Source organism: Apteryx mantelli, chromosome 1 (assembly GCF_036417845.1).
Source record: "Apteryx mantelli isolate bAptMan1 chromosome 1, bAptMan1.hap1, whole genome shotgun sequence".
In the NCBI taxonomy this organism is placed as follows: Eukaryota; Metazoa; Chordata; class Aves; order Apterygiformes; family Apterygidae; genus Apteryx; species Apteryx mantelli.
In genome coordinates, this window is record NC_089978.1 from 71,724,512 (window position 1) to 71,795,738 (window position 71,227).

The 71,227-nt window shown below is 40.0% G+C and overlaps 2 protein-coding genes across 10 annotated transcripts; both read left to right on the top strand.

The window, feature by feature from the left end:
- Positions 1-2,282: 2,282 nt before the first annotated feature.
- Positions 2,283-29,345, top strand: LOC106494064 (interleukin-1 receptor type 1). 5 transcript variants are annotated; one of them, XM_067294784.1, is made up of 14 exons: positions 2,283-2,337; positions 3,688-3,769; positions 4,423-4,466; positions 6,305-6,388; positions 7,681-7,747; positions 9,445-9,676; positions 11,741-11,930; positions 13,010-13,184; positions 14,910-14,975; positions 17,802-17,922; positions 20,201-20,346; positions 21,934-22,077; positions 23,169-23,333; positions 24,912-29,345. In XM_067294784.1, the coding sequence occupies exons 4-14, from the start codon at positions 6,386-6,388 to the stop codon at positions 25,304-25,306; spliced, it is 1,704 nt and encodes a 567-aa protein (XP_067150885.1). In that variant the 5' UTR covers positions 2,283-2,337; positions 3,688-3,769; positions 4,423-4,466; positions 6,305-6,385; the 3' UTR covers positions 25,307-29,345. The 5 variants fall into 5 exon arrangements, with proteins under 5 accessions (XP_067150885.1, XP_067150888.1, XP_067150878.1 ...); XM_067294787.1 differs by lacking the exon at positions 4,423-4,466; XM_067294777.1 differs by lacking the exons at positions 2,283-2,337; positions 3,688-3,769; positions 4,423-4,466; positions 6,305-6,388 and having other exon boundaries at positions 7,657-7,747.
- Positions 29,346-41,941: 12,596 nt separating this feature from the next.
- On the top strand, positions 41,942-59,835 carry LOC106494010 (interleukin-1 receptor type 1-like). 5 transcript variants are annotated; one of them, XM_067294800.1, is made up of 11 exons: positions 41,942-41,993; positions 47,140-47,206; positions 49,643-49,892; positions 50,363-50,549; positions 51,364-51,526; positions 53,532-53,597; positions 54,228-54,348; positions 56,572-56,720; positions 57,013-57,156; positions 58,571-58,732; positions 59,203-59,835. In XM_067294800.1, the coding sequence occupies exons 2-11, from the start codon at positions 47,146-47,148 to the stop codon at positions 59,583-59,585; spliced, it is 1,686 nt and encodes a 561-aa protein (XP_067150901.1). In that variant the 5' UTR covers positions 41,942-41,993; positions 47,140-47,145; the 3' UTR covers positions 59,586-59,835. The 5 variants fall into 5 exon arrangements, with proteins under 5 accessions (XP_067150901.1, XP_067150908.1, XP_067150914.1 ...); XM_067294807.1 differs by having other exon boundaries at positions 58,610-58,732; XM_067294803.1 differs by lacking the exon at positions 41,942-41,993 and adding an exon at positions 42,917-42,935.
- Positions 59,836-71,227: the final 11,392 nt, after the last annotated feature.

The window sequence follows — 71,227 nt, forward strand, 5'->3', positions numbered from 1 at the left end:
TTATATACTTATCCATGGGTGCCACTCTCTTCCTTGAAACTGCTGCGTTTCTGGCATGTTTCCTATTCCCTCGCTACACAGTCAAGAGCTTTCCTGGTTGTTGCTAGCTACTGGAAGACACTTCTTACTCTGAACTCTTCTCTGTCACCAACTCTCAGGCTAGTTCATGCAGCTTAATCATAAGCCTTGTTGTTACCCTCCAGGTATTGTGGAACAAAGTACTGGGCATACAAACACTTGCAGCACTCCAATATGCTGGTTCTAAAGATTGCTATAGCCTATGAAATGAAGTGTCTCAAGGTTAGCCAGTCACCTTAAAATCACCCTTGACCCCAAAACAGTTAAGGTAAAAGTAGATAAAAGCATTCATTTCCACAGCTAAAACTGACATGATAGTTTGCAAAGGCTTATAAACGTGCAGGACAACAGGAATATAAATTTACTTATCTAGCACAGAAAGGTTTCTCTCACCCTTTATATGCCATCTAACAAGCATTTCACAGCTTTCCTCTTTGAGAACTCCATGGCTAAAACAAGCTCCTTGTCCTAATATTGTCTCCATGGAAGGAGCCCAGAATGAGAACCCCTCCCTTCTTGTAATTACTGTTAACGAAACCAGGATGGGAGGGATTTAGCTCACCTACCTAAAAAAGCTCAAGCTTTCCCTTGGGTAATGTTTTGTGAGTCTGGAACAGAGGAACTCATCTACCACCTAATCAGTTAAAACATTTATTTCCACATTTTTTCCAAACCCTTAACAAGTTGACATTCCCTTCGCATTGGTTTGGGAATTGTTCAAACCCCAAGTTGAAACTTCTTACATTTGTTTTTGTAATACATATTAACATGTATGTTTACTTTATCCAGCATGTAAATAGAATTAATGCATGTGGATTTTTACAGAGTTTTGAATAAGAGCAGACATAGGGATAAGCAATCACCCTGAGCATCCTCCAGTCCCGTTTTGGAGGAGTGACTAAAAGTGAATTTATAGGAACCAAACTCAAGGAGAAGAAGGCATTGAATTAACAACAACGGGCAAGGAAATAATTCCGTAGAAACTTCTCCCTGTCTGAAAAAAATTACATTTCTATGTTTGAACATGTTTAATTTGGCCCCCCAAACAAAAGTGAGAATTATATAGAGTCACCATCCTAACAGAGAGAAGAAACTATTGTTGGAAAAATAGATACTGGGCCACAGTTGAAGGGACAGCTGACAAACTGTGAGGGTGACCAGAGCACTGGAAGAGGTTGCCCAGGGAGGCTGTGGAGTCTCCTTCTCTGGAGATATTCAAAACCCGCATGGACGCAATCCTGTGCAAGGTGCTCTAGGTGACCCTGCTTGAGCAGGGGGGTTGGACTAGATGATCTCCAGAGGTCCCTTCCAACCTCAACCATTCTGTGATTCTGTGATTCTGTGACATTAGATTAAAAGTAAACACTTAAATGATTGAAAGTGAATAAGGCTCTGCTTCAGATGGAGAAGCTGAGCAACTTCAGGCCATGGAGCAAGGGAATGGTTGCACAGGGCGCTCATATTTCTGCCCTGAATATCCCAGACAGAACTGTGAGTCCATGTACTACAATTCACCTCATGAGCAGGGCATCTGATTCACCAAGGACTTGCTTCATTTGAGCCATACAGGTCCTCCATGCACGTGTAGATAAGTCCAGCATGCTTTGGATGTGCCTGGGCAGAATCCATTTATTTGAAAACTTCAAATACTCCAGTTCATGTTCCAGCTAAGCTGTTAAATGGGCGTTAGCCCCTCGTCTAGGTTGGACCTAACCAGCTAGAGTGTGTTGAGCAGGTAACAGAGATCACGTGCTCTGCGAAGTCTGCTGGGCCAGTGCTTGCTGTGAGCCCCTGGAAAAGTCTGATGGAAAACTGGCACCCACGTAGTGCTGAAGCCAGCTGAGAACCGAAACCAGGCGCCACGGGAGAAGGAAGCGGGTTGATGCCAGAGAAGAAGGGTGGTTTAAGCCCCTCCGTGTGAGGCGAGATGCCCCAAGGGAGGCCGCGCAGGCCCGAGCAGCCCGGCAACGCGGAGATGGGCAGGCGCGGGACGTGCTTCAGCCAGCGGCTACGGCCGTGGCATCGGTTGGGCACCGGAGCCGCTGGCAGCGAGGCAGACGAGCCCAGAGAGGCGCTGAGCCGGCGCCCCCCGGCTTCGCGGTGCAGCGCGGGGCCCGTGGGGGGGCGGCCGGCTCCGCGCCCGCGGTGGCCGGAGCTGCCCCTGGGCGGGGCGCGGCGGCGGGGGGCGAGGCGGGGCCTGCGGCGCTCGCTGCCGCTATGTGGCGCGGGCGGCCGCGGAGGCGCGGGGCGCGGACGGAGGTGAGGACGAGCGCGGAGAGCGGCGGCGGGTCGGGCTCCCGCTGGCCGCGGGCGCCGCCATTTCGCGTGCTGCGCGGGAGGCGCCGCGGTCCGCGCTGGGCCGGCGGAGTGGCGCGGCGCGGCCGGGCCGGGCCGGGCCGGGCCGGGCCGGGAGGGGGGCGCCGGAGGCGGCAGCGCCGCCTGCGCCTCGACGGAGACCTGGCCCCTCTCCCGCGGGCAGGCCTGGAGCCGCTGGTGTGGGCTGCGCCGCGGTTACCTGCGCTGCGCTCGCCGCCTGCGCGGTGTGTGTGCGCGGCTGCCGGCGTCCCGCAGCCGCTGCGGTGTTTACTCGCACTCTCAGCAGTCGCTTTTATCGACCGTTTCTGCGTGCTTGCTGTTAGCGTATCGCGGCACACAAGCGCAGGTAGGAAGCAGCGTCTGAAAGGAAAACTGGGGGAGCTGCTGATCTCTGCCACATTTGCTTAAAGTATGTGTAACAGGAAGCAGGGTAAGGCTTGGTTTGAATCTTCTTGGCCCCACCAGGCGCCGCAGAAGCTGTTTATTGCCTAACCGTGGTCCAGAAGGGCGCTTTTTTTAACCATGAGAGTGACGACAGGAACGAGGCTTTGGGCCAGAGAGATGCCCTGGCACAGCTGCCTGCCGAAACATCTGTATGAAACCCAGCAGACAGCTGCTTTGCCGGTCCTGGGGCTGTGCTGGGCTCATCCGAGACGGGGCTTAACGGCTCTCTGTGGAGTGACAGCGTCGTCGGGATGCGTTATTAATTACAAAGCTGATGAATCAAATCCTGGTTCGAGGTAGTTCTTAGAAGCAGCTCCAAGTTTGGACTGGATTATTTCGCCAGGGGCTTGAGCAAAATGCTGAATGCATTTCGTTTTTGTTCATCGTAAATTTGGCTGCTTCATGCTTATTTGACTTGGACCCTTTGTATGTGCTTAGAGTCTCAGAAACAAGTTAGGGTTGCCAGACGAAAGCATACTTACCTTTTGTATAGATTGTGAAACCAGAATGTTTTAAAAGTTAAGAAACTGGCATAAAACTGCCTACAGGAAAAATTGTTTTATAACACTGAATCCTTAAGTCAAATATTTTTAGTTAATCTCTAAGTTAGAATTATCTAATGCTTTCTTTTTTGGTAGACATTATTACTAATTTTCCCTGAGAATAATGCATGAATTTTAATATTTAATTTAATATCATTGTATTGTTGAAATGCATGCTTTTATTTGCATGAGCACTTCTGGTAGTCTGTTTACCTGGCTTTTAATTCCACTTGAAAAATGTTAGAGAGTAATAATTTACTTTGGACTTAAATATTCTTATCAAGTACACATTGCTTTGTATTAACAGGTAACGGGAGCTGAAATGACATAGAGAACTGTTCCAGGCTCTGACTGCAACATGGGCTTCTTTCACTTGAGGCTGAAATGAGGTACTATTTTCAAATGATTTGAATAAAATCACTCCTTTTAAGGTAGTTTGGATGCTCTGGTTGCCTGCTGTTTGACAGGAGGTAGAAATGGGTAGGATGGGTAGCTTTTCATGGTGCTGGAATCAAGTGGTGGCCAGATTCATAGATCTACAGATATGCATTTTTTTTGTTCTTCTGTGCTTTGGTGAAAGGTGAGGCAATACCTGTAACAAATATTTTGTTCAGATTCTAGATTTAGAGTGACTTTATACTTTGTCTGTCTCAAAGTTGGCCTGGGATTTAGTTCAAAAAGATCTAACGATTTCAGATCTCTTTTCAGACATTCTTCTCTTAGTTGTGTGACTTCATTTTGATTTAACTTTAACACAAGGCCTTGAATAACAGATTTTCTTTAGGGGTATCTGAGTTAAAGACTGCAGTTTGTGATTATCGTTTCAGTGTCAGAATACCACAGTGGTCATCCAGACCCACCTTTAGAGGGTACTTGTGCATCTTTTTGTGGAACTCAGTGTTCATGCATGTGCCTGTAAAGTCATCAGCTGCATTTTTGTTTTTATGTTGAATATGTTTGAAAGGAAAGTTGGGATCACAAGAAAGAGGTAGATGGGAAATAAGCTATGGTCTGCTAGAATAATTTTTCTTGCTTTGCTTAGCTCAAAGAGGCTTGATGACAAGAGGAAGTACAGCAAGGAACAAGGTGTGAGCTGTATGAATTGGTTTTGGTGGGCTGAATCTCGTCTTCAAATGGTTGGTTGTTGTACCTTGGAGCAAGTGTCCATACAATTTTTTTTTTTGCGCAGTTTCAATTAAACTTTATTAAAGTTTTATTTAAATTTTAAAAAGTTAGTGCAATTCTCTTATATAGGTGTGCCACTAAATTGGGGCACTTTACACCTCTCAGCTATTATGTTGTTTGCAAAGATGGTAAGTAGTTACCTTTGAGTCATGTTTTCTATGTTTCTCTTTATGGCTAGAAGACAAAGAATCTGTTTGTTCTCCTTGCTATAGAGTCCCCATAAATAGTGATCAATACTGAAAGCCACCTAAATAAATTAGTAAGTGCTGATACACAATTGAGGGGCTTAGATGCTGTCTGAGCTACTGTCTTGAGCGTTTTTCAGAGTGTTGGCCTTTGTAACAATCAATCACGTCTGTGTATTTATAAACTATTTACAAGTGAAATCTTTTGGAAACAGAAAATTTGGAAAACAAAGATGCAGTTATGCCTGTTGCACGGCTTCCTGAAGGACACGTTCACTAATTCTGCTGCATACAGAGTTAAGGACTCAATACATCTTTAAAACCTATTCTTATTTCATTGAAAATTAACAGTGTGCCTATGGCAAGTAAAGGGCAGGTTCTGTGAAGAGAGACAACCTGTAAAGAACAAAAGTCAATATCTTAAATTAGGTCCACATATTTTTCTATTTCTGTTCACAAGATGTTCATTTTAGAGACCTGAAGTAATCAGTTCTATTTCAACTATGGGAAGATAAACATTAGGAAAGTAACTTATGAAATCAGAAGAAACCTTTTTTTAGTAGCTCAGACCACAAGGAGGATTGGTTGATTTTGTTTGTTTCTTAAAACAGTTCACATAAATTCTTCCTTTGAGTCCAGCAAGCTTTGAGCCAAAACAGTTTTCCAGACTAAGTATATATGGCAGTCTTGGCAGTGAAGTTGCCATTTGCTCTATGCAAGTGAGATTACTGAGCTTCTGTTGTGTCACGAGGTGTGAGGGCATTTCATGTTGCTGTGACTGAGAGAGGGCAGTACTAGGCTAAAGCTGTTAGGTTTGTGAACAAACCTATGCTTTTTAAGCAAAGCTTGCTGTTTCACGTTTGTTGATTTTGGATAATGCTTCACTGTAAATCCTGCTTAAGAAAGAATGTTTGTAAAAACCTTGTGGGGTCACTTAAGACCATACTGACTTGAACAGAAATGCTCTGTGTACTGTCAAGTATTGCAAGTGCAGAAGATGGTTTCTTCCTTTTTTTCCAGAGTGTCTAAGCTCTACCTCTGTCTTAATTGAATTTAAAAATTCAAAAATTAAAATTGTTGTAAAGAACAGAACTTTAAACAAGCTGAGCTTAGCATACAATTTAGAAAGACATCCACTATTGGTTTTAGAGATGAGTAAAAGGTACAAAAATGTAAAGTTTAACCAGTTGGATTGTTTAATTGTTCTTCCCTAAACTTAGATATTCTTTATTTCTTTTCAGTTGTTAAATTTGTTGTACAAAATGGCTACTTAAGTCTGGTTTGGTTGCTTGCTTTGGCACCTGTGTAATATCTCCTTGTTTTTGACAGAAACATCATTTACCAAAGGTTTTTGCTAGAATGCTGGGTAAATCTTTACTGCAAGTTTTGTTGTTGCTATTTTTTTTTAAAGTGTCTGCAGTGTAGACAGAGGGATGGGCTTGCTTTTACATTTAGGATGTCTGTAGAAAATTTGTTTTTGTATGTTTATGCTGTTGTCCAAATGATGCACTTTGTTAAATCCCTTCCCCCCCCCCCCTTCTCTGCTCTTTACAGGTAAACTAAAACTTCAAGAATGATGATCATCTCATTGGCAAGTTACAGGAAAAACACACATAAGGCAACTAAATAAGGACTATGGTATGAGTGCTTTGTCAGATAAACTGTCCAAAAGAAGTAAATGTTTGGCGGCTGTTACATGCTGCTGTTGAACTCTGTTCTGTGTGTCCCTCCCTACTACCCAACACTTCTCTATGTGAAATGTTTTGAGAGAAAGAGCTGATGTGCTTATTTGTTTTGGATAGAGTGAATTCTGTTGGATATAAAAGTAAGTCAGGGTCATGCATCTTTTTCAGGGAATACCTCCTCCTCTTTCAACCCATTTCTATCTGAGCAGAAGACAAATATTAACTAAAACCTATGCAATGTACACTGTGCAATAGACTAGAACTCTGCTTTGGTGTGAGAGGGAGCAGCAGACAGAATAGACCTGAATGGAGGAAAAGCAAGACAGTTAAGTGCAGGCCTTGACCTACTAGGAGCTGTCAGAAAGGGATGGGATTAGCTGTTTGTCAGCTGGCTGACAGTAGATGGCTTGGGGAAGGGCTCCGATGATATCATGTCAAGAAAAAGCAGGCCCATATAAGAGTGTGCAGGATGTGGTTAAGATTCAGAGGTTTTGTGGAAGCATGTACCAGGCCTTGAGGACAGTGGGTTTCTGTTCAGTCATGTCTTGGTTGGAGAAACCTGCAAAGAAGACTCGAGCTGTGAAGTGATCTTTACAGTTCTTGAACATTTTGTTGCTGTTTTGTGTGTGACCACAGCACGTTCACAACAGCTATGGTTTCCACATATGTCTGACAGGCAGTATTATCACTTTCGAAGTGAATGCGGGTGCCTGCCAATTCACCTTAAGGTTACAGTGTGTTTGTTCTTCAGCAAAGAACTCGAAGTTCATCTGCTGTGAACAGCAGTGCTGTGTCAACTGTACCAGCACAGTTCAAAGAACTCTTAAACCTCTGCAATTGTGTCTACCGTAAAAATGCTGAGTAGCGTATTCAAACTTGATATATAAATTATGCAATATAGTTTAAACCACTTTATGCTAGCGTATCTTCGTCTGTGCTAAAGCTTTTTGTGTGTGTGTGTACGCGTATGCGCGTGCCTAGCTAGACTGGCAAAAGAAATTACATGTTTAGCAAGAGAAAGTTGGAAACATTCTAATAGAAAGCTGAAAACTGAGCAGCCTTCTGTGGGGCCAATCAGTGCAGCAGCTGAAATGTTCGAAGGCTGGGACTGAATTACCAGACACATTTTTTTCCCTCCCCAAGATGACTAACGCTTCTGAATTTTCAAGGAATAGTGCAGGATGCTGAGGACAGTGTGGCTTAAATATTCTTGCTCTACTAATGGAAAAAACTTCTTCTTTGCAGCAAAAGATGATATCTGCATTTTTGCTCATTGTCTATCTAATTCTAGTGACATCTCCGTTCAATGCTGGTAAGTTAAGTATGTTGTTAAAATTGTCATTCTGAAAAAGAAAACCTGCTAGAGACAAATTGTGTGTATCTAGTAGAAAAGAGTTACCAATAACAAATAGTGGATTTGGGGTTTGCTTATTTTTGCTTCAGCATATTGAAGATATGCCAAGTGCTTCTTTTTGGACTGAAGCTGCACTTGAGATGGAACAGCTTAACATAAACGTGTTTAAATCTGGCCACTTTAATTTGAGGATATTGAGGCTTTGAAGGTCCTCTTTATATTTCATATAGAGAAAATCTGAGGAGATTAGTGTCCTCAAATTAAAGTTAGCTGTTGAATGCCTTTTGTAAGAGACAGGCTTTCTTTCTAGTCCTGAAAACAGATATATAGGGCCCAGTTTACTTCTGCAATGAATTAGTATTATTTTTAATGGCAGATTTAATTTTTCAATAGAGTTTAAGATTAAATAGACTAATAGTGTTTGTCTTGCTACTCTTGGTGTAAGTAGTCTAACATTAACGGATCTGAATTAGTTTATGCTCCATAGGGAGCTGCTTGGGATTTTTTAAATTAGTTTGACAGGAACGGGGTAAAAGAAGGGTGAAAACTGTCTTTTGAAATTGAAAACTTTGGCTTTGCATTCATACAGTCACTCACCATGATTTGTAAAATCTGTTCAGTAAGAATTTTTGCAGTTTCATAGCAATTCAGATTTGCACATGTATGCAGAAGTTTGGAAGCTTTTAAATCTGCTTTACGACCAAATGTCCTGTTCACTTGATGATAAACTGGTATTCTCCAAATAGTTTTGACTTGCAGATTTGTGTTCTTGATGACTTCTTGCACTGTCTGTCCTTCCTCTCCCCTCCAGTATTTTCTGGCTAATTAAAAAAAAAAAATCCTTGCCAGGATGCATGGTTGTATCTTGTTAACTTGTTACGCAGCCATAGTTATAAAAATGCTGTTTATGCTTGGCTTATAGCTCAGTGTGATGTTCACAACCATGTTTGTCATTTAAAGGAAATTCTCGATAAAGAGGAGAGAAATTGCAAACTTAGTAAGGAAATAATACATTGCAGTCAAGACTTCATAGTATATATATTGCATGTTCTCAGATTTGGTTCTTATAATGACGTGGTTCATAGATTTCACTGATGCGTTGAGATCTTGATCTAATTCCTTTATATCTTGTTTTTCAGGTCAAAAACACTTTTTTCTCTTTTTTTCTCCTAACCTGTTTTTGACCCCACAGTCGCAAAGGCTAGAGTTCTGTGAGGAGCTCTGCACTGCTAGTGTTTGTGCTATTCTTTTATAGATAGTATCTACATTAACAGTTTGGTAATTCTGCATAAATACTAACATGCTCAAATAAGCAAGGATAGGAAAAATAAGTTCTGAAGCTTGTGTTGCCTGATAAATCACATTTATTTTTATATATCGTGATTTACAGTGAGGCTATTGGACTTACATGAACATATTACCTGCTTTAATTATGGAAAGTTATAGCTTAAGCTTTATAAAATACCTGGTTTAGATCCTCAGATGGAAGGGGCTAAACAAATGAAAAAGAATAGTTTCTCACTGTTTTGATGATAAATTGTTACAGAAAGATTACTTCCCAATTCTGTGCAACTGGGAATGGATATTAATGCTTCTAAAAACATTAAAAAAGTACAGATTAAAAACATTCTTAACATTTTTTTTTCTTTTAACAGGAGAATGCTCTATCTGTGATTACTATGTGCTTGTTGGAGAGCCTACGGCTATTAGTTGCCCAATAATTACATTTCCGGTGCTTCACTCTGATTACAATCTGACATGGTATAAAAATGGTAGTGTTACACCAGTAACCACAGAGAAACATGCCAGAATCCATCAGCGAGACGGCTTGCTTTGGTTTATTCCTGCAACACTGGAAGATTCTGGACTTTATGAATGTGACGTAAGGTAAAGGAGGAGGGAAACAACTGTATTGGTAGTGTGTACAGTGCAATAACATATTCATGGAACTTGAGTGTGGGTTTTTTGGGGGGTTTTTTTGGTAGAGAACTTGGATAAGTTAAAGTTTTGATCTTGCTTGTTGTTTCTATGTGCTACCCTTTTTTCTTTCACAGTAGTAGAATTTATCATTGCAAAGTAATTCATGCAGAAGAGTTTATGTTAAAGCACAAAAATATTTACAATGGGGGATGTGTGTGTGTGTGTGTGTGGTTTATGAAGTGTAAGCTCAGGAAAGTCTTAACTGCTTCAGCTTTTTCTAGTTCAAGCTGTTGTTTGTTCCTGACAGATCAGGAAAACATTTTGGTTTCTTTGTTTGTCATGGTTAAATGGGGAAGGATCTAATAAAAGCAAACTCTGTATGTTATACAGTGTCACTACAAACAGACTTTCTGGAGTGATCAGCAACTTTTGGGGAATTGTTTTAGAAATGTACAAATTAAGAGGCAGAGAACCATTTTTATTTGTCTTATTTCAGAAGCTTTAGCAAATGTTGTTAGGCAAAAATGAGATAATGCCTGTGAAGATCAAGACATCGTGTTAGAGAGTATCTCAAAGATCTAAGTGCGTGGAGAAGAAAGAAAAAATGGATTCTTTTCAACTCTTTTGCAATTTTAAAACTCTTGTATCTAAAGCTCAGGTTAGTGGGTTGAACTTTACCGCTTCAGGAGGTTGAATCTTTCCTACAATGGCTGAAATTAACTGTTTGCTGAATGGGAAAATAATTTCAGGAAAGTGCACAGAGATTGTTCTTTTCATCATGATCTTGCTGCAATACGCTGAAAACAGCCAGTGCAGGCTTTTGAGATGACCCGAAACTTGTTTTAGAAGTGTGTAGTTATGTGTAATAATGGACATACAGTACACCAGTTATTCTAAAGGGTTTTGTATTGCAAATGAAGTAACAGTGATTGGTAAGAACTTATAGTGTAGGCAGAGATTGTAGGCTGTTGCACCTCTTGTTTCAGAGTCAATAATGAATCTAAAACTGGAAGAGGGAAGAAATGTAATTCCTTCAAGCTGACTAGTTAAGTAATAAACATAAGTTTAGTCATTCTTGTTCTATTTCTAGTTATTCTGTCCTTGAGCTATATTCCTTTGGGCACCTCACATCTTGTTAAGTCTAGCTTGCGTAATGTCAGCATGCTGCAAAACACATAAAAGTTCAGTTGCATTAACCATAGGCTATATTTTGTGCATCAGACACTTAAACCTTAATTATAAAACTTGCCAAAGTGCAGTGTATGGAGGTTGTAGCTAGGAGTGTCAAACATGGAGTTCAGTCTTTTGGGAAGTTCTCACTTAGCAGAGCATTGAGAAACAAAGCATGAGCAAGAATTGTCAAAGAGCATTCCTTTATCTCTCGCTTAGACTTCTGGTTTCTAGTGTCATCTCTCTTCGGCAGAGCTCCTAGTGTACTACAGGTATTCCTGTCAGTGTCCTGTGAGATCTCAGTTTGAAGTAGTTTCGCATTGGCATTGCACCTTGGTACATCTTGTATTCAAAAACTTTGTCTCTCTTCTGTGAAGAGTTACAGTCTGTTTTCCTTGAAGTGCCCCTTCAAGGAATGTCATCAGGGACCTGAACCTGTTTTCCTCTCCTGTTCACATTGGGTTTGTTTGGGACTGAAGTTGTTTCAGTGCGGTTATGTTTCGAGTGACTGCAAACTACTGTGTGTTGGCAAATGTAACACTGAGAAATGGAAAGGCTTGGCTGGTGTTGTGGGCACCGTAGAGCTTTGACTGTGGGACTGCTTCTGACTGCTTCTCTAATGCTTCCAGAGGAGATGCCACTTCTGTTCACGACTTGGCATCAGGGCTTATTCCCATCTCTCTTGATCTGGTGCAGGGAGTGAGGAGCTAGAGAGGCTGTAACAGGGGTGTTAGAGGCAAGGCTGGTGGAGGTGCTGACATTCCTCTAAGTCCTGAAGTCTGCTCTCCATAGACTTCCTGGCTTTTTGAAAACAGTGGACTTATTGTTATTGACTTGAGTCATCTGCTTTTCTCGTTACAGGAGACTTAACCACTCTAACAAAAAACCTATAAATCTAACAGTTTTTAAGAATGATAACGGTTTGTGTTTTAATGGACAAATGAAGTTTGAACAAAAAGTGATGAGCACAAATACTGGAAAGATTATATGCCCTGATCTAGAATATTTTAGAGATGAAGACAATAATGAGCCTGAAGTACGCTGGTATAAGGTATTGTGCACCTATATTTGACATACAAAGGATAGAAAATGTTCTATTTAAAATGTGTTATACAGTAAATCTGAATAGCAACTGTTGGAAGGAGAGGCTTATTCTCTCTACAGTGTGAGGTGTCTGTCTTGCCACATTATTGGGGAAGTGTACAGAATTGTAAGAGGCATATTTTAAAGAAACAAGGTATCTGTTTTGATTGCAAGGTCTTTCAGAGTCAGAGATGTGTGATCATACCTTGCTTTGGTTTGTTGATTCATGAAATAATCCAGTTTCATTTCTTTTATCCTCTGTTTATTTTGTTTAGACGATAAGTTTAAAAACTTGTAAGTTTTGTTAAATATTAGGCTCTGGATAGCTATATCAGTTTCACAGAACATGATGCTTGTCATGGTTGATTATGGTGTAGTATCCTTATGCCTCTTGCTCTGATTCTGGAAAAAATACTCTATAGACTATGCAGGCTTGGCAAGGTATGTTTTGCTCATGATGACGTAAAATTCTAAAGTAGTTCAACTCTTGATTCTGATACTGGTTTTAGATACCTGTGTGGGCCTGTATATTACATGTGAAATATCCTCAGTGCTGCACCTGGTGTACATCTTTTTTGAGATGAAATGATTCTAAACTCTTAAGTCAGGGAAGAGAAAGGAGTTTTTCTCTGCATTTGCATTTCCACAGAAATGGTAATATGTCCAACAGCATGGGTCACTGCTACAGCAGCTCTGGTGTATCCCAGTGAAGCAGAAATGTAGGCATGCGTTCTCTTAAATTCTGCTACAGGAATAATAACCTTTTCTACAGGTGGGGTGGATAACTGACAACCACTAGGTGGATGTAGTAAAGTAATGGACACCATTTCTCTTAAAGTACAACATTTGAAAACTTAAAGGATTGGTTGCAGTGATTCAAAAGGTGCAAACAGCAAGACATCAGCAGGCTTCAAATTAGGGCATAGTGACTGTTGGATAAGATCCCCACTTTGTTTTTTTAAAAAATGGTTATTTGTTTGGCAAGTATTTTAATACTCAGTATAGTTATTAATTTCACAGAATCACAGGTATTTTTGATACATTTAGGAATGTAAGCCTGGCTTCCTAGAAGACAAGCGACTTCTCTTGGCAGAGGGTGAAAATGCTATCTTGATTCGCAATGTAACTGTACAAGACAAAGGAAACTACACATGCCGTATAGTATATACGTATATGGGAAAACAATATAATGTTTCACGAACTGTGAGTCTAGAAGTTAAAGGTGAGTGCATTGAGATTTTTCCTTTTCTTTTTGGCTCTGCTATAATTACTTCTATGCAAGCATAATCTTATTTGGCATGTCAGTTTACCGGAAAGCATGTTTTGCTCTGTGAAATTACAGCTGCAAATCTTCTCTAAATTAATTTTGTCCTGAATGCTGAAATTAAAATACAATAATGCATGGTGCAACATGAATTTCTTCTGCCACCCATTTTGGATTAAGTCTGGATTATTTTAGATTACACTTGAGTGTGCTTACTTTCAGGAAACTTTCCATTTCCTTTTGAATGAAGCTGGGTATATGACTTTCTCTGAATCTTCTACGTGTATTTGCAGATGAAAAGGGAGGGGAGAGAAATAAAGGCAATCCTCAACAGGGTTTTTTTTGGCTTTGTTTTGTTTTGTTTGGGCAGTTTTGTTTGTTTTAAACTGGAAGGGAGGTACAGGCAGAACTGCTTCCCAGCAACAATGATGGATTTCTTGTCCAGAACTGCTCTAGTCTTTAGGAGTATTTTACGTTTTTACCTTTCCTTGCTGAGAGATTGCCTATGCCAAAAACCACAAGAAGAGAGATGGCAAATGCATGGCTGAGAACATGTTCTTCTTTTGCAAACTTTGAGAGATGCAGCAAAGATTGCTGGCTGAACTGCCAATGGATTCCCTTCTGTCCTCTCAGCTGTAGTTGCTGGCATTTGCCTTACTTGTTGCTGCCGTTGAGCAGTGCTACTGAGGAAGAACTGACAGAGGGAAATGAGAAATATGGGGTTAGGAATGAGTTAGTAGCAAGTAGCAGTTACTGGGGTAAGGAGTGGGGGCATTTGGCAATGGAACATATAAAATTGCACTTTTTTGCAAAAACAAATTAGGACCCACTAAAATAAACAACAACAAAAAAGTAAAATCTGGACTTTTTGCTGATACCATGGCAGCAAAACTATTGCCTGTGGCCCTGTTTGTCAACTTGCTATGGAAGGTGGCTAGAATCTCAGCTTATGGGAAAGGAGATGTTGCAAGCTATATAAATCCTTTAATCTTCAATAAATCTTCACATGGGAAGGACTGGCTGACTGTTGGCACTTGGCTGTGCATTTCTGCATCTGGCAAGATGCAGGGCTAGCTGCTGAACTCTCCCAGTACTGTCGTTTGTCACTTTGATCATTGTGATTGTGTTTTTGTAGGCAGCATTGCTGATGACGTGACTGGTACCATGATAGCAGTCCTTTCAGAAAAGATGGCTGGAGGTTAAGTGTCCAACTTGTTAATTAAAAAAAAAATCTCAAATTTACTGGCAGTTGATATAAAAGTAATATAAGACCAGTTGACAACAACAACAAAATCTCAGTGAACTTTGTCAGTGATGGATAAGAAAAAGAAATCAACCTCCTAGATCAAGTGAACATCCATTTAAATAAAAGAGTGGACAAACAGCCATTTTTGTACCACCTGTCTAAAGTAAGAATTCTGATTTTAGATTAAATTAACAAGATGGACACTAAAGTACTTTTAGGGTAAATGGTAGCTTCTGTCAACTTTGAACCTAAAATAATTTGTAGAGAATACAGCAAATCTCATTAGAGATTTTTCTATTAGAAGTTTAAAACTGATAATAAGTATGGTACTAAATAGTATCAAGCAATAAAACAAAACCATTGTAAAACTATCAGGTGAAATAAGTTGTGGAACATTTAATACCTGATGATTTTGTTTTTCTCTTTGTTTCTGTTAGAAAGCCCACTACAAACGAGACCAGAATTTATTTATCCACAGAACAACACAATTGAAGTGGATCTTGGTAAGTAGTGATTATTTAAGAAATCATTAACATTTAGTAGACAGGCTGAGCTCCTGGTCTTTCTGAAGTTGAATGCTAACAGTTCCACTGACTTCAGCAAGGCTGGGAGGTAGGCATGGGATTGAAGAAGTCTGGAAGACAGATGATAGAACACCATTTCCATAAGTAAATTGCAGGGATAAAACTGTATGCTTGCGATTGGAGTCTCTTGACCAGCAGTGCTAGGTGGGATGCATGTATCTTCTGATTCTTGCCATCTGTCCTTTGTTGCAGTGCCCATGTCTTGACATATCTTCAGTATATGTAGGAATATAGTTACATATATACAGGTTAGGATAGTTGCCAGTTGACCAGTTCAGTAGTTTCTCCTCTTCCTTCATTCTGAAGTTGCCAGATTCTGGTGAGGATGAGTAAAATTTGACCAAAACAGTGAATGAGCTTTAATAGAGATTATGTTCCTCCAAAGTCCAGAATGCTTTGTTTTAAACAGGAAAGTATACCTGAAAGAGAAAATTCAGGATCTGATGCAAACAGTATTATTTCATAGTCTTGCAGTCCTGCAGCCCTCAGATAGTCATTTAATTCTGTTGGGAATACTCAGAAATGGCTGTTGAGCATACCCTCACGCTCCTCTCTGCTGGTAATTACAGCTTCTCTGGCTTCATTAGAATTACATTCCTGAAAAGCTCTATTTGTGCTCTCCCACTGAAAGGAAATTTACAGATCTCAGATTGAAGTAGGAAGACTTACCACAGTTTTTTTTTTTTTAACCTCACACAACCTGTTCCCTAGGCTTTGTGTGTGAAAACTTACCTTTTCCTTAGCAACTGTAACTGTGGAAGAAATGGAGTAATGTTACAGTGGGGCTTCCATGTACCGAATCTCCCTCCCATTAAACTATCATGTAAATCTCCTCCCAAATTCTAACCGATAATTAAACATAAGTTCCCATTTAATTTGGAGAAATTCTTATCATTGCAAGCTCTACTCAGAAGGAATCTGACCTTTCAATTCAAAGGCCATTTTATTTACTAAAGACATATCCTTTAGGATTTTCTCAATCCTGTGATGGTACTTGCTGAGAGAATGGAGAATCAAGCAATTATCAGCCCAGGGGCTGTGACACTCGGCCTATATTAAGACCTGTTGTGGGACAGCTTGTTTAGACTACTCATTTTAGATGAGCATTTGTTCCACTATGTCTCATACACTATTGATTAAAAGTTGCTGGTGTATTACTGGCTGCCTAAGACCAGCTAATGTGAACAACTCTGACTTTGATTGCCCCACTGATGTTAAGAAAGCAGTCACATGTGAAATTAAAGGCTCAAGGCCTTCACTCACAGAGTGTTTTTTTTTGCCTACTGAGTAACTAAAACAGTACAAATGATTCCTTACCGCAAGGGGACCCCTTCAAGGGAAGTAAAGCAAGAACAAACAAACAACCCCACCCACCAAAAACCACACAGCACTGCCATTCAATTGGGAGTAGTATCCTCTGCCTGGTACATTTAATGGGGAGCTGGAGAAAAATCTTTGCTTCTACTAAATGCCTAGTTGTGGGGCAGAATGTGGAAACATTTGTTGAATGAGAAATGGCAGAAGAGTGTGCAAAAAAACCCTTAATATCTACATGAATGTGTGGAAATATAGGCCTATCTTTAAACCCCAACCCCGTCTTTAGAAGAACACATCATTGAGGTAGAAGGATATGAGGGAAGAGACTGAGGAGCATCTGTGGTTCCTGTGTGAAATGTATCTGTTCAAGTAACTGCTTTGCATGTGAGCTAAAGGTTTATTCCATACTTTTGATAGAGACTATCCCTTGGTGGAAGCATCTAGATCTGATGTGATTCTAGCAAAAGAAACATTTGAGATCTTTATATAGGTGAACTGAGAGCCTACCTTCTCCTACCAAATCATAACTTCCATGGGTAAAATACAGAAGGACAGGACTCCAAGAAAGTTGCTTACCTTCCTGTAAATGGAGCTCGCTGAGGTACTTTGGCAATAAATAAATTCTGCAACTTGACTTGCTTTCTTGCTACTGAGGTGTTCTGTAAGATCTGGACTCTTGGTGGCAGTGGAGCTGAGTTACAGGTGAGCTTGCTCTGGGATCAGAGTGTGGAGATGCTCAGAAACCATCCCAGTGGACAGTGTTGGCCAAAAGACTCTGATCTGAAGTAAAGAAATGCATGTTCATTAAGAATGGGGTTCAGCTCTGGAGTGTAGGCATCTAAATATGGGTATCTGCATGTGAGTTAGGGGCCTCAGCTCATCATAGGGGTTGTCATCGACAGGGGCTCAATTCAGTTGCCCACAAATAATGTCTAGTGCTGTTTGGGATGCTCTGGTTACTCTAGCTCTTCAGGTGTCTTGGAGATCTGGAGTCCTATCTGCCAGCTCTCCATATGGATGTCTTAGATGCTGGAGAGCATCTCAAATGTCACTATGCTGTGTGCAGGCAACTCATTTGAGCCCTGGAGGTCTATCAGTGTAGCCAGTGGTCTGGAGTTCAGCTGATAAGGTCCAGGTGTCTATTTTAGTGTGAGCTGACTACCATGGAGCTGAACTCCAATACTAGCTTAGACATTTAGCTCACATGTAGGCATGAACATTTAGACACCTACATTTAGGGTGGAATTCACGTCCAGATTGGAGACACCCGAGTGTGGAGTACAAATGGACGAGTTTTAAGGACTCTGCTTTTCATAAGGTAAGTGGTTTTTTTCCTTCTTTCCCTCCTTTTCCCGGCTGTTCCCCAGTCACCTAATCCTGCTTCTGTTACAAGACTTTTAATTGTCAAATTTAAATGTTTTTTTTTAGGCTCCCCTGTAGTGATGGAATGTAATATATCAAGTGGCATACCTGGCTTGATTCCATTCTGGAAAGTTAATGATGAGGATGTTGATAGCTTTGATAGCACCTACAAAGAACAGTTTTATGAGTAAGTATTCTTATACTTTGAATTGTAAGTGGATTTCTAGGTCAAGCAGTGAATCCACCATAAAGTTGACTAGTAGTCAACATCAGTAGTCATTGAAAACTGTTTAAAAGTCTGCATCAAATACATTGTATTCTTATCACTTGGTTTTAACAAATGGAAATATTTTATTATAGATACTAATGTATCTGATACAAATGTAATGAAGCCACCGTATGTAGATTTTTAGAATGCTGTTATGAAACGTATCATTTTGTAAGGTTGTTTTTTTGCATTTATTTTTACGCAATCTTTTTTCTTATAGATTAAAGCCTGGTCTCCATCATTAGTGTGGGAAGGATAGATTGTTCAAAGACAAAAGCTAAACACAAATTAAACTGGGAGGGGAAAAAAGCAATTTATTTCAATAGAGCAGGAGTTCTTTGTTACTCAGCAACTGGTTTATGCGATAGCAGAGTGTGGATGTATTGTTTTCTTTGCTTTCTTATTACGTCAACCACTGCTGTTAAATATAACCCTTAAAGCAAAGAAGAGGGAAAAACTCTCAGATGATCAGTTCAGACTCATGCAGAAGCATTGCTGTCTCCACCAAGTGCCATCATCTGTGTGTGAAATGGCTGGAGAGTTAACTTGCAGACTGCTTTTAAGATAAATCTTTAATTCATCTGTATCTGGCCTCCAGAAAGGGGCTGGGAGCTCAGAGGCAAGCTGAGCTTGTGCACATTTAGTAAATGGGACCACGCTGTTGTTTCCAAAAAGATACTGTAGATATACTATGGTTTAGAGAATGCTTTCTTTATGACCCTGCTTGAGCAAGGGGGTTGGACTAGATGATCTCCAGAGGTCCATTCCAACCTCAACTGTTCTGTGATTCTTTATACTTATTCTGTAATAAAGAATAAAAGATTCAGACCTGAACAAATTTGACCCTCTAGGACAGGAGGAGGGTGTACTAGATGTTTTCAAAAGTCCAGATGGAACAAGCTGTATGAAAAGTTAGCCAATACTTTCCCCTCAGGAAAACAATCTGAGTTCTACTTTATTCCTAAGCTCCTTTAGAGTGGATGATTTTTATTTTCATTGTAGTTCTATATATTTGATGTTCACCTGTAAATGTTGGAGCTCCACCTTATGGTCACTAAGGCACCAATAAGTCCATTATTCTTTAAGGCATAAGATTTCAACTTCAACAGTTAAGTCATATATGCAGCTCTATGCAGCTACGTTTGAAGTTGTTATAACTGCAGCTTCTTCTGAAACCAACTTGGTGCTGCTGTTGACTGCATCTTTCTGAAAAGCACTATGGCGAAATGAATCTGCAAAGTAGCAATAATATTCTAATATTATTATTAAAAAAAACCCCAACAATTGAATTTGTGGAGCATTTGCTAGTAGCAAAGCGCACTGTAGGCATGTTCAACATTCTGGACTTCTGCTGAGAATGGTAAATCTGATCTAGTTAAAACTGACTTGAATAAATGTGAACATGTTGCAAAATAATTATGTTTGCATTAAGGTCCTGTGACAGATATCACTGGCAATTATATATGTAACAGAAACTGGTTCTTCAGGATATTCTAAAAAAGGAATTTTGCTCCTTGTGTGCAAGTGCATAAGGCTGTATCGTCACAGGGCAGGGTGTCAGTTTGTAGGCACCTCCCAACTGCTGCCTCTCCATCGTATGTAAACCTACCTTACAGCAGGATGGTGTTTAACAGGATGTCATATTATATGATATATTGCCACAAGAGGCCCCAAGCCTTTTGTGGCAGTAGATACTGGAAATAAAGGCATCATCACCATGTTTGTCTTCGTTAGGCACCAGATGCACCCAGCTCTCGTGAAGCTCCTTCATCATTATTTTCCAAGCTGGTTGATGCCGTTGACTGTGGGCTACTATAAACATTGTGAGCTCAAGGAGTCTGTCTGTAAGCTTAGAAAGGTCTCCACTTCATCATCAATATAAGGAATCATGGAAAATGCCTTTTCTGCTTATATTTTTATTACTGGTTATTACTGGTTTGATTAGTCTTCCTTTCCAGGAAAAAAATAAAACAAGAAAAACAACGTGTATCTGGAAAATGCCCAGTCAACTCTAATCATGAAGCCTTTTGTCAAAGGGCTGATATTTTACTGATTTGTGCTTCACTGGCCTCTTAGGTTTTGAGAAGATAAAAATGAATGTTCTTGTATTTGTAGACAGATGAGCCTATCTTACAGTAAGCATTGATATTTCAGCTTTTTTACTAGCATTTCATTTTTACTCTTTTTTTAATGACAGAGAGGGGATGCCTCATGGACTTGCTGTATCTGGAACAAAATTTAACATTTCAGAAGTGAAAGTAAAGGACTACGCTCATAAATTTTTTTGTCACGTTGTATATGATTATCAACAAATTACAGCATACATCAAATTGGAACGCCCAGGTAAAGTATACAGTCTTGATAAAATGCTGATCAATGGTGCTGACTTCTGAATTAGTTTGACATCAGACTTACCACAGCTAAAACTGTATGATGTACCTTTGTGCTAAGTGAGTGACACAACTGAAGACCTTTCTTAGTGAAATGCCATGTTCACATTGTTATCAAAATGAAACAAAATAGCACTTTTAATCTGCTTTAGATTCTCTCATTCAGCATCTTAGAAAAGGTTAATGAAACACTCAAAAATAAGTGAAGCAAATGTATTCCTCAGTGGAATACTGTGCCTTGGTTTAGATGCTTGTACTTCAAGGAGCCTGTGGATCAGAGGAAAGCATGTGTGTAGAAGAGCACCGAGAATGGCGAATTCTCTAAAAGAACTGGGGGAAACATTGTTATGTCCAGAACAGAGTATGTCAAGAGGAAATGAACATTTTTGTGCACCTGGTTGTCCTATCCTTCAGTAACAAGCAACAGGCTCAGATTGCGAGGAGAAAAATAAGTTGTTTAGATAGCAGGAAAGACTAACAATAATGATAATGAAGCAGTGACATATATTGCTTGGGAAGGTTATGGAGTTTCCATTGCCAATGAATGTCCTGCATTATCGCCTCCTAGGTAGGTGTATGCATCTTGACTGGGCGCATCCTGCCACTTGTTGGATACCTCAGTCTTGTGCTGGGAGACAGGATGTTAGGCCTGTTGCCAGCCAGCCTGAAATTTTTCTTTATAGTAGATGAACTTTAAAGGTAGAATGAGTTTTTAAAACTCAAATGCAAGACTAAAGAAATTCATTGTTTGTATTCAGAAAGAGGTGCACAGAAAAGCAAACCACCAGAATGTATAACTGTCACATTTTTTAAATTTAGCTACAGAAGATTCTCTGGTCTATTCACCTACAAAGATGGATTTGTCAACTGTGAGTCAATCCTTTGACAAGCATCATTTTCAGATTTACTTTTTTCTGGCCACATTGTAAACAAATCATTAACTGAAAATGGATCTGAGGTCTCGTGTGTTACATGACTTGACTATAAATAAAATGTTTGCATACTGTAAATTAAGGTCTTCCCTATCAGGGTAGGATTTAAACCTCAGAAATCCTTTAATATACATGAACTGAAAACTACAGTTCCATTTAAAAAAAAAATCAATGGTAGGTCTTCATAGAGGTTAGACATTATAGAAAGCTGGTTAGTCGGGGGAGCATGGTCAGTAAGTCATTTCCCCAATTCTGACATTCTTACTTTTTTGACTGATCAAATTTTGTATGAAAATTCTCACTCTACTGCTGCACAGTATCTCTGTATCAATATTTTTGTGTTTTGGCTGAAGAATAGCTGCGTTTGTCGCATTGCTAAGGTACCTTTTCTCGGAAAGATAAAAGTAGACTTGTCAAATAACAGTATTTGTTGAAAGCATGCATGAAGAATCTTCAATCCTGTTTGTTCATTGCATTCTTGAATCCTTTAATGACTGAACGATTTTTGAGGACCCAGCTGCCAGTTTTTAACATTTCTCTTCTTTTTTTTCAGTTCCAATATATAACTTTTTTCCCCCTTCTCCTTTTTTTCCTACTTTCTATTGCAGCTCCAAATATTCAAGGTTACTTAATTGGAGGAGGAGTTTCTTTGGTATTTTTAGTATTTTTTATTCTCTTTGTCTACAATATCTTCAAAATTGATATTGTGCTGTGGTATCGGAACTCCTGCCATCCCTTCCTGGGTAAAAAAGGTATGCTTATATAGCAGTACAGATGTACTTTAAGAATGTGTTGTGTGTGGTAATGAGTAGATTACCTCTATCTTCCCTTACAAAGTGATGAATTAACCTGATGGAGTGTGACTGGGCCTTTCTGGGATTTTTCAAAAGATGACACACTTCTGGGATGTTTAGAATTAGTTTAAATGACCAAAGCATCTACAGGGAGAAGTCAGCAACTTTCTAGAAATCTAAATGTTAAATCTTGACTTCTGCATCATTCTTCCCCTTAAAGTTTCACTTCAGTGGTTTCAATGCACAGGCTATTCTGACAGCAGTTGTTCGGATTTCCTTTAATTACTATTCTTATAAAAAGCAGTAATACAATGGAATTGCTTTTTTCGTGAAAGAAGCAGGGCAAATTTCACTTTGTTTTTCCTATTTGAGGACACTTCTGATTATTTTACTTTCTGTAAACTCCTGGCATTTGCAGTAACATTGACAGGTGTGCTGTCTGTGACAGCAGGATGCTGACGTATGGCTCATTTGTGAGTATCTGAAAGGAGGTGCATAGGTAGAGCAACAGATAATATCTATTAGAAGTATTGAGGTATCTGCTGGATTTCTGTGAAGTCTTTTAAATTCAGCCTTTCTGAACAGTTTGTTCCAAATATTTAATATACTTCTGATATTCTTGAAATATATCAGATATTTGGGTTTTGCTTTCATGTTTAAGTTGGTGATTGTGTTTGAAACTTCAGGTTACAAAAATGACCCATGAGTTACATGGTATTTTGAATTTTAAATATTGTGTTGTACTACTGGAATGACTACTTTTCCGAATGCTTCAGTGGTAATGTTTTTGGTTTAAGGTTGAGTAAAGAATATTCAGACCTACTTAATTTTACAGGTCTTTTTTTGCCTATTCAGATTCAGGGTACTGAATTCTCAGGGTCTCATTTTACAGTTATTCAGGCTCAGTATAGTTATATATGCTTAAGTAATAGTAAGATTAGGACCCAAGACAATGCTTTAAGTGTGTGTGTGTGTGGGGAATAGACTTTAGGGATTTTTTTTGTCTTCAGAATCCATTTTTTATATTACTCCTGTTGCTGACTCTTCAGTTTCAGATGGGAAGATCTATGATGCTTATGTCCTGTATCCAAAGAACAGAGTGAGCTGCTTGTATTCATCAGATATTTTTGCTATGAAAATATTGCCAGAGGTCTTAGAAAGACAGTGTGGATATAACCTCTTCATATTTGGGAGGGATGATTTACCAGGAGAAGGTAAGCTACCTGAAGGCATATGATACTTGAGTTTTCTCACTGGCTGCAGAAGCGAACTGCAAATATAGCTTGAGTACAGGTAATCAGATGTGGTGTTAAGCATCTCCCACCATGAGCTATGATTTTCATATCCTCCCTGGAGAATGAGGAATACAGCAATGGGTGCTCCCATGAAGTCCTGTCTGTCTCAGCCTTTTCCTTGTCATCAGTTAACTTTTCCTTTTTTTTTTCTGTTTGTTTGTTTAGGTGGTGGGATGTTTTTTGTTTGTTTTTGTTGTTGCTGTTGTTGTTTTCTTTTTTGTTAATATCTGGCTAACCTAGACATCTGCTGATAGAACGATGCTCAGGTGAAGAGGAGTTGAAGTAGTTGTTGTGAATGATGACTCATGGCAGGAATGATAGCAAAGTGGATCTTGTAAGTGGTGTGAAAAGAGCTTGTTGCTGTGAGGTGCCATTTGACAAAAGCGCTTCTCTACTCTTTCACTTTTATTTGCTCTGAGGATTGCAGTCAGACTGGAGGAATGCAATAGAGGGGATAACAGATGCTCAGACACTACAGGTGAAGAAAAAGGAATACAAAGCAATAATGTGTTATCAGGAAAGAGCACCTGAATCAAAGAATACTTGTCTATAGTGAAAGTTTTTTACAAAGTATTGTTTTGCAAGAACTTTAAGAAAATCCTTGTGGACGTTTCTTGTTGTGTCACACAGACAACTTAAATTTCTAGCATCTAACACTTGAAATTGCAAAGTCTTTCCCACTGACTGATTTTTGTGAGGTGTATGGAGAAAAGCCTTCTGAATCTTTCAGTCTTACGGCTTTAAAAAGACAATACTGAGACAGAATAAATTTGCTGAATAGGTCTTAAAAAGAAGTTTTTGTTTAAGCAGTTTTTGCGGGGGTAGGGGAACAAGCTTAGATCAGGTTCATGTCTGGAGCACTTTTTATACATCTCAAGACTGTTGGTACTCGTTCAAAAGGGAAGGGCTGCCTCAGAAATAGAATCTAAAGTGCTTCTTTACCTTGAAAAACGTTATGGTCTGTTCTCAGGATTAAACCACATGTGTTTTGTGTTGTACTTGCAATGTTTCCCTGTTTCAGAATTGAAAGTCATTGAAGGGAGGATTCTGTGTTTTCTCTGAAATTTGCATTGTGTTAAGCATATCAGAACAAGCCGTTTAAGGAAAAAGGGTATAGTTTTACCTAGGGCTATATTTATCTAGGCCTAGGATTTTTGAAACTTGTTTCTTGTTTGTGTTTGTTTTTGCAGTTGCACCTATGGTGATAATGAAATGTCAACAACTAGATAAACAGTAGAGAGCTAGTTACTCTTCTTGGTTTATACAAGACAAGAACATAGGTACGCAGTCTGAGGTCAGATTGTGTTGCATTAGCCAAATCTCTACTTGTCAGCTAAACCACTGTAACTGCTTGCTTGCTCGCTCGTATCCCATCCCTAATTATGCAGTAAAGTGTTTTGGCTCAAACAGCAAACAGTAAATGAAGCGGCTGCAACATGGCAATAACAAAATAAAAAGATACAGCTTTAATTTTGCACAACCTTTTTCTCTCTACAGCTGTGATCAGCACTGCTGATGAAAAAATCCGCCAAAGTAGAAGAGTGATAATTGTTTTAGTACCGGAACCATCCTGTTACAGTATTCTAGAAGATGTGTCTGAAAAACAGCTAGCTATGTATAATGCTCTTATCCGTGAAGGCATTAAAGTAATTCTAATTGAACTTGAAAAAATACAAGATTATGCAAACATGCCAGAATCCATTAAATACATTAAGCAAAAGCATGGGGCTATCCGATGGAAAGGGGACTTCTCGGAGAAGTCTTACTCAGCAAGTAGCAGATTCTGGAAAAAAGTGCGTTACCACATGCCATCCAGAAAAAATAGATCTTCATCAGGATTGCATTTGTTACCAAAAGACTTTAATTCTCCCCAAATTACATCAGAAAAATGATACCTAATGACTATGCAGTTCACATAACTGTTGATGGGTTAATTGAAGGTCACTTGTATCTGTTTTGTACAGACAATCTCATCCGAATTTTCTGGATTAAAGGCACATTGTCTACAGATGTGAATCATCCTTTCTTCTGGCCAGATCAACAGAACACCTTGAAATGTCATCAGTAGCATAGTGATGGCATGAAAACCATGTAAGAAGTGCATAAGGACTTCTCCAAGAAATGTGCTGTGATTTGGTGTTTTTTTCTGGTAAAAAAAATGCAAGGGTAAAAAAACTGTCAAAAAACAACAGAAAACTTTTTAGAAATTAAAAGTTGAAAATGAAGGAAACTGTATTAATGTTAATTGTGATATTGTGTTGATTGTGTGAATTATGTTGAATTGTGACTTGGTTGATGCCAGTAAATATTTTTCTTTTTTTTTAATTAAATGACCTGAAACTTTTATTTGTTAAAAGTTTACTTGCTGCTTTGTTCAGTTTGCTCAAAGAGAAATCCATCTATGTTACTTCATTGCTGTGATATCCTCCAAGAGAAAAGGTGGGAGACAATCCTACCTCCCAGCAAAAGAGCTGTTGAACCTGAGTGTAAACTCTCTTCCCTGATCTGTGACTCTTTTACATTCTAAAGAATTGTGTGGTTTTTCACTTGCTTGTTCTACTCAAACATTATAAAAATATCATTGTAATGTTGTGCTGAGATATAAAGTTCTAATCCCCAAAGGATTTTTTTTTTCGGTTAGGTGGCTTAATATATTTGTCCTTATTACACATATGGAACAATGAGCTAATGACACAGATTCTGTAGTGGGGAGTGCAGGATGGTTAGCTTCATTTTTCTTCCCCCACCTTAGGGACCAAATCAAGGTGCTTCAGAGCACAGTTAGGCTGCACAGCTGAGCTGTTCTTGTGGGTTGCTGTTGCTGAAAGAGAGCAGGCCTTCCCTCCTGGTCCCAGCTGGGGTGCTGGCTCTAGTGTTTGTCAGCTCTGAAAGCTGACTGAAGAGACTAATGTGGCAGAAAGTGTTATGTTCCTTGGGTTAAGTTTTCTCCCAGATCAGTGAGTTTATGTGGTTCCCTGAGGGGTCAGTAGTGTAATGGGAGAGGAAAGGGGTAATAGGGCCAGGCTTTTTGGCTCCAGGTGCATTTAGAAAATAAAACTAAAATAGCATTGTTGCCCAGTACGCAAAGTCGGAGAGAGCTGGCCCGCATTATCCCCAGGAGCTGCTTGCCCCTTTGTTTTTGTGTCCCTGTCCCCGTCCCTGTCCCCCCCCCCCCCACGCCCCTCTTCCCTGATTGTATCAGGACTCTAAAGTGATTGTGTACCTGATTTGCCTGGGACAGGATGAATTTAGACTGGAGTCACAACTTCTGTCACTGTTTGGGATAGCTGTTTGGAAAAGGAAGTTGTCAAAAGTTACTGTGCATGTTGAATCTTTTCCTTTTAATGTACAACACGCTTTTGTTAACTCTGAACTTAAGCTTGACTTGTGTTCACAGTGATGTAGTTTGCAATGATGGATTTGGGGGATTGATTTGATTTCAGGAAATCAGCAAATATGTTTAAAGTCATGTTTATAGCTGTGGATTTTACAGGGGGAGATGTGGAAAGCTAAATTGCCTGTGCTTTTCAGTCTCTGCTTAATAGTTTACATTTTTAAGTTATTAGATCTATTTGTATAGGAAAGCTTCAAGATTTGACTGTTACACTCTGTATACTCAGAGTGCAAGGCATATGTAGCTGTTCTGAGCAATACTAGCAAATTTCAAAGTTTGCTGAATTGTATGCTAACCTGGAAACCGAACTCTGGTTGCAACTGCTTTATATGGGCATTGATTTGTTTTTGCTGCTAGTGATTTTGGCTGATGGTTTGTTTATAAAAAGAAATATTTTTTTGATTTGGGAAGACAAGTATTGCACTGCTTTTGTGGTTTTTAAAATGTAGATGTAATGATCAATGGAATGTATTTCTAGGGAAGAAATATAATGGCTCTGCTAATTGTGCATGGGTAGAGAAAAGGCAAATGGTTACTTATTACATTTAAAGTGAAATTTTGCTTGTGTACCAGTTGAGAAATATGCAGGTAGGGTAAGACAGAGATCTGTGGAGACTTTTCTTGATACATGTCACAGTAGCAGATTCTTTCCAACTCTAGCTTTTCCTTAGACTAAATGGAATTTAGCTTTTAAACAACACAACTCTGCAGTTGTGTACACAACTCCTTTGTGATTGTTTGTTCTAGTATTAATACCTGCCCTAGTAGAGATATTCAGGAGGAGACTTCCCAGCAGATTGTTGTGATTTACCTGCAGCACCAGGGAGCTGTAAGCTTCCCACACCCAAAGTTTCAGATGTGCCTTTAACCATTGCTTGCCACTCTGAATTCCTGTTCGTGTTTGCATCCTGTCAGCTTCTGCCTTGCAGCACCTTTTGTTCTCCTCCCACTCCAACTCCAGCATATCTTTTCCTATACAGCTCCCTTATTCTGCAACAACGAACTTACTGCTGTGTCAAACTGCTTCATTTTCCAAGCAGTCCTGGAAGGCTGTTGCTTGTACAGCATTAAGCAGATATTTTTTTTCCTTTGAGTTGGTCTTTTGATATTTCCACTTGTTGATCTGAAAAAATGAGTGTTCTGCATCCTTCAAAATTCTTTTGGTCTTTGAAGGCTGCTTTCTTCTTTTTGACAGGGCAGTGTTGGCTTTTTCTTCTTTCATGGCTCAAGTGTTTATCTTTTTATGCCTCCATCCTTAGTGAAAAGAAACGGATAGTGTGAGGTACCATCCTACAGAAGAATTGTTCAGTGCATATGGACTCATCTGACCCTTGTGTTCTGCCTGATGCGTGACAAAACCAGTGGAAATAGCTTTGTCTCCCGACTGAAGTTGTTTGGTTACTTGAGTGTATGCTGGAAACTTGAAACTGCCTCTGACAGCTGATGCCTTCTATGCTTTGTGCCTCTCTTGGCAAAAAAATCCAGCCTTCCTGAAAAGATCTTTTGACCTTGTCAGTCTTTCTCCGCTGTTCATCCTGTGTCCTATTGTGAGAAATAGGGCTGCACGACCACGCTACATATCATTCAATCCATGCCCTTGGTAAACAGAAAACCAGCTAGAAAGTAACAATAACCAACAGCTGCTTATTTAACTTGTTCCTAAAATTTTCTACCAACAGACTTTGCAACTCCATAAGCAGCTATTTAAGGTGTTTGGTTTTTTTTTTCCCCCCACCAGAATGGAATAAGAATCTCTTCATTTCGGAGTAGGAGGGAAAAAATGTGCATTTGAAATGTCAAAGATTATTTCAAACTGTCACAGTACTGGAATGCTTTATTGCTGAATGTTCTGTATGTATAGACCAATGCCTATGCTTATCTTCTGTTCTCATTCTGTGTTTTGTTCAGTTTAAGACAGAAGTGTTAAGGGAGGAACACTTCTGGTTATAAAGTGCCACATTCACTTGGCTGTTGTGCAGAATCTGCTTTTCAATATGGTGCGTGTTTGGTGACGGTCTATTGTAGGATGAAAGAAATTTGGGTAACCAAGATCCGTCTTGGCAGGGGTAATGCACTAAGTGTTGCAGCTCGCAATTAGATATAATCGGTAAAAGAATTTAGGGAGGGACAGAAGCTGTGCAATTTGGTCTTGGAACTCTTTTGTAAGAAGATCCCTATTTCAAATGTGAAGATTAGACATTGGAAGTACCATATTTGTACTCTGAGGACTAAGGTATAATACTCCAATTTGCGTTTCTGTCACAACAGCTTGCAGGATGGAGGCCAACAGAATTTCAGCAACCTTGGGCCTCCTGCATTTTTTTGCTGACTTAAATGGATTGTGGTATGAAAAACTGCTACTTGGTATCCCTATCTTTGGTGGAAAGTTATTTGACTGAGCCAAAATATTGTTTTTATATTTGTACTTATTGATATATTTATACAAGTGATGCTCAAGTTTTCATGTGTGTTATGTAAAGACACTTTGAAGAAAAGTCCATTTTTTAATTCAATAAAACACTATCTCCCGCTCTCTCTCTCTATATATATATATGTATTTCTTACAGTGCTGCTTTTTTTGCCTCCTTTGTTCATTCTCAACATGCTTTAGTGCACAAACAGCAGTCTTAATTTGAAGCATCTTAAACACAATAGTTTTATTAGCCCTGCATTCAAGCTATTTCTCTCAGAAAAGGATGTGTGTGGAGAAAGGGTCTCATTAACCATCAGGTTAATCTGGTCTCAGTACCACATTTAGCACAAACCACCTTGCCTTGCCTGGGCAGAGAAGAGCTGTGGGCTCTCTGCCCTGTCCGATACCCGCCCTGCAGTGAAGGGAGGCCAGAGCAGCCCCAAGGCTGCCCTCTCGCTTGTGGGGACCAGTGCTGTCCCCAGCAGCTGAGCAACCTTCTCCTGCTGCAGCTCTTCAAGGGCTGGCAGAAACGAGGGGGGGCACCCGAAAGGAGAGTTGAAGAGTGTCTTGGCTATAGGGGAGATAAAGCCTTCTCTGCTTGACCCTATGAGGAAGCGTTGGCTTCCTGATCTGCTCCAGGAAAGCCAGAGCTTTGGCAGGAGGGATGTAGGGGCTGGTCCTGAAGTCAGTGATCCACACAGATCAATTCCCTGGCAGAAGATTCCAGTCCCTTAGCAGAAAGGCTCCCACTTCGCCACACCCTGCTGAGACTTGCTGGGAAGGCAGTGTTGCAGCAGGTGTTTGCCCATGCGTGACTGATGCCTTGCTCCCTGCTCTGCCACATACCTTGGAGAAACACTTGTGAGATGCTACACTGCCCTGATCTTTCTCTTTGTGTTGTTTCATTAAACAGACCTAATTTTGTGCGGCTCTCCTTGTATCTCTTTGTTAACCTTCCAGGGAAGCTTGATACTAGTTTGCAAAATTCAGTCTCTGAAACAAATTGTCCCTCTTTGAAATGCAAAGCATCCTGCAGTAGATTATTCATAATATTTAGGAGTGACTCAACTGCTGAACGTGATTGTTTTGCAATTAAAACTTGCAGGGGGTGTCTTCATGAAAACTTTGCTGCATAGGCAAGGATCACACACATAAAGTATTTACTGCCATAGAAAAGCAAAGTAATGTAGAACTGGCTGTTCGAGTTGCTTTTCTCATTCACGTGCAGTTTCTGGAAAGTGCCCTGACATGCCAGGGATCAGAATATCAGATCAGCCTTAGGTGCTCTGGAGTGTAGGAACTGGTTGCTGGGGATTGTAACAGGACTGTAAAACTTTATGCTGGAAGGGCTATTGCTGGGGTCAGCAAGGGAAAGCAGGAACTGCCTTCTGCGGGTTTTGTGGCCAGCTCTGTTGGCAGTGGTGCTATTGCCTGTGCAGGAGACACCCTGGTGCTTGGCTAGGATGTGCTGAAGGATGGGTGCCGAGGCTCCAGTGGATTTGTAGGTTTTGCTGTTTCTGCTGCACAGTTTTGCTTTGCAATGAATAAAGGCATGAGGAAGTGATGACTACTATGTTCAGGCAGGAGGAAAAAACAGCCACAAAAAGGTATTGCGTTTTTAAGGGCTTGTGCTGTCAGCTGCACTGTCTGCAGCAGGTAATGCAAAGAAAGCCCCAGGAGTAGCCCACCATGGTAGCGTTAGTGAGATTTTGCACAGCCTCTGTTTGGTAAAAACTCACTGTACAAGAAGTTCTGACTCTTGCAAATCCTTACTATTTTGTCCTAACAGCTTAGATCAACCTTACTCTGCCAGCAAAACAAATTCTTGTATGATCAACTCAAAAATCTCAGCTGGGACGGGAACCCAGCGGCACTAATAAAGTGGGAGAAACTAATACAATTGGAGGCACTAATAAAGACTTACTCTGCCGGTGTATATTTTGGGAGTTTTTACTGGCCAGAGAGAGATTTCTTGCCCAGAAGAAAGGTAGTACCTGTAAAAACAGTAGAAAATTTCCTAGTTGTCTGCTCAGGTTGGCTGCTGAGGCATCTGGTTTCACGAAATGGAGTTGTCAGTGCGAGGACTTTTCCAGCAGTCCTTATTGATTCTGCAGTTTGGGCTTCCCAGGCCAAGGAGAGCTATCCTCTACAGCTGGCCTGCTCAAGAGAAATCTCAAGTGAAGCCAAGGCAGTCTTCACCATATGTCTAAGAATATGGGACCTCATGTTGATTTCAGATGTGCCAATGAGCTTAACTAAGGTTTGCAGAATATTTTTCAATCCTAATAGAGGAAAGGATCTTATAAAAGTATGAGTTTTAAATGTGGTCTGTAGCTTTTGCATTGACTGTTTTCAGCTTCTTCTCAAAATCTATTACTGAACATAATTTTGTCCCCTTTTTCTAGTAAAAATAATGGCAGCTCTGTTTACTTGTAGTTTCATTTTGGGCTTGGGCCTTTCATGCAATATTAGGTAAGCTGATAAGAAAGCTATTGACACCTCTGTAACTCTCAGAATAGTTTTTTCCAGAATCTGAGTTCTGTTAACTTCTGTATAACCAGTGACAATGAGTTAAACCAGAATCCTGTATTTAGACTGTATCAACATTTTCATGTGAAATTTTCCTACTGAAGAATTTTCAATATTTTTTAATCTTTTTCTTTTGTCAGGCATAACCTATGCACCTAAGACCTAGGCAAAGGTTTGGGCAGTAAATGATTGTGTGTTTGAAGGCCCTGTGCAAATGCCACTTTCTCTGAAGAAGTGGATCACCATAAACATCCCTTCCATGCTGCCAGCAACACAGCACAAATGTTTAAATGAGGTAGCAGATGATTTGTGCAGTCCCTGTTTTTGCTAAGGTGCTCTTCATTTCCCTCCTCTTCCAAAAAACATCACCTTTGGACTAAACCTGTGTATTCAGCGATTAACAGATTGTGGTGGGAAGAGTCAAAATACTATGAAGGATGAAGCTGGCTGGACTATTTTTTTTTTTTTTTTTTTTTTTTTTTACAAGGACAGGAGGAACAGTAAGCGTATGAACAGTACTGCTACAAAGCAGTCTGCTGTGGGATTTTCAAAGGCCTTCACCATTAGTTCAGTCCTGTCCTCCTCAAAGCTGTGGCAAAACTTCCCATTCAGTGAAGAAAGTAAAGACCTCCATGTGAGGTGAGTAAAGTTAGTGTACTTTTTGGATGTCTTCACTGGTAATGAACTTAAAGGGAAGCAAATTAACCATACCTAAGCCTCTGGAGAAAGAGAGAGAAAGGGGAAAAAAACTGGGAAGGAAAAAAAGGATTGACTTCATTAGGACACTAAACAGACATCTAATGAATTGATCTAATTTCTGCATGTGAAATGAGCTCAGGAATAGGATTCTAGGTTGCTGAAGGGATTATGATTCCTAGAATTTAAAATTTACGGGTTTTGTGTATTACATGATATTTTGGCCTTCATAGGTTCATTGTTCAAATTTCTGTCCTGTAAGAGTATTAAAGATAGTATTAGTCACCTAAATACTTTTCCTCTATAGTTTTCTGCTCTTAAAAAAAAAAAAAAAGCCTTTTTGTTTTGTTCCTGTGAGATATATAGCCTGCCCTGCTCCCCTGGAGGGTGGTGGGACGGGCCCTGCCCTGCTGCCGGGGGAGCCCCTGCTGCTACCAGCTCCTGTCCCTTAGGGGGCAGCTGGCCCCCGCGCTGCCCTGGCAGTTGGGTAGTACAGAGACTTACCATCGGATGCACTTTAACTTGGCTTGGTGTGGTATGAAAGTGGAAGCCAAATGCTTATCACTGCAGGGAAACGCTGCACCGTACATCGGTGTGAGAACTTGCTTTCGTTTGTTCTCACAGCTGCACGTTTGGGAACATAGGCAAGTTATGTTATGGCTTGTGTTGTGTGGGAACATCAGGCAGCAGAAAGTTTGCTTGTTTGAATGCAACTACTGCCCTGGCCATCTAGTCTGATTTCACTGGAAGTTACTGGAAAGACAGAATTTAGGAAACCACAGCGAAAGAAAGTAGATGTGAAATATATCAGAATGCTAACTCAGATGTTTCATTTTCATTGTGTGATGAGCTAAAACAATATGTTTAAATGTGTTAGTTTAAAAAAAATTTTGCTGGCTTTTGCATCAAGCATGAATATTATATGTCCTTATTTGTACTGCTTCAGAGATGAGAAAGAATGCTTTGCCCCTTTACTGATATAGGGTATAAGACATTGCTTTGACTCTCCCCTATTTAATTTTTAATTGTTTTTTTTTAAACAATGTTTAGAACTAGAAATGGGGATAGAAGGGGAAATGAATAGATCATATAACTTCTTTTATAAACTGGACTGTAACTGTAATATTTTTTAATTATTTAAATACATTGTGATTAGGTTCAAACTAAAGCCATTTTCTTTTCAGCCTCCTAAATAGTAAATGCCACCCTGTTGTACAAGGCAGAGATATTGATAATGTTTATGTAAGAGGGGACTTTGTATATCAGGCTTTTATATCTCTAGTTGTTTAAATATGCTCAGTTATTGTCTCTGCCTCACTTAGTTCACTTTCTAAATTACATTTTAAAAAAGGACATCTTAATTTTATGTACATGTCTGCACAAATATGAATAATAAAGTGATTATTTCTGTTGGCTAGAATGGCTTCATGTGTAGCCAAAAGTAAGTGTGAGCTAAGGGCACTCAGTGCCTCTGGAGTGCATCACTGAGCCCCAGTACCCTTTTCCATATGCCTTGTCTTGATGGACAGCTCTGGCTTTGCAGAATTTGTGGCAGGGTTGTAGGCACTTTGTAGACAAATCTAGCAGTCTATCTATGATGTACAAAGAAGAAAAAGAAAAAATCCTCAGTGATGTCTTCATGTTAAAAGAATTATTTTGTTACTAGTCAAATTATTTCCTGCATTCTTGAGAAGGAATATTTTAGTTTTTGTATTGTTATTTATTTGTATTGTGCGTGTTTCAGTAAATAATTGTTATTGCATTTAGGAAGGTAATCCACTTAGAGACAAAAGGTTTCTTCCATCGAGAAAGGATCTGATACTAAACAATGTGACTGTAATTGATGGAGGGAATTTCTTATGAAAAATTATATATAATTATTTGGGAGAACAATATAGCATTTCATAAAACATTTATGTAACGTGATGAGTGAGTGAAGAGTTAACAGGACTAAAGAAGTTTGCCTGCCTGCACAAGGACTGATATGCTCAAGGCTGCGGAATAGAAGAGTTAACGGGACTAAAGAACTCTGCCGCCTGACAAGGCCAAGGAATCTGCATGGACCCGCAGGGAGGGAGGAAGCGATACGGAGGTATTGTGGTCTTGCCTCGCTAGCAGGGTCCCCCCAAGCAGACAAACAAACAGTCCTGTGACTGTGAAACTCGCAAAAGTCAGCAAAAGCAGTGTTTGCCCAGAGCCCCAGCCGTATAAAGAGAGACTTGGGAGCTAGGAGAGTTTGAGCAGGGACGGGAACGTGACCTGATCATCCTCTCCGGCTGGACCATGAGTATTTCCCCCCCCTCCCCTTTTCCTGGGACGCTGGGTTAAGGTAACTCCTCGAGGTTGAGAGTCCTCTCGCTAGGAGAGTGAACAAGAAAGCTTTCAAGTAGGGATAAGCAGTGTTTCCGATTAATAGTGCAGTAACTGATGGTTTGGGGTTATCCTTTCTAAACTAGTAATCAACGATTTTGGGTTATCCTTTCTAAATTAGTAATCGCATTATTTTAATGGATGTTACTAATCCAAGAGCTTGCATGAGGAAATAAACATATTTTTTATTACATTACTGTCTCAGTCTTTGCTTTCAAATCGTCATAGTGTGACATAACGGTTATTCATAAGTCTACTTTTATTCTTTAGTGTAATGAAATGGTGTGATTCTATGGGTTCTCTATTGTTTCTTTATCTAAATCCAAAAACTTCATTCAATGATTTGTTGTATTCATGGAGAACATTGAATTGAAACAATCAGGAAAACATAGTTTTCTTCAGTTATATTAACCCTCTCTTACACGTGAAATTATAATAAAGCTATTAACAAATTATTAGTATTTCTGGGTTTTGCGTGTTTATAAACATTTATATTGAAATCCATAGTTGAGGAGCCCAGCCCATTACCCAGTTATTCTTTATTCAGTGCGCTTGTCAGCAGTTACTGTTTCCTGGTCAAATAATGTTTGCTATGGAGGAGAGTGAAGAATTAAGGTGAAAATCACTGAGACCTGGAAGTTATATTAACATGTGGAAGTTCCTGGAACATGAGTATGCTGAGGAAGGGAGAGGGGAATTTGCTTAGGAACAGGGATGTCACAGTATGCAGCAGTTCATCATGATGGAGAGCTCGAATGTGGGCAGTTTGGACACCTTCATAGCACGACAGGCGAAGCATCACTTTGGGGATGGCCAAGAAGAAATGCACATACAGGCAGGTAAGTCTTCTGGGGATTTGCAGAAGGGCAAATACATCATTCAAGAGCTCTCCGTGGCTATGTCTGTTACAGAACACGTTAGTTCTTGGGTGCTGTTGAGTTTAGGTGCAAGCTACAGCTGTATCCTCACCCCGTGTTGGGACATAATGTGGATTCACACTAGCCCTTTGGCTTTCCCTGGAAGAAAACCCAATGTGCAGCCAGAAGAGAGTCAGGGGCATGCTCTGTCCAGGTCTCCAGCAGAGCTAAAAGCATGCATCCCTGTGAAGAACTGTCAGTGTGGAGAGAGGTTGAAATATCTTGGGAAGTTCCAGTGCAAACATTTGATGAACATTGAGTTAAAGTTGCCAGGCCATGTTTCCTACTGATCCCAAAGGAATAAGCAACAAAGATGCATTCAGTCAGCTACTGATGCTTCATTTTTCAGTGCCCCTTTTCAGTCTCAGCTATCGTTTTACTCACCCATTTGAGAATAAATTGAATATTATTGTCCTGTTAAATATGGATAAGGAGACTGAAAGGCTATTAAGGCTTTTGATAACATAGCATTGCTTTCTCCTTGCCTTCCCTACTCTGTATTATCTTGTTAGGGTGTTTTTTTTTCCTTTTTTTTGGTCAAAATTAAGTTAGAATAAAGCAGACCAAACAAGTAGAAAAATATCTAAAGGAAAAAAAAAGTAATGGTTATGCCAGGTGCAGAGAACAAGAACTCTGTTGCAAACCTGCTTCTTTGCAGTTCATTGGTGAAATGGAATGTCATTCTATCAGTTGCTACTGATATTTCTAGACTAGTGCTATCCCACTTGTTTTGGTAGATATTTTTAGGCTGATGGTTTATTCTGATAACATTTAGTATTTGTGCCCCCCCCCCACCTCCCGGAAGAAAATTATACTTTTTATCCAAAAAATAACATGACTGAAGCTAAACTTGGTAATTAACTTCTCCCTTCCATTTCCAGATTATAAGATAAATTTATCTTTGTCAGTGATGTGCCTGATATATATATTGTGATTTTTTTCAGACTTCTTGATATTAGAAAACCTGCTCCATACTGTTCCCAAATTCTTGGTTCTCCATTTGTGTTCATAGGTTTCTTTCAATATGTATCTTGTGCTACAAAGACAAGGTTTTTGTATAAGCCTCTTGCATAGCAGAAGTAGTTCAAAAGTTTTGCCTCAGTGGAATACTGGGAAACTCACAGTGAAGAACGTAAGGAGTGAGTGCTGGAGAAGAGGCATGTCTGATTAGAGACATGCAAAAAGATTTGTGCAGGTGAAAATTAGGACAGTCTGGGGTCCTAGAAAGAGGAAATTAATAGAAGATGTGCTAAAACATCTTATCTTCTCTCAATACATATTACTTTCTCTCAATTCACTCTCTTCTAAACAGTTTTGCCTCAGAAACTGAGATATGCCAACCACTGCATGAAATCTGCTAGGGAATTTGCTACAGCTCAAATGGGAGGCACTTGATGGTACAGTGATGAGTAAGAAACTATGATTCTAGGATAGATATAAATAAATGCAGTAGTGAATGGTACAGAAGACATAAACTGGGAGCTTATTTGAATAATAATACAGTGACCGTGCTGACATATTTTTAGAAGATAAATGAAACTTTCTATATTTTGGACTTTGCCAGTTCCTCATCATTAAATATGAGAGTGAGGTCTAATGTTAGTGCTCAGTTGTCCTAAATTGACTTCTTCCATTTAGCTGAATTCTCTCACAGCCTCAGTCTTTCATATGAGCTACTGTTTTGCTTTAGTATACACCATTTGGTTAAAAGCATCAAAGCCAGTTTGGGGCCAAATTCAAATGACTTTGTTGTGCTGTGCAGTCTGCTGGTTAAGGCAGTGGTCTAAGACTCAAGAGATCCAGATTTACCCACTCCCTTGTTACACACAAAAAAGGAACAACTGCAGTTTTATAGCTTTTAAAAAGGCATCTGAAATATGTATGTGACTCACGTTGTTGTAGCCATCTCAAAGACCTCTTTCCCTTTGCAAATCCTCTTTAAAGGCAAGACTTAATACTCAAACATGGTAAATGGCCTCATTTGTGCCTTGTGAATTTTCTTGGCTCTTAACTTGAAGAACCAGAGAAGGTCTATCTGTACAGGTAGTAACAGAAGCAAAGGCAGCAATTTTAAACAGCCCAAATGTATTAGACGCCAAGCTTATGAGAATCTACTCATGTGAATGATTCAGGTTATGTGTGTTAGATATGAATTTGACCAACCTTCAATAGGAGCTACTTCCACTAGGGTGCTCCTGTTTGTGTGCAGAAACCCTGGGCCACTCATGTAGGATCGGAGAATTGCATTTCAAAATGCACAAATTCAGTTTAGAGAGTATTGGGAGATAGGCTTTGTCCTTGGTCCTTTAACACTTAACTACATAAATGCCATTGGTTCTGGTTTAGGTGCCAAAAGAAGAGCTGTGAATCTCATGTTAAGTCAGAGAGCAATTTGCAGGACTGGGGTCTCATAAAGTAAACAACCCATAATCTGATAATGGGGCTAGAAAAAACTCATATTTCTAAAAGTTCTTTCCTTGTTCTATCCAATTGCTCTTCAGCTTGTTGCTGTTTCCTATAACTTGAATGGTTCAGACTATACAGAATTAAATAATTTTTAAGGCCACTGTCTAATGGTGTCTTTCAGGGTCAAGTGTCATCATAGACTGCAATGTATCAAGCTTCAATGAATACATGACTTACTTAAAAAAAAAAAAAGAAAATGTTTATTGTAGATCTGGATTCTTTTATTGTGGTTAGTGAACATGTATTGTATACTCAGCTTATGTTTTTAATTCTTTTTTTTTTTCTCTTTTAAAGAGAGGTCTAGACACATTTGAGTGTCTTTTAAAGAGAGATGAACCACCCATTTTCTCTCCTTAGTCTGTGATTCTGGATAGTAAGCCCTTAGTTTTATATAAGAAATTGCTGGTTTAATTTCTGACTGCATGATGAGCCCATTAGTAAACATTATTATGAGCCACGCCTCAGAGTCATATAATTCTCTTCCAACTGTTGTGTCATTGGTAAATTACACAGAAAACTTCATTTTTTTTGTGCTGAGAGCACTAATGAAAATATCAGTATGAAAGCAATGGCTGACTCCTACTGACTGCTGCATGACAGTAACTACTGTCATGCTTTGGCTGTTCCCTTTTCAAGCATCTGCTTGTCATCTTTCCACTAGCCGGCTCCTTGGTCAGCCTTGCCATTCTGGTTTTGCAACATAACTCAGTTTTCTCCAGTCTATCATAATAATCAGTTTCCAAGATGAAGGGGATAAGGATATCAAAGTAAAATAACAGACTAATGTGACGTAACTGAACACTGCTACATTCCTTTTGTATTTTGTTCAATTGTCCATTCCTGTTTTAAGCTATTCTCACTGTCAAAAAAAAAAAAAAAAAAAGCCTCACATACTTTATAGCTTGTTTAAGAAATTTGGTATAGTTTCTCCCTAGATAGCACATTTTCTGTTCTCTGATTGTATAGTGCATATATATATTTTTTAAATATTGCAGAAAACTTGTAAGTTTGCTTTCATCTTAGTTTTGGTCATTTCTGTGATTATATCTTCATTTCTATCAGCCTTACTGCCTTCTCTCCTGTGTTCACCATCACTTTTCTCAAACCAAATGGAAGGATTCATATGGTTTTGTGACCACACTAAATTCTTTTCCTCATCCTGACTGCATTGAAGTCCTATTTCATTGGTCACGTTTATGGCTAAAGAATCTTTTATTAAATGTTTTACTTTACCTGGTGAAACTAAACACCATTTGATTTTTGCCAGTGCTTACGCTTATGAACTTGAAAACAGGTCTTTGTTTACCAGTCAATCCCATGTCCCATTTCTCTAATATTTTTTGCGGAGACATCTATTCCCCCGGATGAGTTTGAAGCCTTCCAAACCTGCATATAAAGTGGGAGAAAGTGAACTTGTTGGAAGGATGAAAACTGGTGAATCATTGTCTTTAGGGGGAGGGGGGGGACAGATTTTATCACAAAAAGGGGCCTTTTTTTTTTTTTTAACAATAGGTATGTAGCTGCTAGAAGAACAAACCACTTCCTATGCTCTGCTGCGGAATTATTTGTAACTGCAGGATGTTTAATTACCCTATTTACACTCCAGAGAAATTCTTGTCAGATGGATGTCTACAAGATGTAAATGCTAAGATAGTGTTCAGCGTTAAAACTGAAAGTGGGATTGCTCAATGAAATGGAATCACACATTAAGTCTGCACTTGCAAGTCTATGCAGATAGCCTTAACATTCTTAATATTTTTGATTTTGGTTGATAGGTATTAAAACAGCCTGTTTTGTGCAGTTTTAAATATGTCTAAATAGTTAACTGCTATTACATTTATTGCCTTTTTTTCTTGTAAATTTAACAAAGATAGTTTTTTATGTACAATGATATTCTTTATGTCTTAACCAAAGACTTATCTTGCTCAACAAAGCTTAAGGCAGATGTGGCAGAAAAATGTACATAAAGGGCTTTAAAATTGTTAGTTCTTTTATGTATCTTGCTCAGTTTCAGATGAGAATCCTTACCTAAGGCATGCATATTGCAGCCAAAAACTGCAAGATAGGATTATGACTACAAATCAGATATAGCTTTGCCCTAAATATACTTCCGGATGACTTAGACACACAGTGTGATTATAGTATCTTTTTTTGTAGAGGGGATGATTTACCAGGAGCAGATAAATGGAGGATTACAGCATTTTATCATTTGCTTTAAAAATTATCAATTACATTTGCTTGTTGTTGTCACTTGTCCCAAAACAGGGTGAGAGTGCTTCACATTAGTACCCAAGGCTACATCTATATGAGTAAGCAGTGCCCTGATTTTGGGGGGGCAAATCAGCTGGTGCAAAGGACCTGATGTCCACACAATACCTACATGTTTCAGGAGATTTTCTTTCAGACTAGCTGTTTTCAGGTACTGTGGACAGCATGCCCCTATGACTGGAGCTTATCTTCAAGTTTGGCCTCATCTGAAAGGAATCTATTTCATAAGCTCCAGCAATGCTTGGCGATACAAAGCGCAAGGAGTGAGGATGAGAGGCAGGTGAGCTTTAAGGGCACTCCCTTGATCCAAACTAAAATGCTAATGCAAGCCACGTGCATACACCTAAAGGGGATGAGTAGAGAAGGGAAAGCTGTCAACATTATAAATTGGGGAAGACAGCTGAAAAGCTGAACAGAACCACAGGTGGAAGTGGAAAAAGAAAGAAGTTTGCAGTAATGAAAGGCAACGGTATAAATTCATCCTGGCCAACTTCCACCCCTTTCTTATCTAAGTGAACATTTTGGCTCTGATTTCCTTCTATACAGAGCTTAAAAGGATTGAAGTACTCACTGCAGGTACCCTTCTCTCTTCATTGGTTGTACAAAGCTTATCAAATACATTAAGCAGAAGCATGGGGCCACCCAATGGCAAAAGGACTTCAGAGAAATCTTATTCAGCAAATAACATTTTGCAAAAATGCAATATACCAACTGCTATTCACAAGTCCAGTCTCTTCATTACTGCAATAGTTGCTGCCTTTGAACACTTCCTCAGTCACAGAAAGATAAGCTGTGTCATGATCAGTGGTCTTCTGCAATCCCTTTTCAAAGATGGCTCTAATTAGCTGTGTTAGAGCCCTCCCCGTGCAAATTATAAACAGATCAGGCCACCTTAGAGCTTTATGAGATGACATATTTCTGATGTTGGATTTTGGCGCTGCCCCGTGTCACCACCTGAGCTTTCCAACAGAAAGCGGCGCCTCAAAAATTGTTACCTTGCGCCTCTCTACTGTAAAGAAAAGTCGATTAAAAACGTGAAGGAAGAATGACGATTTATTTAATTCCACAGTATTTTTTTTCTAAAGTAACGCTCTAACACAAACCAAATGGAACGGGGGTGGGGAGCGGCTTTTGCCCAAATTCCTTATTTTTCGCAGCCAGACTTTAATCGACGCCGCCTGTGCAAACCAGGACAACATCCCGCCTGAGACGATCGCAGCCGCTCTGCGCCCTCGCACCTGAAGGCCCCCTCGGTCCCTTCCCTGGCGCCGCCTCCGTCCCGCTCAGCCCCTGGCGGCAGGTGCCCGCGGCGGCCGGACACCTGCCCGCCCCCCGCCGGGCCGGGAGGAGCCCGCAGCCCGCCCCGGCGCCGCCGAGGCGGGCGGGGGATTCGGCGGGGCAGGCGCGGCCTGCGCGGCGGGGAGCGGCCGGGGCGCAGCCTCCCCTCGGGGGCAGGACCGTGGGGGAGCGGGGCCCCTCCCGCTTCCCTTCGCCCCCGCCCGGCCGGGACCAGTGCCGGGCGGCAGGTAGGCAGCGGGGGTTTCCCCTCGCGGCGAGCCCGGCTTGCCGGCTGGCTGCGAGGGGGAGCGGGCGGGCGGGGTGCCGCGCCGCGCGGGGGCCTCCCCGCGGAGGGGTAACGGCCATGGCGGCGCGGCCGGGGGGGACGCTGTCGCCGCGCGCCCCCGCAGGGCGGCGGCCGCCTGCGCGGGCCGGGAGCTGCGGGGCGTCGGCCCCCTGCCCCCCCCCGCCAGGTACGCGGCGTCGCTTCGCAGCCGCGGGAAACGTTAAACGGCTGCCGGGCCCTGGCGGGGCAACGCCGCCCCCCCCGCCAGGTACGCGGCGTCGCTTCGCAGCCGCGGGAAACGTTAAACGGCTGCCGGGCCCTGGCGGGGCAACGCCGCCCGCCATCCCGGAGCAGCCGGCGGGGATGAGAACTTAAATGCTCGCAAAGAAATAAAAATCAAGGCACACGTGTCGCGGGGACCATTTTTGTCAGTCATGTAGCGAGTCAGCCGCAGCCGATTTGGGTCAGTCGAGCTTTCCCCCTGCTGAGATGGGTAGAGATGGGCTAATGATCCTAATTTTGTTTGGATGTCCTGTTTTAGGAGGGCACAGGGTGGGAAAAGGGCGTCAGCCCGGAGTGTTGTCTCTTGGGTAAACTGAGAGCTGAAAACAACTTGCATGTTTGAATGGAGTGTTTTTTAAAAGGTCACCATTTTCCTTGGCAACTAATACGTGTTTTGGTGTGACTCAGTTTCTGAGAGAATTTATGCAAGTACTTTTTTTATGGATTTAAATTTTGACTCCTGGCTCTCACGAACTTTCCAAGAACATAACCGCTTTTGGCCTGTGTCGCAGGGCTATGAATTTAGTTAACGCTTGTAGGTATGGTACTGGGAACTCAGTTACACTGTTCCTGTGCCGTTGAGAAGTTATAGTCGCGTTCAAGTGAATGTTTCAAGGAATGGGTAAGAACTTAAAATGAAGGATTTTGAAAAATGTTTTGTGCCTGTATCTGATAAGGAATGTCCGTGATTCACAGAAAAATAGCTAAAGATAGATCAATAGTGTGAGTCTTAGTTCCATAATTACATCTGAATGGGTGAGTTAACCCAGCTCTTCAGTGCCAGTTAAATACATATAAACGTTTAAGGAATGTATATATTCATTACAAACATTTTTCCTGTATCAGAAGTGAGAGCCTTGATTAAATTCTCATGATGGATCATAGTGTACCTTACAGTTAATAGAAGTGTTTAAGGTAACATATATTTTTTTCCTGATTCAAAATATTTATGGGCTGATTTAAAAGGAATAGTGTCATACTCTCATTTTCAGTGTTCTTTTCAATTTTGAGAACAGGGCTTGTTCATGTTTTAATCAATCCGTGTGTTTGATCATGAGACATTCAAAGAAAAGTGCCATAAGTATGTAGAAATTACTGAAAGCCACGATTCTTTAAAGTTCTGATGAGACTGGTATTTTTTTATTGAGTAGATCTACTTTAAAAGGATTAAAGAGCAGAGGAAAAGGTGGCAGTATCAATTCAATCACAGTTTTTGACGTAAATTACATTTTACTATGTGCTATCATGGATCCTGTAATTCAGGTGGCTGCATCAGTGAAGACCTTCTCTTTCAGATACTTAAGTTTTTTTTTTTTTTTTTTAATTGATGAGAATATTTCTTTTCACATTGAAACTTTATGGACATGGACTCAGGTACAAAGAATTTTTTTTGCCCCTCTGGAAAATTTGAGTAAAGATAACTTCAGATAAATTTTGCTGTCCTGAGTGGTAAAGCTATACAGGTCGATTGCAGGCTTAAGAGGTGGACAAAATGGCTAAGAAAAGGGAGGAATTTAGCTGTTTATCGTGGTGGAATGGAAACACATTTACACTTGACTGTGCAGTCACAGCTTTATTATCTTCATCATGAATTATGTGATCACATCCACAGTGCAGAGCCTAGTTTTGCTGCAGGGTGTACCTTCCACATAAAAGAAAGCTTTTTCTTCATAAAAGGTCAGAGGCAGGAGGAGTCTCCTCAGAGCAGTTCATGCATATATGGCTTTGCATGGGGCTATATGTTTGCAGCTCTTCCATGTTGGCAAGAGGGCAAGCAAAAGACTTAAATAGTTAAAACATTGGATTTCTAGAGAAGCGAGATTCTGGAAGACTGTTTTATCATAACATGGCAAGATACTGCTCTTCCATTTCTTCTGGATCTACAGTTAGGGGCCAAAAAATTGCTTGAGAAAGCACATGTGAGACGGAACAGTAGAATAAGATAATACTATAATGAAAGAGCTTAAAAAAAAAAAATCAGAGAAGTTATAAAGAAAAGACCTGATCAAAATAGGAGTCCCCTCAGTCCCATTTTCCCTTTTACTTTTTGTCATCAGAATATTTTCATCTTGCTTAAAACTGAAATCTAGAGACTTTGTGTTCTCCGCATTTAGTGAAGAAAGTTGGGGCTTTCGTGCAAACACACGTAACCCCCCCCCCCACACACACACACACAGTGATTAAAGGCTTGGTATATTTCTCTATGCTCAGCATTTTTGCAGGGACTCATTCCTTTGTACAGCTAAGCAAGAAAAGACCTGCTTGGTAATTAGAACGGAAATTTGCAATGAGGGAGGACGGAAGAGGAGGGGAAGAAGGAAGCAAGCAGGCGTTACAAGAAGCAGTGCTGATGACTCAATGTATGGCACACTCTGAGTCAGTTTGATGAAGTAAGACACCGCAGCCAGAAGTGCCATCTTTGCCTGTGGTATATTGGTGATCAGCTAAAGATTCTTCACAACAGGATAGGGTCCTCCTGTTCATTTTTCAGTTTAAGGAATTGCATTTTTCTTTTCATAGTCCTGTATAAACTGTGGTAGGCTAAAGATAAAGCAGTAAGGCAGGTATACAACTAATAATAGATCCTTCTTCAAACACATTAGGGATAAGAAGCCTACCAAAGAATCCTGAAGGCCAATAGATGATTGAGGTATAAAGAAAGCATAGTTTATCTTCCCATAGCCCATAAGGAGACTTGTGGGAACATAAGAACATAGCAGGGGAAAAAAAAAAAAGAAAAAAAATTTTTTGCATTTGTGTTCATCTTGGAGGTCAGTGAATTCCAGTGCCAGAATGTTTCCTTATGGAAATTTTCCATGGGATGATCTGTCTCAAATGGAAATGTCATTAACAGACAATTATAGAACAAATGATCGCTAACAAATCACCAGGACTGCTTGATACTCAGTCTCATGTTCTAAAGGAGCTCAAGACTGAAATAGCTGAACTAGTAGCAAAGGCGTAAATGTCTCACTCAGAGCAGCTTTGGGACCAAAGGATCAGAAGGTAATAAATGGGAAGCCCGCTTTTTTTTTTTTTTTTTCCTTTCTTTTTTCTCCTCCCCCCACCACAATGATCTGAAGAGAACCAGGAAAGTGCAGACCAGTGATCCTGGTATCTGCAGCAGGCTGACAGGTAGAAACTGATTTAAAGAATGGAAATAGCAGAAGTGTGGATAAATTATATATGGAAGGAGTCAACAGTGACTTTTATAAGTGGAAGGTGTGTGTGAACACATTGGTTAAGGGAGAGATGGTGCCTTAACACCCAAAAGGTGTTCAGCAGGGGCTTTCAGGGAAATCAGACTGCTGTGAGATATTTAGTCTTACATTAGACTATGAGAGATTTAGTCTTACATGTATAGATAAGTAGCTAAAAGCTAAATGCTCAGTTTTTGATGTGGATGAAGATCACTAGGAAGATTCCCAAAGGAATCTCTTCTGCTCAGCGTATTTCTAATGATATGGAAAGGGGGCGTGTGTGACTGTTGCAGTGGCAGAATTTGCCGGTGGTGCTAAGTTATTCAGAATAGAACATAGAGGTGTTACAAGGAGTGGCAGAAGGATCTCATGACAGTGAATGACTGGGTAATGACTGCAGAAGAAATCTGATGCAAATAAATGTAAAGAAATTTTAAAATGAGAGCGTATGGGCAAAATCCTGGCTTCATGTGCACAGTGACTGACTGGATTTACCCAATTTTTGACACTCAGTGATAAGATCTTGGGGTTTTACTACACAGGCCCATGAAAGATCAGCTCACTAACCAGTAGTGCTCCAAGAGAAAATAGAATTTTAGAAATTTTTATAAAATTATTAGAAAATAAGCCAGAGAACATCATTTTTCCAATTTATAAATCTGTAGTGCACTTACATTTTGATCACTGTGTGCAAGCTCTGGTCTTCCCTCCCCACCTCAGAAAGTTGTAGTGTAACTGGAGAAGGTGCAGAAGAGGGTGGCAAAGATGTTCACAAATATGAAATCAGGTTCCATGGACAGGACAGCTAAAGAGTCTAAGACTCTGCATCTTGGAAAAGCAAAAACTGAGGAGGAATGTGCTGGAGACCTATAAAAATCTTGAGTACTAGACAAGATAAAGAGGAAGTGTTAGTTCGTTTTCTTTCCCAGTATAATTATTAGGGGCTGTCAAGTAAAACTAGCAGGTAGCAGGCTCAAAACAAGCCAAAGACAATTACTTTATTTTCTGTGTCAGCATTTAAACTTTGGATCTCTTTGCTATAGGATGTTTCCATAGATTCAAAGAGTGTTGGATGAATTTGTGGGAAAGAATCTGCTGGGGTCTATCAAATATGAGAGACTAATTCTGACATAGAAAGACCTTAAATCATAAATTGGTGGAGTCCGGGGGGGGACATTCCCATTCTGGGGGAATGTCACTATATTCTTGCTCTCTTCCACTTTTTTTCCCAAGTCATCTGCTATTGGCCACATTTTGAGACAGGAAGTTGGTTTAGAGGGACCTCTGATCTCTCTGGTGTAAATGTTCTTACGTATAGTCCTACTTTGTGTTCAAAAGTTAGTCTTCACTTTCCTTCATATAAAAAAACAAGTGTTTTGTAGTGGGATTGCCACATAACTATTTCTTTTTAATCCTGGAGACAGTTGTATTTTCCCAGGAGGTAGATAGTTCCTTTTAATAGGCTACAAACACGTAAAGTGTGTTGAAAGCTTTCTGTAAGAAACATATGGTTGTCACAAAGACACTGGATTGCTAACAGAAACTGTGTAATGCAAAGCTGACTTTCAATTGTGAAAGTTTTTACTGGAAACCAATGATTGAATTTTTTTTTTCCCTTTTCTGCAGGGAAACATGATAGCAAAAACATTTTCATGCAATATCATAACAGCATTTCTGTCTTTAATCATAGCAGGTAAGTTTATTGGTGGCTATGGAAGATCTTGTTTTGAAGCTTAATTTTTTGCACAAGTAATACTACATTTTTTGTGAAAATCAGTGTAAAAGTCACTTGCATGTGCATGCCAGTGAGGTTTTTTTTTTTAACAGTCTTAAAAGCAGGAACGTATGAAACATGTAATTTGGAGTATTTTGTGTTCTGATTATCTTACAAACTGATTTGTAATTTTAACTTTACAGAATTTATCCTTATGATTTTTTCATATGAGAAAATTCACTGATTTGATTATTAACATTGCAAGCTACTTTATCGAGATTTTTGTAAAATTACTAGGCAACTCAGTTGCAACTGTTTGTTTCTGCCCTTCAGCTGTCAACCAACAATTCTGGTAGTTCACATGTTTAAAACATTTCAAATGGTCTGAATGAGATGCTGTCATAATCTTGTCATTCTACCTAGAGTTTTGCAACTGTACCAGACTGTTAAAAGCAAAACTCCATGAATTTCCATTCCCTAGTTTTCTAGCGAGACATTCTGTTGGAGATATATATTTTTTGCCTGTGAATGGGCACGCTCCAAGGCTCACTGACCTGTTGAATAGTCTGTTTTTTGGAAACAGAGCAGCCATACAGAAAGATATTTACATTATTTGGCTGCCCAAATAACAGTAGACAGTTCCCTTGTCTGCTTAGTTATGCATGTGTCTTATAATTCTTGCCTGCTCCATGAGGATAATGGAGGGCATGGGTGGGCAGGGAGGGATTTCAAATAAACTGAGACAAGAAGTGCATAAAACATGCTGTTTTAGAGCATTGGGATGTAGCAGCAGCAAAGAGCTGTATCAGTTCCTGTGGCCACAGAAGATAAGTATTGGTCTTTGTTTCATAACTGTCAAAGTTATGAGGCAATCAGCACTGACATCTGAACAGTTCAGTGTTTTGATAAGTAATTTGGAGGTTTATAGTGAGGTGATGAGATCTGTGGATAATATAAAGTTATCCCTGGTGGTCAGAACTAACACTGACTATGAAGGGGATTTCTGGGTATTGAATGATTTGGTGGTATAGTGTCAATGAGTAAAAATGGATGTGGAGGGGCATGAAAGGAAAATACACATACAGCACAAACATGCATACTTTATTTAAGTAGTGTGATCATTAAGTTACAGCCACTTGTGAAAAATGCTGTTTTGTCATGTCTGGATGCTCTCTGGAAGCATTAGCTCTGTCCTTGGTGAGCAAAAAGGCAAACGGGAATTAGTAGTACTGAGAGTAGAAAATAGAAAGCTTCATGGTGAATGTGCATCTTGGGCTCTGCAATTCTGGTCAGTCAATTTCAGAAAAACTATGTTAGAAAAGGTAAAGAGATAGGTGACAGTCTTGGCTGATATGGGATAGCTTCCATATGAGAAGTTATTAAATGAATGAGGGCTGGGGTAAAGAAAAGAGGTGGCTGAGGCAAGATCTGATGGTGGTCTATAAAATCATGAATGTCATTGAGCAGACAGATAAGGGAAAGTTTGCCATTTCTCTTAACAAGAAATACGTAATAGCCAGAGAAATGATAAAAGGCAATGAATAGCTTTTTCATGCAGAATGTGAGAGGGAAGGAAGGCAGCAACAGCAAAGCATTACTCTTACTTGCCCTGTCTTCTTTCTTGTGCATCTGCCACTGATTATTATCAGAGACAGAATTTTGGGCTAGACACACATGTGTATGACTCTGTGCGGCTGTTCTTATAGTTTAATGAAAGGAGGAATTTTAGATAAATAGAATACTGACTCTGGAATGTGATCATGGTATCCAGAGTTGGTGCTCATGGTGTTGCTAACTCTTCCTGTATGAAGCTCCTTGGGTCCAGTGTGAAGAAAATGAGCTCACTGGTAAGTGCTGGTAATAATTCCACTCTAAACGCTCACAAAACAAGGGTTAGTTGGGATTTTCTTATCAACCTTAATATTTGTGCAACTACAACTTCAGTGTCCTCTTTGAACATTTTGGCATTGAAGGAATAGTGTGTCTTGAAGACGTGTCTTGACTACAGTTAAGAAGAAAAGTTCACAAATAAAGGCACTCGGAGTGAAATTTGTGTGTGCATATGTGTATTTGTGTGCATGCAGAGGAAACAGACTGGAGAAATACAAATACTCTAATAATTTGCATCTGAACTAAGATGTACAAATGACAGTCTGCTGCAAAAAAAGAGATTCTGCTGCAGTGCAGAGTTTACATTCAAAAAACAGCATTTCATTCCAGTGATGTAACTATACATGTAACTGAGTGATACTGTCAAGTCTTAAGACAAGGAAATGTAATTGTTTTTTTTAGTAGCTGATTTAGGAATAAAGGTGGAAACTCCAAGGAACTTTGTAAACGTAGTCAAGGAATGAGTTAAATATATTCTTTCACAGTGTTTGAGGTTTTCTTTAATGTTTATCTGTTTTCCTTTAGAGAAATGTGAAGCCTATGATGTGGTGTTTATGCAAAGTCTTGTGCCTGCTGGGCAGCCTCTTGCTATTAACTGTTCACTGGAAAACAGCTTGAATTTTCAAAGTGGAGACTACAATTTAACATGGTACAAAGTTGGTAACCAGACATCTGTGCCTAGAGACAAACTTTCTAGAATTCATCAGCAGAAGAGTTTAATTTGGTTTCTCCCTGCAATGTTAGAAGATTCTGGAGATTATGAATGTGTCCTAAGGTGAAGGTTTAAAAAAAAATTACATTACTACAGAAGCGAGTTGCAAAGGGAATAACTTTTAGAAAGCAAGTAGAATTTTGGGGCTAAAGGATATACTAATTAAAAGAGAGGGAATGTTCACAAAAACTGTAGGTTAGGGAATGTAGGAGTCTTGTTTTCCGTAGGTACTCTGAAGTTGCTGTAGGGAGAGGATTCTGGGGGAATAAGTGGGGGGAATGCAGAGCAGTAGACCAGTGACTGTAAAGGGAGATGAACCTTTGTAGGCTAAGGGAGCTATAAAAGAAACTTAATATTGCAGAAGCAATGATCAGAATACTTTCAACTCCCACATTTAGAATGCTTGGACAAAAGTAAATCCATTAGAGAAATGGCAGACTTCTGGTTCTCTGCTCTCCAAAAAGAGTATGATATATTTTCTAGTTGGAAAATATGGCAAGTAGCTTAATTCAGTTATGTTATATTAATTGCAGGAATTTGACAAGCTGCAGCAAAATGTATACAAAAGTAACAGTGTTTGAGAGGGTTGACGGTTTATGCTTAAATGAAAAATTTGCTGTAGAGGAGTTGATATTCACATTATCACCTGGAAGGATTGTGTGTCCACACTTGGATTATTTCAGGGATGAGAAGAATACACTGCCTGTTCGTTGGTATAAGGTGAGAATGATGCATTTTGTACTGTCATAACTCTCTGATACGTAAAATACAAATCATTGATGTTCATGAATTGTAGTAGAAAAACTATGGATTTATTTTAAATGCAAGAAGAATGTTTTTAAAACAAATTGGAGGGGGGAACAAATTAAGACTTTTTATCTTTAAAGGTATTTCCTGACTTTTGAACAATGGGGTAGAAATTCAGCTTAAATTTGGGAGATGTTGAACCATGTATCCAGCAGGTGGCATATTTTTACCTGCTAGTGAAACTATAACCGTCCTGACTCTTCTGTGTAGAAATGGATTTAACATGTCATTCCATAACCATTATGTGTTCAATATTATTCCATTAAATAAGTGCCATTTAATACTGTTCCTGCTTATTTAAAGGCTCTTTCTGTTATAAGAATGTAGTGCCTTCAGCAGCATATCTGCTTCTTGCCCTTGTAGTCTGTATACTACCCTGAGTGTTTAAGTACTTTGAAACATGAAGTCTAATTATTAAAGGATTCTTCTTTAATGAATACTTCTACAAATCCTGACTGTTGCATCTCACTTTCTCATTTCTGTCTTTAATATTGTAAGTTGTTTTTGATAGGAAATGAACTGGAGTGTCTTTGAATCAAAAATTCAGGGCCAAATTGAAATATGTTTTGCTTTTAGTCCCATTTCTCTTTCATGCTCCCCCTGCCCCCAACTTCCACAAGGCCTCCATCACTATGTTGTGGTCCCTTGAAAATTCAGATTGCCTTGAAGAGAGACAAGCCATGGAAAGAGATGATATGAATTAACAGAGTTCTCTGCACACATTTAGGATTGTCAGCTACTCGAAGGGAAAAGGTTTTCCTCCTTTAACAGGGATCTTGTCATTTTCAATGTAACTTTACATGATAAAGGAAACTATACATGCAAAACATCATATACCTACAATGGAAAACAATATAACATTTCACGAGACATCATTCTAAGTGTAGAAGGTAAGTGCCTTCACTGCTGTTTTGTTCATACCAATGACTCTCCAAAATGTTGTCTAGATTTCTAGTGACAGCTAAAAACCAAATTTGTGGATAGGAACTCTTAGAGTATTTGTACCTAAGTATGAGGGAAAGAAATGCTGGCTGAGAACTTGCATATTTTTGTTTGTTGCTGCCACTGTATTGAAGACTGGTTCCCCTGTTCTGTGCTGGAGCATGTCAGAGCTGTGCTGCTTGGGCCAGCTGCAGAAGTCCCTAAACACGGGCCCTGCCAGGCTTGGTAGGCATAGTCCTTTCTGCTGCAGCTGCACCCTCTCTATCCTGCCTGTCTTGCTTCTCTCTCTTTTGCATCATCCCCTTGCTACAAGAACAATCAAAAAACCCCAGCCAAAACTGTAGCACTGTCATGGCTTTGTATGTCCTATCTGTTTCCTTCAAACCTTTGTCTCTTCTGTTTTTGGTTTTAAGCTCTTCAGCACAAGAACTGCTGGTTTCTGGTATCTAGCTCACTAGACCCTGATTTCTGTCAGGGGGCCACCAGCACAACTGCAAAACAAAAAAATAAAAGATGGCCTAACTGTACAAACATGAACTCCTTTGCTAGCGCAGCATTATGAAATTGATACTGGATCACTGAAAAGGCTGTGTGGTATCAAGGTATGAAATGCCAGTACTATTTCTACATTCTAGCTGATGAAAGACTCAGGTCTACTTATAGACTGTATTCCCATTTAATTGTCTGTCTTTGTGTGTGTGTGTGTCTTCAGTGAGTTTGTGTATATGTGTGTGTATATATATATACATGCATATGTGCATTTACATGCACATCTTTATGTGCAAGTACATTTATATATGATATAGATAATGTATCATATGTATATGATGTGGATACGCAAAGTATGAGTAACAAGGCCAGACTAGATGAATTGATCATTCAGGTCTGTCTTCTAAAATCTGTCTCTAGAACTTCATCATTAGTGTAATGTCAACCCTCACTACTCAGTAAAACCAAATCATGTCACTCCTGTGTCATAAATGACTGAAAGCAGCTCAGCTGTTTTTAGAGCAAGTCTGCACTAAAATGGGTGATTTTGGGTGCAAACAATAGTGTGGGCACACTTTTTGGAAGGGAGAGGGAAGGGCACATCTGGAGCAATCTTATGTACTTCACTAGAGGATTCAAACAGGATGCTTATAATTTCTTTTTGATAATTTGTGCTCATGGAGGAACTTCCCTGAACTTTGAATACCTGATCAGGAAATGTTCTGAAATGTCCTACAGCTGCCTGGGTTCACTGGAAATGATATATGTGTTGAGTGAGGGATCCTCCAAGTCAGAATTCATTTAGCCATACTGAAACATTTGCAATTTAGTTGTCTAGATCTCCACCTGTTGATTAGTCTCCTTTTGTAGCCTGTTGAGAAAAATAAGCATTTCAGGGTGTGATATATCTAGTCCTGATGTAAACATCCAAAATAAGCCATTGGTGTTGTACTCCTTTATACATAGTGCTGTGGGCAGAAGTGTATGGGCTTTAACTAGAGTATAGAAATTAGATTTCTCCTTTATGATAAAAAATCAGAAATAGATGAATTGCACTCTAACAGTATTTCTCTCCAGTTTGTATCTATGGGGTGCTGGGTGACAGGCTAGCCAGACTGTAGAGAGGTGGGTAATACTGTAGATGTTTGCCCATGCCTGACCCAGCACCTGTGCACACAGTATTACATGATTTGATTTTTATCCCATGGGACAGCCAGTCCACCATCAGTGCGTAGAGATTAGTAACACTACATTTTGGAAGAGGTGGACAGACAAATATTTATCATCAGAAGTAACAAAATTATCTGAGATATGATATTTTGAGCATTGAGTGATGTCTGTTGTAAAATTGCTGACAGTCAGGTCCATATGACTGGTCTTTTTAGGTTGCTGTTGGGTTATAGAACTTAGGACAGGCCACAGCTGCCCCAGGTTTCTGAAAAGAACTTTCTTTCTTTTGGTTAGTGAGCGCACCAAAAACGCCCCCAGAAATATCTTATCCAAGAAACAACTCCATTGAAGTGGAACTTGGTAAGTAATTTTCTCTGTAACAAAATATGATTTTGTATCCTAGTGGAAAATTTATGCCCAAGTGGAGTGCCACCTTCTGCATTTTTTGACCAAAATAGGTCAGTGACCAGCTCAGTTTCTCCTATATATTGACCTCCTGAAAGAGGAGTGTTTAGGGGAAGAGAGAAAAGAGACAAGGGATGTGGCTTCCAAAATCCTAGGAAACCTGCAGGGAAATTTCCCAGATGTAAAGGAAATTACAGGGAAACCACGTGATTCTCTGTCACATCCATTGGTTTCCATTGCCGCAAGGTGCCTGCTGTATAACCCCTGGAAAAGATTCTGAGAACATATGCATCTTTGAATCTGCAGGGAAAGTGATGCCACAGAAAGGGGCATCTTTTTCCTGGATTTAGCTTCTGGTCCTGCTAGTCTCTTTTTGAACCTGCGCATCACTGAATGTATAGATCTCTGTTAGAGGGACTTTTCTGAAAGGGAGTGGGAGGAAAAAGACGTCATACACAAAGCAGCTGATGCTGTCCCATCCTTCTCCATCCTTAGCTGGTCAGTATGGGGTTCTGTGAACAGGGTTTTGTGGCCTTTAATTAGAGTATAGAAATTAACTTTTCACTTTGTAATACAATTTTATAGGCTCACAGGTTACAGTGGATTGCAATGCAACAGGTGCTGCTGCATATAGCATGTTTTGGACAGGCAACAATGTTAATATCGATGTACTTTATATGAGCAGAATTTTTGCAAAGCTCTATGAGTAAGTATATTTTCAGATTAGAAAATACTGGTTTATCAGCCAAAGTGGAACTGTCTGCTTTTGCCATGAAAGTAGTTAGCAACATTTTCTACTTGCTTAAATAGCTTTCTTTTTAAGAACTCTAATGCTTGCCTCCTCCAATTCACTTTCTGCTTTGCAATAGGATCTTGAAACATTGTGGGCACATGGACTTTGCATGGGGTTGTGCTCTTTATGGTCATTATAAAAATCCGTCTTAATTTCTGATCTGTGTTCTGTGAAGACTGAGAGTCTCGTAGTTGTAATAGTTTCTACTAAGCAAGCTCTGGCCTGGTAGAGACCGCTTTCAGTTGGCTCAGGCATGTCCTGGTACATGAAGTTCAGACTCTTTCCTGTGTTCTTCAGTTTCCTCTCACATCTGCCTCTCTAAAGGTTGTGAGAGGTGGAACCTGTGCTTTAGAGGAGAAATTGAAACTTTTGGGTTAAAGAACCTTGAGCTGGGAAAGGAAAACTGAGATCAGATGAAGAGTTAATGGAAGATTTTAATGATATTTGGACTGAAACTCAGTGGGATGAGAAGGGAGGAAAGGGAGATGGATTTCCAATGATAAGTTGGGGTCTGGGAGGAAGACCGAGGCTGGCACTGAGTAAAGCGTGAGAAGGGCAACCAGGAGACAAGATGAGGATGAAAGGCACGTTAAGTGGAGTTAGGAGGCAGGAAAATAGACCTGACTTGGAAAAGATAACTGAAATTGGGACAGAAGGTAGTATGAAAAAATTTCTTATGTACGACAGTTTGGGAACTAGAAATTGTAGGTTTTTTTTGTCAGCCCTCATTTCACAGTGGTGCTGTGAATCATGTTTATAAATTCTCAGGCACTGTATATGAGGGAGAAACTGATGAAGAAATGAGAATGATATCTTCAAAGCAATATTATAGTTGTGAGAAATAAGTAAGCCAAGGTGCTCATCATATAAAAAGAGGGAAACAAATGCTGAGTTTTGTTAGTGCTCACCAAGAGAATGCCCTATAGCAGAGTAATCATTATAATGTCATTAAAGATTGGGCCATAATGCAGAGATACACAGTCTGAATTGGTGTCATAACGATGATGTCAATTTTGAGATCTCCTGGCTCTTAAATGGTTGTCTTTGAAAGATAATACTCTCTGGATTCAGTCATTTGTATTAATGATAGTGATTCATTCATTCCTTAATGTTTTAACAATTGTAACCTTTTGCTCAGAAACTGATTTGTGTGGTCCTATATATGACCTTTATGAATGTATTTCAAACTTTTATTTTGCATTTTAAATTGTAGGTAGAATACATTTTCAGGAAAGAAGAGTGCATGGCTGAATAGACAAGTTAGATAATTTTGTATTTAAGATATACTATTAACAAGGTAGTGGTATCCCTCACTTTGCCAGTGATTAAAATGCTATTTGTTTAGTTATTTTAGAGTGACATTCATCTAGTCATACGTCATGATATGCATGACTAACTGAATGTGCAGCATAATTGGCATTTTTGTGCCCTTGGACAACATATGGAGAATAACTTGGGTCTCTTCAAAGTGCAGCCCAACCCTTAAAAAACATTTAGCTTTTTTGAGTGTGTTCTGATGCATGGGGTGAAACAGAGGTTTAGACACCATTGCTGGTAGCTGGAATCTCAAGGAGAATTGTTGTTGTGTGCTGTGGGTCAACTTTGGTGTCCTCCCTGTCTCAGAACTGCTTACCACAAGATGGGGCCCTTGTACTGAGGCCTCCTTTTATGTCATTTCACATTGCAGAATTTTTTTTCCGCCAAGCACTGGGGCTCTCCGCATACTTTTACAGGGGATGAGAAGCTAAATACAGCTGTTTTTCTCAGATTTTTTGTGAAGTTATGTCCTCCCACAAGTTTAGTTCATTTTAGAAAGTATCTTAAAAAAAACAGCAAGGTTTTGCTTAGGTTTGTACTATGTTCTCTTGCACTGTAGCCTATAAAAATCTTACATGCCTTTGGGGAAACACAGCTTCAGATAAATTTACATCATGATGTTTTCTGATGTCTATGCTAATTGTCAGTAAGAGGCCCAACTGTTGTCTGGGTTTCCTCAGACATGTAATGCGTCTGCTTATCTATTCTGAAATGTAGTAGATGTGATTAAGATAAAAATGACCATTGTCAAGCAGTTGTGGTGAAACCATGTCAGAAAAGTCAGTGGTTTTGTTGGTCTACTTGCCACTTTTTTGATAGGGAAGAAACTTCTCCTGAGGGACAGCCTGTGCTTACTGTGAAGCTAATAATATCAGAAGTGTGCGATGAAGATTATGAACAACCGTTTGTCTGTCATGCTTCAAATACCTTTGGGCAGGTTGCATCCTATATCATATTAAAACACAGAGGTAAGGAATTTTGTTATTTTTGAGGGCTGTTTCACTCGACTTCCCTAGAAGGGTTGTGATACCAAATGCTTGTATATCACGTGGATGACACAAAGATGATAATTTGCTGTATGTATGCATGTACAAGTGCATAGGGGAGGAGTCACTGTAGTAATGTATTGATAATTAATCATTATTAAAATAATAGATGGAAGTGAAAAATATACTTAATTTTTGTTACATTTGTTTGAAAGATCAAATTTGGACAAATTTGACATTTTCTTTTTAATTTTATTTTTATGTTTTTGTGCAGTTCTTGATTTACGGAGATGGCTGATTGGAAGCCTTATCTCTTTGTTGCTTATAACAGTTATTACTTTAATAATCTACAAGATTTTCAAGATTGACTTTATACTTTGGTATCGTAATTCAGCTTGTGCTTTTGTAAGTAAGGAAGGTATGTAAGTATGGCAAGGTATGCCACTGTAACCAGTCCGTCGTTTTTTTTTGATTACCATTGCTTGTCAAAAATAATGTGATTATTTAATAGAATGTATTTGAAATTTTCTAGAGAAATTTTCAGATAAGCACTGAAAGATTTTTGTTTTTTTTCTAGTCAAATATATGAAATACATATCGTAGTTCAGATAGTAAACACTGCACAGTATCCATAGCAGTCATGGTGAGGATAGGTCAAAAAGAAATTAGCATAATGCTCTTTTCTGTGAAGTAGTTCCTTTGCATGTAGATTTATGGTCACTCTGATGGTGATCAATAGGTGTCAGCAGAGCTACATACTGTAGACTAGCTGGTAATAAATTTGCATTAAGTATTTTTATTGAAAATGAGGCTCTCATTTTCTCAGAGATGAGATTATTTTTTTTTCTGTAACTTCTCTCTTTTACCCATCACCCATTATCCTCATTTACCCTTCTAATTCTTGCAAGCTATGAGAGTTACATGCCAAAGAGAAAACATGCTACTAATTCTCCATTTTGTGATTTCTATTTTGTGGTTTTATTGCTGTGGTGTAGACAATACATTGGACAGGTGTGGAAAAAATGGGAATAAGTGCAACATTATGGTATCATTATATGAGTGCTGTGGCAGCACCTCAGACCTAGACTTTCTGAAGTTCCCTAGAGCTTGAAAGAAGTTGGATTACTTGCATAGAGATAGCTAACATTTATTCATGGCTGTTTGAAATGTTTTCACAAAAAAATAATTTCAACTTGAAGTAGATTTTTTTTTTCAGTTAAAAGTTCAGTTTCCCAGAAAACATTAACAGAGTTCTAATGAAAAAATCAATGATACTGTGTTTTGTAACTTGTTCAGCTAAAATTAACTTGTTGAGTTAAATTTGATTTTGCTTTGGTTTCTTTGCTTCATTTCTGTTTATTATGCAATTTTAACTCTCAAAACCTCAGGCTTCTACTGAGGCCTCTTCCTCTCTCTGCCTCCCTCCCTCTACCCCACATTATTATGAAGAAGAGTTGCCATTTTCCACCTGCTCTGGATAGGCAAAAGTGGAGAGAACTGCTGTTGAAAGAGGTTTTGAAGAAAGTCCTGCAACAAGGCACACACTTTCTTAATGTCCTGGCACCTCTGGGGTTGGGGGATCTTTCCTGTAGGTCCCAGGGTCCTGCATCTAGCACGCTTGCTGGCAGATTCCTCCCCTGTGATAGGAAAAGAGGTCAGGTTCTGTGGCTGATCATCTTTTGATTTGTATAGCATTTTAGTGCCTTGCCGTTACTCTGACAGATACCTGAATCTGCCCCCCATTGCTATTTTAAACAGGCCAAAATTAAACCTTGTAATAAAGGCATGTTACTGTTTTTTATTTTCTAATAGAATATTTTTGTTTGTTTTAGATGAAAAAATATATGATGCGTATGTCTTGTATCCAAAAGGCAATGGAGGCAGCAGCTCCTATCCTCTGGAAACCTTTGTTTTTAGAATACTACCTGATGTTTTAGAACGACAGTGCGGATATAATCTCTTTATATTAGGAAGGGATGATTTACCAGGGGAAGGTATGATTTAACTAGTAGAATTAATATATTGTCTTTTAACACATTCTTCTGAGATTAGGGAAAGATTATACATACAACTAAAATCCAATTATTTTTGGAAACCAGATTTAAAGTTGTATGTGTTTATTTTTTAATGGACAGGAGAATGCTTCCTTACCAAACATTCTGCACTAATGTTATGAGGGTCGGTACTTTCTTTTTAAAGGTAAATAAATGAGAATTCAGCAGTATTAGTTACATTATTGAGGTTTTTTAAAGAACATCTGCTCCTGGGGACTGAGGAAAACAATTTTTATCAGTAATATCATGCAATGGATTTGAATTATTCATAATTCTTGGGAGGTCTTAGACTTACCAATCCTCTGAGCTAGCCACTCCTCCATATATTTGCAGTTTTAAAATTATGAAATATTTTGCATCATTTTTTAATATTTCTGTGCAGACTTTGATTGTTCTTTCATAACTTACAGCTGTGGTCAGTGTTGCTGATGAAACCCTTAAGCAAAGCAGAAGATTGATGATTATTCTGGGATCAGAAACATCTAGTTGCTGCCTGTTAGAAGACGCCTCTGAACAGCAACTAACTATGTATAATGCTCTCATCCTTGATGGGATTAAAGTAATTCTTATAGAAATGGATGAAATACAGGACTACACAAGCATGCCAGAATCAATCAGATACATTAAGCAAAAACATGGTGCTATCCAGTGGAAAGGGGACTTCTCAGAGAAATCTTGTTCCGCATATACAAGATTCTGGAAAAATGTACGCTATCAAATGCCATCCAGAAAAAATATATCTTATTCTGAAGTATATTTGTTGCCCAAAACTTTGAACAGTTCTCCAGTGTAGGGAAATTAAGATGTTCTTGGCTTAATAATACTGAGAAGGTAATTCTGAAATGTGTGTTTTCTGCACAAATTCTGTGTATTAAAGACTGGACTTTTTCTTCGAGGAGTAAAAACTACCCACCCCTCCTGCAAATTACACCTTAAAACAAAAACTCTTTACAACTTTATTTCTGTTTAGGCTGTGGATAGCAACAAAATTTGTTGTATTAGTCTCGCACAGATATGTGAAATAAATGTTGCTGATGGTGGTAGACTGTTGTCCATATAAATGTAATATCCACTATATCCATTTATTTTTTTAATGGAAACTGCAGTTGATAAATGAAAAATCTGACTGCAAAATCTGCATTTTCATAGTCATTCTGTTCCACTTCTTCTTATCCCTCTGTAACAGTCTGACTTGCTCATTATCACAAGAATCTGCCTTCTGCAAGCTTTGAGGTCCTCTCCTGAGCAACAGGCCTCATTCTTTGAAGCAGTGGGGAAATGTGTGATAAAGCAGGTATATTTAAAATTCCTCAAAGCACTAAATGTATATCAGCTGAACAGCTGGATACCAACTGTTTCAAGCAAATGAAGTAGAATCTGTGATCTTTCATACATTTATTAAATAATGCTGCGGTATCTGGTCAATGGGGTGTTTCTAAACTTTGTCTCTTGAGATGGTCAGGAAACTGAAAATATTTGAGATTTCTTGCAAACTGGAAGCTTCCCAGACTCTGCTACTCAGGAGAACAAGTGTTCTTGTTCTGTGTCTCACCTGTGCTAACTACAAACAGGGAGTTCACTGAGGATCTATCAAAGGACTGTGTTTGGCATCCTGAAAGCCCAAAATCTACAGCACTGGAGCCTACAAATTTGGAAAAGCAGGAAAGTCTGGCTGCAGTGCCCTACAAATTGTGGACTCAGGAAGCCTGCCATAAGGCAGCCTGCCAAGGAGCCAGGCGTGCTTCCCTCAAATGAAATGAGTGGCTTGTTGAATGGGCGCTTTTCATTTAAACATTATTTTGCTGTGAAATTTCCAACCAACTCTAATGTTAGCTTGTTGTGGTATTTTGGACTATGGACTTGCTCACAAAGTGCCTCTTCTGCAATCTCTTGCTTCTTGCCATACGTTGTCACAAATGGTCCATACGGAAGATGCTATATCCATCACTAAATTCCTTTAGAAACCATGGGCATACATCACTGGGTTAAAACAAACATCCCCCCCCCCCCCCCCAGCCTGCAACTAGGGAAATGCATATATTCACACAGCTATTAGGAACACCTGGTGAAGAAGGCTTCCAGGCTTTGGTATGAGTAAGAGTGTCCCAAGGTGTGAAGAGCCTTGGCTGTCGTAACAGTGGGAAAATTCCCAGGGCAGAGAGGTTGGTGAGGGGCTTCTGGTGATGCTGGAAGACCCAACTTCTTCCCCACGTGCATTGATGATACGCTTGGACAGTCCACGATGCGAAGAGATTTGATACATCTGGCTTTCTTGATAGGCCAGTTCTGAAACCTGACCAGGAGCTGATGACAGGAAATAATATCTTATCTGTCTGTGGTGGGATGCATCATGTATTTCTGCATCACGGTCCATTGTTTTGCGTGCGTTATGGTAAAAGAAGGATGTGCTGCTTCCTTTTCAAGATGGTCTGAAATGGCAGGAGTTTTCACTCTCTAGCCTTGAAGAGCATCATCTAAACGTAAATGTGAATTCTACTTGCTTTTTGTGTTCTTTTCTAATGTAAGTAGGTTCTTACATTATCTTTATTGCCAGGTTAGCATCTGTCGCTTAAGTCCATTCAGCTGGTTCTCAAAAGTGTGTATGCTGTGGAATATACTCTTAGTCTGTATTTATATTGATGGGAGAGAAAGCAAGGTCCAGGCAGTGTAACACATTTGAAGTGAAAGATTTACAATAGCATATCATGGGAGATTTTTGTTAGCAAGAGTGTAAAGATACGTCCTTAGGGGTAGCGTCCCACTTGCCTGGTTGTGTGGTTCAGAGCAATTTGATTTTCCACAGCCTCCATAGACTAGAAGCTTCTTTGAAGATGTTGCCATGAAAACTGTGATCAAGATAGATTCATCAGATCAGGTACTATTTTTCTAGTAGATTTTGGACCAGTCTTCTTTGGAAATGCATAATGTTTAGGCTGGAACTTTAAAAAAAAAATTTGGAAATCTGGATAGTTCAGATAATCATTATCATCAATTTTTTATATTGTGTCTAGATTTAGAATTGCTTGGAAAAACATTGAAAAACTACTGTTTACTCTAAAGTCAACAAACTTTTTTTTTTCTTCTGTGAAAGTGCTGTGATGATTTCTGGTGACTTTTTCATAGTTCTTTTCACAGGTTTGGTACAACAACACTGGAGACAAGCATTCTCCCATTAAAACAGACTCCCAGACTTTAAAGGAAGAAAGATAATTGTGAATCAGTATTAAGCTACTTGACACTTTCTTTTAAGACAGCCAAATTTTGTATGATTATTTAGTTGCTTTAGTTTTCTTGGGTGAAAATGGGTATGGGAAAGGGATATCAGTTACTGTGGTTAATTATTAGCTAATTACTTGAATGTAGCTTGATATGAAGGTGCTTACCCTTTTGTCATGGAAGTTTATTTTGAAGCTGAATTTTGTATCTGCTTTCTTCTCTTGGAAATTTTTTTTGCAAGACACATAGGAAAACCTGTCTGTTTTTTGCGGTCCAGTAAAAGAATCCCCATAATGAGAGGTGTGCTGATTACTCTTTATAAAAAATGAATTAGTTGGCTAGTTGTTTGCTTCTGGAAACTTGATAGCTTTAGAAGGAAAAGGAAATGTAATACAGGAAGAAGTATTTTTTCACCACTATATGGTGGATATGTTTCAGTTTATAGTCTGTTTATGTTGACAGAGAAAACAGTTTGAATGTTATATGGAAGCTACATTAAAAGAATTCTCTGCAACATCGTTTGCTTTTGAACCAGAACTGTATGGCATTTTTTTTATTGGGTTGTATCTATCGATTTATTTGGCACTCCAGATTGCCCCTTCTCTTTCTTGCCTTGCCATTAATTTGTCTCAAGTTTTCTAATTCCACTGTGTTTAGTGATTCTAGTTCTTTCTGGGAGACATTTCTCCTCCTTTCTCAATTTCCCTTTCAGAGCCTGCTTTCCTTCATGTCAGCTAATTTCAAGGATATGGCCTGCTTCATGTTTTAATGTACATATCTGTGACTGTATTAATCCATGGATTATGTGATGGGGAGGAGAATGGTTTCTAAGCCCAAACCCAGACTGACTTAGCACAACCTGGTGGAATCTACATAGTGGCTCCAGACAGAACAGTCCTGAATGACTTTTTCTTTTTTTCCTTTTAAGTTATCTGTGTAATGCATCCTACAAGGATGAAAAGTATAAAGGTGGTTTCACATTTCCCCTTTATCTTGTTCTCTTCAGATTCTACCGGGGGGTGCCTTATTCTGTCTTGTAGATATGTCCTGTATTTTGTTCGGAGGCCATGGTGGTTTAACTACTATCCTTCCATAGCTGCAGTTAGCTTGAAGATGAAGCAGTCTGGGAAAACAGTTAGTTTTTTATATATGTCTAGGCTAAGGAGAGACATTTATCCCTAGAAATGCTTAAGGTATATTACATTGTTTAACTTCAGAAGAGATATAAGTAAAATTAGTAGCTAGTGGCTTGTTCCAGAGTACTGCTGTGTCTCCCATTTAGCCATACACGCTTCAGTACATGAACACAGGACCAATAAAATTTTCTCTTCTCTTTTCCTACACACTTTATTCCCTTTCCGTCAATGTAGGCAGCAGGAGAATAAAGGCAAAAGACGCCACTTGATGTGTATGCTTGTTCTCTTTCAAGATGTGCTAATACTAACCAGGGCTTCATGAATTTATTGAGACAAACTATATGTTAGTCACTAGAAGTAAGCTAGAAAGTGGTTCAATCCACCTGCACCTCAGTCCACTCTAGGATTGCTTCCCCTATTGAACTGTATTTGAAAAAGGAGTCTGATTGGATGTGTTTACTAGGGAACAGGTAAAAGTGCACAGTTATAAAGTGCAGCTAATGTGTAACTTTTTCTGAGAGAGCATCAAGATTGCCGTGGAATTAAATTAGAATTAGAGATCTGTTTGGCAAATACTGTGACTATCAGGAGACAGCATTTCAGCCTGAAGAAAGTTAGAAAGCTCAAAAAATGATTTAGGTGATGTTGGGTTCAATGTCTGAATTTTCTGCTCCAGAAAGGATGGTTTTGAATTGCTCCAGGTCAGGTGACTTAGATATGTAAATTCTTTTTCTGATTCGTTTTTTGTCCCCACCCACTCATTTGATCTTACTCTCACATATTTGGGTACAACAGTAGCTGTCATAGAAGGGGAATTTTGAAAACCATCTCATTGGATTTTCTGAACTAAGCCTGATGGGCTTCATTTATGCGGGCATGTTTTAAAGTATATGTTCTGTCTTTCCCCTTGTCTCACCAGTGATGTGTGTTAGGGGAGTGCTTCCTCTTCCTGCATTATCCATGGCAACACACCCCAGTGCTACCTCATCTCTTCTACACTTGGTAGTGGTGATTTTTGATCTTTTACATTTTCTTGCTCAGTTTATAATGTGAATGTATATAAATTCTCTGAGAGATCGGAAGAGCTGCTCTGAGGTCCTTTAAAGGTATTTTTCCTCTCTTCAGACACATTGTTCCTAATACCCATACCTCTTGGGTGTTTTTTTCCTCTTTCAAATATGCATAATTCCCTCTTCCTCCTGCACTGTAAAAGCGGGTGTCTTGGACAAGTAATTGTATTTAGAAAGAAATCTGGCCTGACCACTCTTATCCTACTTCTCCCTCAGAGGGAAGGATAACTATGCTGTGTTAACTAGGTCTGTACCTTTTGGATAAATGTGTGCCTGTGGGGGGATGCTCCCAGCTTCCCTCCCCATCTGGTGCCAGTTACAAGCAGTCTGCGTTCCTGGGCCTCACACTCCGAAAGGGAGGATGTCAAGACTTTGAGATAAGGCCTGCTTGAGCGCAAGGACCTTGAGAGACAACAGCTGCTTTCACTGCTGGGGTAGTGTTAATCATTGTGGACTGGAATTAACTCCTTTTTACCCCAGCTATGGATTTCTCCTTGGGACTACCACTGCAAGAGTAAAGCAGACATTCGCAGTCACTTAAACTCCCTTCTTCAGTGCTGAAGAGTGCTCAAGGCAGGTAGCCTGTCGTTGGGGGCGTTCAGCCACCCCTCCATCCCATGACTGTGGGTGAGATGGTCATAACAAAAAGGGAGGCGAGTTGAATCCTGCAGCAGCCAAGAGGTAGGGACTGCAACTGCGTGAAGAGAACTGCAACTGGCCACCTCCACCTTCCCCTGAAGGGTATGAATAGGTTGGCCCCAGAGGCTGTCTGGGGCTCTTCGCGGGTGACAGCGGGTCTGCCAACTTGTGGAGCCCCTCGGGATGGGGACACCCTCCCGCAGTTACTTCCCTGGGATTGACTACATTGGCTGCTGAGGTAACGGTGGGTAAGATCAGTCAGAATTGGTTTGCCCAGTTCATTTGTTTGGGTAGTTACAGTTAGTATAAATTAGCTAGCTTTGTCTGTTTACTGAGTAGTTACCTTTAGCATAACTTTTAGTGTAGTTAGAAAATAAGTATTCTAGTTGAGCTAAGTTTCTGTTAATAAGAATTGTTGCTTAGTACTGGCAGTTGCAACTTGTGTAGTAAATTTTGACCTTTGAAACAAGTTGTGGAGTCATGCAGTAAATCTCCTTCTCCCCCTCCTCCCCTCGCTTGTGCCACATGAAAGCCACATGGTCTGGGACTGTAAGGTAGTTGGTTGTCCCACGACAGTGCCACAACCACATTATTTCAAATGGAGCATAGGAGAGGTGATAGGAAAAGCACATCTTTGTTGGAATAAAGAATTTACAGATAGGTAAAGGAGGTTAGAAATTCCCATTTTTCTGAAAGGGTGAATAACCAGGATAATTGGGAGCAACAAGAAAGAGGATTCATCTGCCCCTTTAAAACAGAAAGAAATTTGGCAGCTAACTCCCCTACATATTGCATACAGGCACAAATAGTGAAAAAAGCTAAAGAGCTGTCTTGACAGGGACACTCGCAGTGGGAAAGAACTTGTGTGCCATATGTCCCCATACCATCTGTGTACTCTCTCTTCTGGGTCGTGACATCTGGTTCTGATAGATACCTGGCTCTGATCCCTGTATTTTCAGAGTAGATAGGACTTACTTCTTAGAGATTAAGGAGAATGGAACACATGCTGACTTTTGCAAGAAAAGCCAAGTTTTTTCATAAAAATGCGTCTCCTTAACCCAAATCTGAATGACTTGATATCTTTATATATATTTAAATGAGCCAAGGATGTGCCAGCACCAACTGCTGTCACTTTTTAAAAACTGATAACTTTGGCATATTTGGCATTTTTGGAGTGTTGGGTCATATAGTTGGGTGCCTGATTTAGGAGATGAACTGGTTTATTTCTGAGGAAGGGATATGTCCAGAATGACAAAAACTGAGGATGGGAAAAGGTCAGGGAGTGTCATGGTGAGGACTGATGAGGAAATAATAAAATTATACCATACAAAGTAGCTGTGGAATTAAGTGACAAAGTTCTTCCTGTTCCTGAAAATGCCATTGAGGGCATCAACATTGTGTTGTGCAATACCTCCACCTAGTGGTGCTTAAGAGTGAAGCAAAGCTGAAACTAAAACTTTAGAAAAGACATTCTGTTTGCTTAAGATTATAACAAAATTTTATGACTAATAATGCCAAACCACAAAATTAAAAAGTGAAAGCAGAGTCAAAAAAAAGATATTCTGACAACTGCTGTTCTGAATTATACTATGATTATTATTTTTAATTCTTCCCCCATCCTTCGTAGGAACTAGCAAGGAATTTAGTGGAAAATGAGATTTTTGACCTTTGGGTCTGTACATCTGTTAATTCTGTGCCTCAGAATTAGCTGAGAATTGGGGAAGGATTGTCCTCTGTAGAGCTGTGTTTCTTTACAGGCCTCCAGCATGTGTTGGTTAGATCTGATTGCTTTATGTTGAGCAGCGCTTCCCATTGATTTTTCCAAGGCAAAGACTATGAACAGAGACTATTTCATTGGGGATCTCCATTCCAGCAGGCCAGCAAAGTGTGATGACTAGATCTCAAGAGGGCATTTGCCATCTGTGTGTTCCCCAGGCAGTGGGTAGTCCCCACAGATTACATGACATGCTGAACAGTGCCTAATTTAATTTGTGCCTAATTTACTTGCCTAAACCACTGAACTGGGAACAAATGGATCCAATGGGCACGTGGTGAGCAAATCTTGGGGTCTGGGTTGCTGAAGAGGTTGTAGGAACCCCAGTCTGCAGACAGGCAGTGGGCAAAATTCAGTAGTCCTGGAGGACTGCCTTTGGGGCCACAGCCAGAGAGGAGTGCTGAAGTGAAACTTGAAGACCATCTGGAATTGAATGTCACAATGTGCCTGGGAGCAGGAAGCACTGGCCAGTTCTCCCTGGCTCTGAAAATCTGAGAATCTATATTAATGGGTGGTATCTGTGTCACCTGAAATGATCACTTGCCAATCCTTGCGTAGGAGGATTTGCCCAGGTGCCAAGGGGCCTAGCAAAACCTCTTCCTTGCTGGAATATAATGTTACTTTTTTTTTTTTTTCTTTTTTTAAATCTACAAGCATATGATTTTTAAGTTGAAGACAGTTTGCCAAATGGAAATGATTGGGTGGTTACAAATTCTACAGATTCTATACAAATTTCAGAACCTTTGTCAAAATCTCAGTGGAGCAAAATTTTGTGCTTGGATTAATGCCTTTCATATGAAAATTAATAAAAGAACGCAGTCAAATCAAAAGATCCTGCCCTGGCTCAGGCAAAATGTAGATTCTGAGTACCAGAAGATAAGACTTTGCAAAAGGTGATTAAGGCAATTAGCGCAGAGTGGTTTCTAACACTATCAGCAATTCAAGGAGCTCTCAATAGGAGTTCGTAGACAGCATTCAGATGGTAGTTCTTAAAGTGTTACAGAAATGTATGCATTAGGACACATGAAGGTCATTTTGTGACTGAGGGGTCTAAGAACAGCCCCAGGCATGCTTTATGCTGCCCTCAATTGTACAGTGCTGCCAAAACTGATATATATCTATTTTTTCCTCCAGCTGTGCGGAGGCTATGAGAGGTCCTTCTGGGGGAGGTTGGGAGTTATGGGAAAGAGGGAGTCAGGGGCTTTGGCTTCAGTGGGGCTTCAGGAGTTTGTGAGTCACGTCATGCACTTTTTTCTCTCCTTCAGTCTCTCTCCAGTCTCTCAGAGACTCCAGTCTCTCTCTCTCTCTCTCTCTCTCTCTCTCTCTCTCTCTCTCTCTTCCCTGAAACCCAGCAAAGAGGCCTCTTCTTGGTCATCTTTTGTGCTCAGTGGCCAACAAGAACTTGCTGTGGAACAGGCCACAGCTGGAATCAGGCTATAGCCCTTGAGAAGGGAGTCACTGCATACCTTTCTCTCAGGGGTGGGAAGAATACAGGATGGTGGATATTTCCACTTATGCAGTAGGTTGCTAGTGGATGGGATAGGATAGTCTTTCATAGGGAAGAACATCAGAATGCCTGGCAATAGTGTAATGGAGGGTAAATCAGAGTACACATTTTGCAAAAGAAAATGTCATTTTTGAAATAGCCATATGATTTCCTCTTTGGCAGCTAAATACCTTCTCAACTGAGTAAGCGAAGAAGTGAAAAAAATCCACATAATTTTTTAAAAGTCTTTAACCAAATTGACCTGGAGCTGGCAGTTCGTGGCCTGGCCTAGAGTGAGGTGAAAGGAGAGAGGAGGAATAAACCCAGCAGCACCCTACAAAATCACTGATTAAGGTACATGTGTTGCATTTCAGGCTATCTGTGAGATATGCAAGGCAGCAAAGTGCAGTTTTATCTTTATATGTGCCTCTCTCTAGCCACAGACATGTGCTTACTCTAGACATATTTCACTGCTCTTGGCTTTTCACTTTGAAGATAACTCCAATCAGGTTGATGATCTTTTGATTTCCTGAATGAGGCCACCTCCTGGATTGCAATGTTCCTCACATAAGACCTGGTGCTGTGGAACTTCCCTTGACTCAGATTTTCTCTTACCCTAAACACTCCTGTTTTAGTGTCAGCAAAGTATTTTCAAGCAGCAAATATTTTGAGGGGGAGGGGAGCAGAGATTTTATGAACCATGTAGGGATTTAGCTGTGGAAGCAGTTATTTTTGACCTGTGCTGAAAATCTTCACCTGTATTTCATAACAGTGTGGGATGTATCTACCTGCAGATGGTCCTAACTGCCTGAGGGAGAAAAAAGAGGCTTTTGATAGTCTATGAAGAATTTGGTTACAGATGCTGCAGTTCTGTGTGTTTCTCAGGCCAGGGTTCTCGTAGGGGTTGAAGGGAGAAGCGCTTGCTGCAACAGCTCCAGCTGACCTACTGCTCTGGCCAAGAGCTGTCTAGCAGCCAAAGGGCCCAGTTTACTTATGAAAGTTGCTGGTAAAAAAGGGAAACAACAAATGCTAGGCAAGATTCTGCAGAGTCAGGCTACCAGCCTATTGAACCAGCAGTGGCAAAAGTAGCTGCTGAAAATCTGATGGATATTTCAACAGCAGCTGAGACAGCTGCCCCAGGGCCACTGGGCTAGTCTTCCAACTGCCAAGGCAGCTGGGGTAGGTTACTACTATCTTCTCCCATCACTGTCCAGCCTCAGTTGGGCAGAATGCTCTTGTCATCACAGGGAGCTGCGACATTTTCTGAGGGCAACCAGGCTGAAGCCACCCTTGCTCTGGTGCTGCGCTGCCTATTGCCCAAGGTTGCCAGTTCCAGCTGCACCTCTCATTGGTGTCAGCTCAAGCTAGCTTGGCTCCTTTGCTGTGGCCATGTCACTTCCATGTTGGTACCATCCTGTAGGCTGCTCATGCAGTGTCTCAGGTCTGATTGCTGGTCCTGCCATCCTTAGGGCTTGCTCATGCAAAGCCAAAGTGAGGAGCCAACAGCATGTAGGCCTCTTAAATGAGCCCTTTCTATAGACTGGAGATGCTCTGACATGAAGTCTCTTTTCTCTTGCTTGACCTGGCCCTACCATGCTGCAACACTGGTTGTAGAGACACCTTGTGTTGGTGGACTAATGGGTTTTGTGCCTACTCAGTGGTGCTTCATTCTTGCTAGCTTCAAAAGGTAGTGGAGGTTGAACAAAAATGAGCAAAATTGTCATAATAATTCAAGCAAAGTTTTGCCCCATCCTGCCTCTTTGCTTGGGGTGCTGACCTGTGGTGGCAGAGAGGTCCCTTTGCCCCAGGGAGTCCCCATGCCCCTGGAGCTCTTGGGGTGCTCTGGGCTCTCAGGGTGCTTTAGGCTCCTATCTGCCTGTTTGTCTACAGATGTCAGCAGGGAGCTGTACACATTTGCAGTCCTTGGGCTAGGGTTAATTCAGACTACATGGATTTTGCCTCCAGCACTCAGGATGTGGAATCTCAGCCCTTTTGAAACCAATGGATGCATTGTACTGATTTCCCTGGGATCAGGATAACATTCTGCTGTCTAAGTCCTGGAGTTTCATCGGTATTTTGTTGCCTTTTCCCCTCTGTAGCAACAAGCAAAAACCCATGCAAAATGTGCAAGGTTTGTGTAGTTTCTTTGGCCTGTGCAGCTCTGGCATTTTGTGGCATTTTGGTGCTGCCTGTAGCAATAGGTGTCAAATGAAGCTGTGTATTTAGAGTGAGATGCCTTAACCGTGCTTACTCTCCAAATGTTTAGACTCAGGCAGCCTGCTGACTTTCTCTCTCAAGAGCAAAAGAGGTTTTGTGTCTCCTGCAAAGTCTGTTGGTATTGGTAGGAAAGAAGGTCTCTGGGGTGAAGTGTCAGAATCTAAACACTGTTCTGTAAACCTTGAAAACTGCACAGAGAAGAGCTTATTTCCATTCAGATATAATAATGCTGGGTTGGTCTGTTCCTATTGCATAAAACAATTAACCACATCCTCCTCAAGAAAGAAATGGAGCTGTCTTTCCTTATTAAAGTGACTTTGAACCCTGAGAGGTGTTAAAACAATGTGACCTTTTCTCTCGAAGGGAACACATAGCATTCTTCATTGGTTCTTGGTTAACAAACAGTCATGCAACATGAAGTTACCAGGGATACGTCTGCAGGCATCATGTCTGGCAGAGACATCCAGTGCAGCTGGATATCAGGAACAGTGTGACACTTTTTCCCTTTTCTTTCTTCTGGCATGGTCTGACACGTTTATTCCCTGGCAACAACAGTTTCAACAATTCTGCCCCCTCTATCCACCCACACCTGCTCCAAGGCTGCCCTTTTCTGTTGTACTAGCACAGCTGCTTGTATGCTAAACTGGCCCAAGAACCAAACCAGCTGAAAAATAACAGTGCTTTTTTTGTTCCTCTTAGCCAGCTATTTTTTAAGCAGAGCCATTTTCTGAACTGTCTGCCATCTAGGACCACAAAATGCTTTTTCTGGCACAAGAGAGGCAGGGAAGGCAGGTGTGGCTAGTTAAGATGATGTGAGAAGCGCTGCTGCTAAAGCTTGGCAGGATTAAGCAGCTGGGTGATGTTCTGTGTTAAAGTGACTGTACCATTTTCAGCACT

Coding starts and splice junctions, on each gene's coding strand:
- LOC106494010 (XM_067294800.1), top strand. CDS start 47,146: ATGATAGCAAAAACATTTTCATGCAATATCATAACAGCATTTCTGTCT. Junction 53,598..54,227: donor CTCCATTGAAGTGGAACTTG/GTAAGTAATTTT, acceptor ACAATTTTATAG/GCTCACAGGTTACAGTGGAT. Junction 57,157..58,570: donor TGCTTTTGTAAGTAAGGAAG/GTATGTAAGTAT, acceptor TGTTTGTTTTAG/ATGAAAAAATATATGATGCG.
- LOC106494064 (XM_067294777.1), top strand. CDS start 7,657: ATGGAAAAAACTTCTTCTTTGCAGCAAAAGATGATATCTGCATTTTTG. Junction 9,677..11,740: donor CTTTATGAATGTGACGTAAG/GTAAAGGAGGAG, acceptor TTCTCGTTACAG/GAGACTTAACCACTCTAACA. Junction 22,078..23,168: donor TCCCTTCCTGGGTAAAAAAG/GTATGCTTATAT, acceptor CTGACTCTTCAG/TTTCAGATGGGAAGATCTAT.